At 45.8% G+C, this 64,089-nt stretch overlaps 2 protein-coding genes across 10 annotated transcripts in view; one reads left to right on the plus strand and one right to left on the minus strand.

Moving 5' to 3' along the window:
* nSyb (neuronal Synaptobrevin) overlaps positions 1 to 17,679 on the plus strand; it is a 73,083-nt gene extending 55,404 nt beyond the window's left edge. For 5 of the 8 annotated variants that reach the window (XM_072287112.1, XM_055065182.2, XM_050168240.3 and 2 more), the window contains 2 exons: positions 2,136 to 2,187; positions 14,884 to 17,679. In XM_072287112.1, coding sequence (XP_072143213.1) covers positions 2,136 to 2,187; positions 14,884 to 14,924 — 93 coding nt within the window. In that variant the 3' untranslated portion in view covers positions 14,925 to 17,679. Of the gene's footprint in view, positions 1 to 1,304; positions 1,357 to 2,135; positions 2,188 to 9,870 lie in introns of all 8 variants that reach the window. The other 3 variants (XM_055065198.2, XM_055065196.2, XM_055065188.2) reach the window with 3 other exon arrangements.
* An 8,000-nt stretch (positions 17,680 to 25,679) lies between these two features.
* On the minus strand, positions 25,680 to 60,462 carry LOC126518297 (uncharacterized). Of its 2 annotated transcripts, none has more exons than XM_072287114.1 (4): positions 60,299 to 60,462; positions 34,176 to 37,040; positions 29,036 to 29,222; positions 25,680 to 28,100 (listed from the first exon to the last, which is right to left on the minus strand). In XM_072287114.1, the coding sequence occupies exons 2-4, from the start codon at positions 36,842 to 36,844 to the stop codon at positions 27,903 to 27,905; spliced, it is 3,054 nt and encodes a 1,017-aa protein (XP_072143215.1). In that variant the 5' UTR covers positions 36,845 to 37,040; positions 60,299 to 60,462; the 3' UTR covers positions 25,680 to 27,902. The 2 variants fall into 2 exon arrangements, with proteins under 2 accessions (XP_072143215.1, XP_050024101.2); XM_050168144.3 differs by lacking the exon at positions 60,299 to 60,462 and adding an exon at positions 40,159 to 40,489.
* Positions 60,463 to 64,089: the final 3,627 nt, after the last annotated feature.

Consider the following 64,089-nt stretch of genomic DNA (forward strand, 5'->3'; position numbering starts at 1 on the left):
TTTTTTGCGCAGTTTTTTCTTGGATTTCGTAAGGGTTAACAGTGCTTGTATCTCCTAGTGGACATGCAGGCACAGGCAAATGATGCTTGCTCTGAATTTGCGCTGATAACTGCTGGATGCTTCTTAACTGTAGGATGAATGTACTAAACAGAAAACTCGGTGCCCTTCCACTGTGTGAGGGATGATCAGGGAAGCTGTGTATGTGGGTCCCCTAATGGCGAACTGCACATCGGCTGCGAGCTGGCATGGCATTGCACTATCTCCGGGATTGGCCCACGTATGGGGAGTGCTTAAGGCTGTTTCATCTCCGCTGCGGGTTGGCCCGGCATTGCACTATCTTTCGGATCGGTCCACATATGGGGAGTGCTTAACACCTGCTTCACCTTCGCCGTGGGTCGGCCCCGCATTGCACTATCTTTGGGATCGGTCCACGTATGGGGAGTGCTTAACGCCTGCTTCACCTCCACCCCGGGTTGGCCCCGCATTGCACTATCTTTGGAATCGGTCCACGTATGGGGAGTGCTTAACGCCTGCTTCACCTCCACCGTGGGTCGGCCCCGCATTGCACTATCTTTCGGATCTGTCCACGTATGGGGAGCGCTTAACGGCTGCATCACCTCCATCACGAGTTGGCCCCGCATTGCACTATCTTTCAGATCGGTCCATGTATGGGGAGTGCTTAACGCCTGCTTCACCTCCGTTGCGGGTCGGCCCCGCATTGCACTATCTTAGAGTTTTTTTTCTATACACGGACACGATAGTGGAGAAAGTAGCGCTTATCAGCTTTGCTGTAAAAATATCGACATGTGGCACAGATGTTGATGGCCATGCTATGCATACTTATCACCTCTCCCGAATGTTTCATAAAAGGCGATGAATTCATGCTCATTCTACAATTTTATGAATGTTTATTCAAGTCTTGTGAAAAATAAATTGGCATAAAGGTTTCCCTTGTCTGCTTCCCTTCGAGGTAACCTGATTCTGAAAGGACACCAGAGGGTTACCGGCTTGGGGCATGTTTATACAAACAAGATTGTAAAGCGCTCAAAATCAGCAATAGTGAAGTGGCTGAAAAAGTCTGGGATCTAAAAAAAAAATCAATATGCTGTTTGTCAGTTTTTGCTTGTTTAAAGTTTTCTGGTGCTTCTGTGCCGCATCTAAAGGAAATTGGGATTGGCCCCAAGCTGAAGTGTCTGAAAAGAGTCTGAATTGCTGAGTGGTTGTGCAGCGATAATATGCTGTCCATTTCTCTCTATTTCTTTTCTCTCATGCAACCTTACTTTGGATAACACACACATCTGCAGATGATCGCCATAATGGTGGGGATCGGTGTAGTTGTTGTAGTGATTATAATTGGTAAGTACAGTGTAAACTATTGCTTGATACTGGTTGGCATGGGCCTCTCACGGCCATTTGCTTCGCCACACCTTCTGCATGCCATGTCCGAGAATTTTCTGCTTGCCCTGCCAGCCCTGAAGTCGATAATCGTGATGCTTGGTTAGCTCCTAGGACGTGGGTGCAGCTGCACTTCATTTAAGGCCTACCATATTTATGGAAAGTTGCACAGAACACCTAACTGCAGTTATTCCTAAATTGCTGGAGAGTACAAGGATTAGAGAAGGGAACACTTCCAAATTTGAAGGGTGCTGGCTTTCAGCTATGTTGATTACCAATAGTTAGGCCATGGATATGCAAGCATAAAGGAAAAAGGGAGGAAAGTGATCAAACATGTTTAAGTTCACTGAGTGGTGTCAGTTCGCTCTTGAAAACCGTATTGCACAATTTCGCTCATTTTGCTCAAAAAAATGAACAGCAAGATATATACAATCTTGCATGGCAGTGCAACTGTTAATGCATTATGTACAACTTGTAAGATATTTGCTGTGTCAGCTTCAGCCTGGTAATTGCCAAGCTGCATATGCAAATGCTAATTTTCCTTCTAACTCAGCATAACTGGTAGGCTGCGACCGAGGTGTAGGGTAACTGAAGTTCGGGTACGCCTGTAATTGGTGTATATAAGGAGGGTGCCATTTGCATATAGTTCGTTTGTCTAGTGTGAGGTGCTCTCTTTAGGTGTGTTCTCCTACACTTTATGAAGCCAGGCCTTGTGTTTCTTGTTCTTATTTTGTTTACAGATGTGGGCCATCTTAATTGGTGTGATTGCAATCATAATAATTATCATTATTGGTAAGCCTGTGTTCCTTTTGTTTCTTTTCTCATTTTGTTGCCAAGAGCTTACCTTTTATATACATATATATGTATATACATACAGGGTGTCCCAGTTAATTTTGACCAAGATTTTTAAAAAAACCCGAGAACTCTAGAGAAATCGTACTGACTGCATAGTAGCGGCAGTTGTATCTACTTACAGCCAGTATATTTTCCACCACGAAGTATTAATTAGCTAATTGATTTTAATTAGCAAACATTTTAATTATTGCTTGAATCGCAAACATATTACTTACGTTGGAGGGCACCTTAAATAACCTCTGAATCAAGCATTTATTTCATGCCAAAGTGGTCCTGGTTGTTTTTTCTAAGAAAAAAACAAAAGCCCGCAAAACATGCGAAATACGAAATAGATGCGCACTCGCATGCCACTATTCAAGCGCCTACAAGCAACCATTGAAAGATATACGGCTGCGTTCTCTTATCGCCGCATCGTACAAGGCTCTTCTACGCTTATCGATGCATCAGCGGCGTGTTCTCTTGATACCGCGACCATAACATAGCTTGAAGCCCTGTATCGAGCTGCCGCCGCTAGTAAAGTCGTGTATCCGTGACTATTCGCTTGGGAGCGCCTGAGTAGTGGTGCGCGAGCGTGTATCTATTTCCTATTTTGGATGTGTCATGCGTTTTTTTTTTTTTTCTTGGAAAAACCGAGGCAAAGCTGAGCACTAAGCAAATGCTTGATTCGAAGGTTATTTCTGGTGCCCTACAACTTTGTAATTGATATGTTTGTGATTAAAGCAATAATTAAATATTTCACTGTTTAAAAGTATTTAATACTCCGTGATGAAAAAAATACTGGCCGTAAGTGCATATGACTACGGCTACTATGCAGTCGATACGATTTGTCTAGAGCGCTTGGGTATTCTTGAAATCTTGGTCCAAGTTAACTGGGACACCCTGTTTATATATATACGTATATATTATTATTATTATTATTACTATTATTATTATTATTATTATTTCTTTCCATGCTCTTTGTTTATTGTGCAGAAGTGCTTTATTCTCCTAGGCCACTCATTATTATATTATTGCTTCATTATTGTATTTTTTTTCTGTTTTGCTCTGTGTTTGTGTACAGTTTTATCGGAGCTTCGAACAAAGAGTTAATGATGCCAATATGCAGGTACTCATTTGTATTAGAAAAGATCGTTATTTAAGGAACAAACATGAAACTTGACAAATTTAAGCTGCTAACCTCAGTCTTGTCAGTTATGAAAGTAGGCGTGTTCTCTTAGCATCATAGTGTCTATTCTATTCTGCTAGAATTTGATTAACTTGTGCGTGCGCTGACTTAACTGGCTATTTCTTGAAAGATCAGCTCTGCAGTATTGGCCATTCATGCAACTCCTATTTTGAGCTAAAGGCCACACAGGAAATTATCACCAAATCAAAAGTGCTTGAGCTGGTAACATATATCAGTTTCCTGTGATATCAGATTGTCTGACTGATTAGCTGATAATTGTCAAAGAAAGAATGCATTGCATTCACAAAGCTCTCCATGCTTGCCTTCTTTATTTAAGAGTGGGGAAGGGTGGGGAGGTGAGGAGGACGTTTATTTGAGAAAAAGACCAAGTTGTGATGCCGTTCAGTGCGTATAGCTGGCATGTTAGGACAAAAGAAATAGATGTGCTACTAGTCATGTTTTTCTACTAAACACTTTCAGAGAGAGATTGAGGCAAAATATAATTTCTAGTGTAGTACCAATTGGTTCTTGCTGGCTATGTGCTCTTAATTTTTAATACTAATTTCAAGCACTTGGTTCGTTAAGGCACAGATCCCGTGATACTTTCATATTCACACGTTTCAGCGCCTATTATGTTGTATAACAGAGGCTGCTGCCTGGGGGTTTGGGTTTAGTAAGCCGTGCTGTATGTTTCCTTCCAACATCCAACCAATGTGAAAGAGGTAGTCTGTACAAAGTTTTGGTGCACATTATAATTCAGTGGCTCAAAATCGTAGTCAGAGTTCACTCCTAAGGCATGCTTTGTTGCCAAAGTGTGGCTTTTGGGCATGTAAGAGCCATCCATGAATACTTGCCACATTGAGGTCTTTACATGTGCAGCATTTTTGGCTGGCAGGTCAACAAAATTTTCTGGCAGGGAAGCTGCCTGCAACACAGGCAGATGTCTGTCTATCAGTGTTTCTCATTTTGCATGCCTCTGTGTCCTGTTATGTGTACTTTCCCGAATGCATGCTGCATCCGACCATTGACCGACTTGATGTGCATTTTGCTGGCGCTGTTACCTTACACTGCGAGGTAACCATTTTGGTTGCAGTGTATGTGGTGCAGATGCTCTGCAACTTGCCCTTTTTCTTCACTTTATGACTATGCTAAAGCTTTTTTGATCACTTCGAAGAAAACATGTCCGCAATGTCTGATGCATACATTGTAAACAGAACTTTCTATAGTGAAAACAATCCCTAAACAGCACCGTCCACAATTAGGTGAGCATGGGAGTCTTGACTTTATGTTGACCTATGCACATGTACTCTTTTTATTTTTATCCAGCAATTTCCTGCTACACTCTCTCTCAACTTATTCTGAGATCTGACATTTTTGTACTGATACCCTTAATTTAGCAAACATTTAGCCTACAAATACGCACAATGTGTTGGAGCAAGAACTAGTGAAAAAGGTGGTCACTATCAAAAAGATACTGAAATAAAGATAGCAGCTACAAGTTGCTGATGCCGTTGTTTCACATGGGTTTCATTTTGCATATACTAGAAACTATTTGAGCGGACTTACTAATTGTGGAAACATTTGTCCTTTACAAGGGCCTCTTGAAAGCTTGGAAATATCACACATGTATCACTCTGATCAAAAGCTCCAAGGCTACTATAATGTAGCAGAACTGCTACGTCAAGAAACTTCTGGCATTTGAGAGATGTTCATAGGCTGGGGTTAAGGGTACCACTTGGAGGCGTTGTTTCATTTAGGATGTGTGCCTGCCCTGATAGGTCAGAAGACGTGTTATATTTCTGAGTGCACACACTATTTTAATCAATCAGTCAAGCTTATTAATATTAAATATTTACCTACACCTGGCAAAGCAGACACAGAATGAAGATCTCAAGGTCAGACCAATGGAGGGGACCTCCTGCATGACAAGAACTCCTCTCAGTTGGGCAAATTTAGTTTCACTTTGAGCTACTAACAGCAAGGTTCACTTGCTCAGAGCAAGTGCATCTTAGTGTCATTCACAGGCTGTCACACAAAAAGCTGTGACACAGAAAGCAAGCATCACTGTAGAACATATTACCAAGCAAGTGCGTTTGTCGCACTCATTGCTGCATCAAATTGTGTAGCCATGATAGCAGTGCTTCACAAAAACTACCCAATGCAGTTCTGCACCAATTTTGAAACCACATTTTTTGCGATTTCAAAAGTCTCACAACTGCTGCCATGCCATTTGTCTTGGAAACCGCCTTTCTTCCAACGAAAGCTGTCTAGTTCTTTAGGCACCAACACTTTGCCACTGTCAGAAAATTCCCAACATAGTGTGTGGCCCAGGTGGGAAATGCAGTACTGTCTTGTCTTGCCTTGGCTCATGGCTATCAATCATGTTAATTTTGTTAAACAAATGTTGCCCAAAGCAACAAGTATGTAATGTACCTTGTGCAGGGAAGTGCACTTGCTCAAGGTGTCTCCAATTTGCCCTTGGGACTAGAGTATTATTACATGTCCCCGTGTCCAATGTTGTCAGGGTGGCATGTGAGCTTTTGCCAGAGACTGCGCGTCGGACACGCAATGGAACGAGAATGTTGTCATGGCAGGCATACTCCATCATATAGTGGTGTCTTGTAATGCATACTTGAATGTTGAAACATGGCAAAGGAAGTTCGAAAGCTTTTAGCATCTCTTGAATTGTACTGATTCTAAGCATTTGTTTGCATCCTGCACAAGTGTCTCCTCTAGCCAACCCAGAACCTCTGCGCTAGAAATAATTTTTGAAAATGTAGAGCCATGAGCTCCTTCAATTGCCTGTGCTACAGTTTCCTGCAAGAATGCATTTTGCACCCGTAGTGCAGATCTTTTGCTTTGTGAAACTTTTGTGGGAGCAATATGTTGCATTCTGGTGAAGGTCCAGTAGTTGAGCATGGTAGATACAGAATCCAGATTTCCCTTAATGTTTATTTGACTGCACAGAACTTAGCCCAAGTAGCGCGCTTCTGTCGTTTTGCCCCCCCCCCCCCCCCCCCTCCTTTTCACCATGCACGTCTTTTTCTCCCATTTCACGATCTCTACATTGCTGAACTAATGGTTTCTGTGTACATATGTACGGTTATCCACTTTTAAGAACTCGTCACTATTCAAGGCGATGTTATTTCAGCATTTTTCCTACCTTTGGTCGAGGAAAGACTTGATGTGGCTCACCAATGTGATATCTATTCATGAAATGCTAATATGCATTCCAAATTTAAGTTGCAATGAGGGCTTGGATACTGATGACAGGTTCACTCATTAGTGGATGACTGTGTACAAGCATAAATGCATGATTGGTAATTTAGTCTTGTAGGGTATTGATAGCATTCCCAAAATTAAGTGCCCAGAATTTGTCAACTCTGATGCATCACCAGTTTTTTTTTATTTGTTGAAGTAAAACAGAGCTTGACATTAGCTTAGTCAATCCTAAGGTCTGCTTGTTAATTCTTGATAAACATACACATCGGCCTGTGGTTGTGTGTGCCGTTTGCCAGTACATATGTTTGCTTACCTCATGTGTAATGGGTAAATGAATGCAATGAAAACAGTCACAAAAAGCTAGTTGGCAAAAAAGACCTGCCTCGTAGACGATGAAACACGCCTGTTCTGACAAAAGCACATTCTGTACGGTGATGGCTTAATGGAACTCTGCAATGGTGCTCTGTGCATTAATATGGTCAAAACTAATTGGCAGTCCTTCACTGTGGCACCTCTTCTAAGACCACTGTGAAGCCTTTGGGCTTTGCTGCAGTTGGCATGCATTTTGAACTGGTCACATTAAAAAGGTGATTTAATTATTTGCCAGGCTCTCGGCGAATTACGACTTTGCACCATAATTAGAGATAACAGCTGCAAAAAAATAAGGTCAAGAACTTGAGAGAAAGGATGTTCAAGTCAGTACTGCTTTTTAAAGAAGAGCAGTTAGATGAGATCAAGGGGTAGAAGTGTAGAGCAGGTAATCAGTGATCCTTTAGTACTAGCTCCGAGGGAAATACCGTCCAGGTTCTCAAGGTATTAGGTGTTTCATTCAGATAAAAAAAATTCACGCATGTGGGATCAAGTCAAATGGCCAAGTAGAAAGAGGCATTGTGTCACTGCTATAGTTTGTGTCAAGTTGTGGGGTATTATTGGTGGCTTCCTTACGTGGCTGAAATTGGATAAAAATGTTGTGATTATGGGACGGAGCAAAGTAGGTCTTACATTCAGTAACCCCCAAAGAATAAGCTTGACTTAGTTACAAGTGTACAGTACTACTGTTTTGACATTAGTGATACAAACTCTTATGATACGAACGCATGATTTCATTGCACAAGCAGGGCTAGCGGAAACACTACCTACGAGAACTGTAATGTGCATCAGGCTTAAGTTTGCAGCTGATTGGGGCACATTAACATATTTCCTGACAGGCTGCTGCGTTTAGAGGAGTTGACATAGCCTTGGTTAAAAAAAGAAATGCCGCGGCACACACAACTACCATATCTAGCCAGCCACCGTTGGCATTTGCCCTGCTTGGCAGCTCTGGAGAGAGATGCAAACTTCCTTCCTGGACCTCTTAGAAAAATTAGTGGAAGGAGTTCTGCAGACACAACATAAAGCAGCCAGAACTTGGCACCTCCTGTGCTCATAGTGGCTATGTTTCATTAAACAAAGGCCATACACATTGCTTCCTTGCTGTATCGACATCATCAGTTTCTATTATTACACGCAATGCTTTTAAATTGTCAGTTGCTTGGCCTCTTCCGTGCCATGCTGTTATCCAGAATTCTGACCAAGAATGGCCAAATTTTTACTGCTGCAATATTTTCGAAAAACATTTTAAGCAATATTTTAAGGTATTATTCGTATGAAATCTGACCTATTTATTGCTAAAGTGAAATGTTAACAATGCAGTATACAAAGAAAGTGACAAAAAATGAAGTGTAATCGATGAGAATACTAAAATTGTAAGGAAATAAAATATCCACGAGCTGAGCTCATTTTTGGCCGTTTTTACCAGAAACGCGTGGACAAACCCAGATCCATGGCACGGAAGGGATCAGGTCTCTTGGCACACGTGATGCCCTTTCGGTGCCTTCTGTGCTACGGTGCAAACTTCAATCTGCTTGGAAGGCAGTAGTAGAGATGTAGCATGTCTATATGAACTCTGAGATAGCACACATTTTATCACTCTTGGAGATCCAACCACCTTTTGCCACACATTTGGTTAGTATGTGCTAATCTCGGAGGCCATGCCATGCGTCAGCTTTTCTCACTGTCTGTCGTGGCAGGTGTGGTGAAGTTTGCCTGCAAGGTGTGGAAGGCAACGGAAAGGGCTCGTGCTTTTTTACGGGTTCTGGGCAGAATTTTAAAACTAGTCATCAATGTTTTAGCATAGCATTACTTTCCATCATTACCGGCTGCCACGACTGCATGCACCAAGTTTATGGACTACTTGCCATTAACAGTGATTGCCAATACGATTGGCGAGTGATCGCCGATAACAGTGATTGCTTAACCCCACAAAGCGCAACGTATCATTTTCTGATATGGAAAATTTTGATTTTAATGCAGGAAGCTCAATGCAAAGTTCACAGTAATGTTTTTGATACACTGGAGTGAATTTTCAGTTGTAAATGTTTCATAAATAGTAATTTCAAATAATCATTGCAATAATCACTTCTGGCTGAAATAACATCTGTTTTTTGTTATGAATGTGCTCTCCATGGTCAGATGTAAAGGCAAACAAGTTGTTCTAATATTTCTTGATGTGGAATGGTCTTTGGGGTTTGTGGAGTTAACAAGGTGGCACCACTCAGGCTGCTCACTTCTATCCTATTTTCACTCCTGCTATTTGCTTTCTGTCATGACAGTAAGAAGTAAATCTTAGAATTGGCCTTTGCTAATGTCATCTCACTGAGAAGGAATTAGCAATGCTTTGTCATTTTTGTGGTCAGCTGTTTGTTTTGACATTGTTAGGTCTAAGAATAAACACCACTGAGCCACTCAGGTGTTTTAGTTTCTACCTGCCAGATGCCGTCATAATATTTAGCATGTATTTTTAATGATTCGGCTCCCCTTGGCTAGAGGTGTGCCAAATTTTTTCTTAGCTTTGCCAGTATCATACACACTGTCCGCTACACTCCAGACATGCAGTCACAGCTGCAGGTACTGTCAAGAATGGCAAGTTGGTGATGCTATGCAAAAACATTTAGTAGCAGTTGTTGGATGGGCACTTGCAGGCATTTAGCTTACCGTGCCAGTTGCAACCATCTTATCTCCCTTCACTTGTGTTTCTATTGTGTGCCGCCGTACCCCATGCCTTCGTTTTCATATAACTGTCCTTGTGCCTTTCTCTCTTGCCCCCGTCCCTTTACCTTCTCACGCTCACCTTCACTTCCACATCTCTCACAATGCTGTCCACCCTCTGTCGTGCCGTGGCCGTGTGCAAACAGCATGGTTCATGACATAAGTGGTTTCGGCCCGGGGGAGCACCCGAGAATTCCGAAGAATGCTGTTCGCCTCTTCTTCTTTTTCCCCCTGCTGGTTCTTCTTCCTCTACGTGGTGTGCTGCTGCACCACCTCTTGAGGACCATTCTTTTCTGCTCTTGTAACTTTTTCTCTCTCTCACCTGGATACTTTGGACCACTTTTTCAAGTTTTGAATTTGTTGGCACCCTCAGAGCTTGCCCTGTCCTTTGCAACTGTACTACACGCTGTGTTCATCACAAGGACTACTCGAATCTAAAAATGCCGTTAACTGCTATCATCATGTTGTGGATATGTATTTGTCATTATTACTATGTGCACCCACTTCTCACACAAGCCCTGATTTATGCCCACTACGATGGCTGCACAGTAGCAATCGACGGCGTTTCTTTTTCTCCCATCTGTTCTGGGCTTTAGTGTTAGTCTGTTTTTTTTCTGCATTTACAGTTCTGCTATTGCAAAAGTTACATTTAGTAATCAACTTCTGTCTTTCATCTACATCCTCATTTGATAGATTTACCCAACAGCTACCATCATTTATCTTCTGTAACTACCATGGTAGTTTTTCGCACGTCGTCATACATATTGAGTTTAAAGGACGTATGGTTGATAGAAACGGTGACGTGACCATCTAGTGACATTTAATTTTCCTAAGCAGTATCGAATGGAATGGCTAGCTGCACCTTTTATGGATGCTTACGTTTATCTGCTTGATGGTGCTGCTAGAGATTGCAAAGCAGTGTTTGTCATACAAATGAGTCTTGCTTGACCAGGGCAGAGAAGCAACCATGTTTATATTGTTTCCTTTTCTCTTGCAAACAAGAGTTCTTAGCTCGTCAGCATTTTCCCCTTGTGTAAGAGGAGTCTTCATGGCATTTGGTTTTCAAGGCATTCACTTTGAGGCGAAATTTACCTATACATATGTCTCAAGAAAAGACAGCTGAGTGGTGTGTAGGTTGTGCTTGAGGTAGAACAGAGTGCATATTCGTTACCATGAAACATGGTACATAATTGTTTTTTTTTATTTGCTTAATGGTAGGGTGGCCTATAGCATTATTTAAGAGCACAGGACAGTCTTAGCTCTGACACGTCATGCAGTGGTCACACTTCGACACGAGCAACTTCTTTATTTCAATGGCATCTAGGCAAGGTTCTCAGCAAATGACTGTTGACAATGGAATGCAGTGATGTACCCATAACTGCAGTTAGGCTGTGTGCAGTCTGTGGTCATGTGTGTGTTTGTGTATGTGTGTGCGTGCTTACAGCTTGGTGTGCAAACCTTCTGCGTGTGTTTGGCCTGAATGTAATTATGCCTGTGGCTGCTGCTTCTTTTGCTGCTGGTGTTGTCAGGCTGTGTTTGTTAACCACGTGACAGAGAGCACTGTGGTTGCTTCTGTCAAGTCACAACGATGTTTTCTCGTGCAAATCACATTAACGCGGATGTGCATAGTAGTCTCGGTGTACCACACTGTCAGAGTTGCTTTGTGCCGTTCCTCCTGCAAAATACAGTACAGATGCCACAACTGCTCAGTCCCAGCACACAAGTGTGCAGCCTTTGATAGCTGCCACCCCACAGTAACCTCCAAAATTATTCGTGAGCTCGAGCACATGCACTGCGAAAAGCTGGGCATGGCTGATCAGCTACACACACTTGGGTGTTACTAACCTCTGCCAACTGGTTAACAGCTCAGAAGCTGCACTCCTGAGTGTTGGATAGTGTCAGTTGTGAGCTTTATTACTTGCCTGTACAGTCTTGTAAGAAGTTTCGAAGCCACTCTGGGAGTGACAAGGTCGGTTTTAGGATTCCTTTAACACTCCTGGAACCTCAAACGAGCAGCACTGTCTTTCACTATGTCTGGGACTTTGCTACAACAAAAGCTTGACAACGGACCCAGTTGTTTCACTTAACAGTCGGGAATTGTGTGGCTCTGAAACTTCCTTCAAATTGCATTTCAGTGCAGATAGTACTGTATTCAACAGTGGATGCACTGGTGTCAAACAGCCTGCCTCTGTTGGCCTTTAATCAGTGTGCACAGGTTAGGTGCATTGCTTTGCCATACCATGCATACCTGCTGTGCCTGTCACCCCGAGACTTCCTGGCCGTGCAAATAAAACTCTCCGCTGGTAGTATTATTACAGGACGAGACCCATCTTACGAAGGCATCTGTGAAGTGTCATGTTTGAAGCCTTAACTTTCATCTAAGCACCACTAAGTTTCTTTGCTCGGTAACATGCATTGTACTGCTTCGAGCATCTGGGCTCTTTAGGCCTTGCTATCCTATTGTGTTGTCTGTAGCTGTTTATTTCCGGTTGCATGTTGCAGATGCTCTCTAGCTCAAACTTTGCTTTTCTCATGACAGTTTTAGCAGGTAGTTTACTTTCATTGTAGGGGTTCTTTTGGTACTGACATTATACTCGCAAGCAGCTTTCTGTGACAATCAAGGGAATGCTACGGAAGCGAAGTAAACACTTGATGGTAACCCCAAAAATGGTCCTGCAGTCTCGGTTGCATGTGTTTGAACTGGGGAACAGAAAATGTAATTCTTTCATAGGCTGCAGTGCTTATGGTAATTTGAGACATGAAATGCACCGCTCTGTGCGATATTTGAATGTTGTTATTCTGGTCTATTTTTCTTTTTTTGGTAAATGCAAAAATATTGCAAGGAGTAAGCTATGTTGACTCGGTATCTGCTTCGAGAAGCTGAAGCAGAAAGCGGCAACTACTCCAGGCTAGCTTGTGCAACAACACATGCCTTTGTGGCTTTTGTTCTCTGTTGCCACAGAAAGTTGCCTGCAAATATCTCAGCTCTGCAAACTTTCTTGGTTAGTGCCACTGAGCTGAAAAATCAAAACTTCTAATGCGGTTGGTTGCTGAAAGCAATGCTGACAGTACGAAACCCAGTTGGAAAGGATATTGGCATAGCTGTGGAACTGAAAAGTTGGCTTAGCTGTACACAAGCATGGAATTCCATAATTATTTTGTAGCGTTACTGCATGGGCTTTTTTTTTTTGCTCTCCAACCTATGAACCTGTCATCAGTGCATTTCAACTTGTTCTAATGCTAGCTTTAAATTCAATAATCCTGACATTTATGGTTCTCAGTACTGTTAACACATTGCAGCATCCTTGTGCATGGGCTAGATTAGTTGTAGCAAGTTAAGCAGTAAATCTGCGTACTTTAGTGCATGCAATTAATTCATTCATAAACTCTAGTGGCATGCCTTGAGAATGGTGGTTGAAATGCATTTTAAGTTGTAGTTGGGTTACTTTGCCTTGGTTTGAACATTTCTGGTACAACGCTGTTTTCTTTTCCCTTCCTTTTTCCCCCCGACTTATTTTCTTTCCCACTCCCCCTTCAACCCCCCCAAAAAAAACTTAGTTTGGGCATCAACAGGCTAAGAGGGTGAAAGCGAGCGCAAGAGAAGAATGAAGTCGAGGAAGGAGGAAGAGGCACACCGCACAAAAGCCGAGAGAAAGAAAAATGTTTCGCCCGATTATTTTGTGCCGCACTCCACCACACAAGACTGCGTCTGTCACCAAGTGGGGTTGTCCCACTCGCTTAGCATCGCAGCGTCGCCGAATCGCTCTGAGACAAAACTATTTTCCCTCAGTGCGACATGTCGTGGCACTCATCGCTCTGTGTTGTATTGTTTACCATTGTTATCTTTCTTGTACTTTCATGGCGTTTTTTTTTTCTTTATTTTTTTCGGCTGGTATTTTTTTGATACTAGCTGTATTATGCTCCTTGCAGTTGCTTTAGGTTGAACGCTGATGTGAAGACTCTGCTCATGGCTATTTGAGGGAGCTTGATTATCCTTGTGCAAGTGCTTCCTGGGTTGATGTGTGGTATGTTCTGGAAGGCTGGCATTGAGTTCCCCCTAATGTACTTGATATCCTGAACAAATTGATATTTGTGCTTGGCATTAAATTGAGTTATTGTGGCCTTGCACATCTGTGGTTATGTAGTAGGTGACACTGTATCAAGCTTTGGGCTGCTTTTCAGGAAAATCATGCTCGAGTTCTGCAATGTAACATACGTATGGCATGAGCATCTCCAGAGGGCATCTTGTATGACCCACAGAGTCCTGAAGGTATCTTGTACTTCTGTATGGAGTCACCATGATTTCAAAGAGCGGCCTCTGCTGCACTGGACCATATAAGACAGGCAGTTGTGCATTCTCATTAGCCACTAACCTTTTATAAGACGTGGTTGCTATAGATATGGCATTTCACGGGCATTCAGAATAGGTGCTCTGTGATTGGCATCTGGACTTGGAGTGGCAGATGTTTAGGGTTCAATTGTTTCATGACCAGAAACGCAATTTCAAGTCTTGGAGCATGTAACTCAGGGGCCTTACTAGACTGACCCATGAGGTCTTGGATTTGCAGCACTTGTGTTATTTTTTCTTTGCCTTTGCAGAGAGCATCTTTCTTGGATGAGTGTCTCATTAACACAACAGCTGCAGTTTGCTGTACATGTCCACATTAGTGTTCGGGGTATTTGTTTACTGGGCCAGTAAATTGTGCAGTTTTTGTGAGGATGTAAACTAATTTTGTCCCCTCTTCTGCCAAGATAACAGCAGTCACTGGACCACTCGACTGCTGTGTTGTGGGCGACAGGTTGAGACTTGTACAAAAAGGTTCTATGGAAAGCTGTCGTATCTGTAAGGCAGTCTTTCCGAGTCCAGGTGTCACTTGCAGTTTGCCAAAGCCATGTCTCTGATACGTTTGTGCAAGTTGTGGAGCAAAGCCTTTGTTTCATTGCTACTGTGACGAGAACATATCTACAAACACAGGCTGTCATAAGGCCGAGACCGTGTGACCTCTTGAGAGCTTGTGCAGTCACTCGCTATTACTTAGCGTCACCTTGCAGTGTGATGTCTGTTGTTGAGCAAAGGGGCACTTAGGTTCTTGTTTTCTTGTTGCTTGTGTTTATGTTGTTGCTTTTCCTTTTTTTCTTCGATCTTGTTTCTGTTGCAGTTTATGCATCCACCTCAACCTCGTCGACAAAGACCAAGTGAATGACCCTCCCCTCGCCTTGGGTCTTGAGGCTTCAGTGAACGATTTTTTTTTTCTTTTTATACCTAACATTGCCAGCGTGAGAGCAGTGCAGCTGATAGCTCTTTCCTTTTTTTTTTTTCTTTTTAAGCTGTCACTTTGCTGTCAGCAATTTCAGGAATCACAGAAGACTCCTTTTGTGACTTTACCTGCTTTCAGCATTTCTTTTTCTTTTTTTAACCTCTGTCACTGCTTGTCTTGTAATTAAAAGGGATGACTGCAGTGCTGTTCTTTGTTAATGCTATCTATATAGGTACCGTCATTGTAAATGCGCGATAATGAAATTGAGCTCTCGTACTGCTGCTGTTTCAGTGCTTACTGTGAATTTGGTGTACATTATTGTTGATGCGGGAATCGAAATTGAGTTCTCTCTTGCTTGTGACAAAATATGTGCGTACGTATGTTTGCCGCATGTGTGCAAGTGCATGCAGTTGTGTGTGTGTGTATGTGTGAGCCACTGGATAATTAAGCACCTTTACTCTTCAGCTAAGTTGTATTTATTCAAAATACTGCCAGCGTTGTAACATTGTGGTGACCTCTCCTTCCTGCGTACTGCATGTACATAAATAACTTAGCTACAAGTATCACTGGGAGAGGAGGAGCAGCAGCAGCAGCGTTCACACCATCTCTGTGAAGCACGGCCTCTGAGAGTAACAGCGGACTGCCCAGTGTTGGAGATCATTACTGAAGTTCGGAGGGTGCAGCGCAGGCACCCATCCATGCGGCGCTCCATTGCACTGAGCGAAAAATTAGTTGCAAGGCAGCACTTTGTACGCTTAGCTGGGTTTTGTGCAGTTGCATGCCTGGTTGTGTGGGACGCAACTGTCATAGTATGGTGTGAACGCGGCTTCAGCGAAAATAGTGTCTATTGCTTGCGAGGCTTAACACGTGCAGGTAGCTTGTTTCCAGTGAGAGCACCAGTGTATGCAGTATAATGCGCTTGTCTAGTGAATTTGGCAAGAATCTGAACCTGCTAGTGGATTGTGCCCGTCGGTGCTGCTCGAAATATGTGCATAGCTGGGGCGGGCGCACCGCACTGTCGGGGTGTATCGCTAAACGCTTCACGATTGGTCTGCACGAACGACTAGGGACAAAATTGGCCCAGGACGAGGCCCAGCTTCACTAAATACTTGGCTGACGCTAAGCTGAATACCTAAATACTGACTCCTGTAGTCAGAATTTATGCCTTAGGTGACGGTGCTCTCGGTGGCGCGCACATGCTTTTGAATGGCATTCCACGTTTCTGATGTCGCTTCTTTGTCCCCCCGATGGCTTCGGTGGCACGGAAAGGTAAAATTAGCGAGTATGATCGTACGAGCCTCTGTCAGATACAGTGAGGTTATAGGACAATGTTCGAAGAGAGGACGAACTAGTACGCACTAGTGGTGTCTGTAGAGTGGTCGGCTTCGCGAGAGCATCCAGTGTAGACAGTCGTAAGGCCCAGTTACCCATAGTTCAAGGTTTGGCAGAGCAGCCGCTTGTTTTCCATATGCAGACGCAAACAGCGCTGCGTATGTGGCATTTGTAATGCACAGAATTGTCGAATACCAATGTTTTGGCTGGAAGTTGCTCCTTGTGGCGAGCTTTATTAGCATGGTCGTCGCGCTAGTGTGTGAACTCTCACTCCCATCTAAAGCTAGCACGCCTAGCTCGGCGACGAGCGACTAACGATTCCAAGTTTTACTTTGATTCTTTAAATAAGGTGTTAACATTGGGTGTGCAAATGTGTCGCAACGTTGATCGATATGTTTCGTGGGCACGTCATTTCTCAAACGCCTTGCAAAAGGTGTTTTTGTCGGGTGTCTCGCAGGAAAATCTCCTGCGCATGGCATTGCAAAAAAGGAAGCGCCGGAAAGAACGCTACGATTGTCGTGGGACAGAATTGCAGACTAGAGAGTAACATATTTAAGCGTATACTCCGCAGTGGTTGTAGAACTTGCTGGTCGGCATGGCTTTTGGTAATAGGTGCACGTACTCAAGCCATGCGAGAGTAGCTTCCCCCCCACCCTCTGTTTTTCTTTCGATAACTGGCTAATAAGTTGAGCTCGTTCGTGTCAGCCGTGGGTAATGTGCTGTTTCTTTGTTTCTAAAGAAGTGCATTTTCACCTGACCAGGAGCTTAAAAATAAGGCATGTTTAGGGGTGAAATTGTGCTCCCTGAACCATTCCAGTTCGCCTCCTCCCACTTTGCTCGAGTCCACGGATTATCCAGACTTTGGTGTGCATGTGTTTGCGTCTGTGCATATCTCGTTTCTCTCTCTCCGCTTGTCACTTTGGAGTCTTCTCCAGCACGATTTAAAAATAAAAATGCTGACAGCCGCTGTATAGCTGCGTATACTAACTGCAATTACAAAAGAAAAAAAAAACTTCATGTAAATGTGTATAAACATAGAGGCATATATGCAGCGTGCGCCTGCATGTGTGCGCGCGTGTGTGCATGTGTATACGCGTATCTCACTGTCTTTGAGGTCAGATTCTGAGGGTTTCCTGAAACCGCGCGCGGTTGGTTGGTGTGGACGTTCCTCGTTTTTCACACTTTTGTGAAACATAGTGTTGTACCGCTCTGTTACAAGTCCCTTTCATTTTGTGTGAGCTTCTGTTTTTCTTTTCCTGACGAATGTGAGAGTTGATGCATGGTGTTACGATGACGTTGATTATTTAAGATATTGCGAGGATAGTCTTGGGAGAGAATAATAAAAGCACTAGCCTTTGAATCATTTTTGTGGCGTTGGTGTGAGTCATTTTGGTCCTTGGTTCTAGGTCCTTACCAAGTTCTCGTTAAGAGTTCGCGAGAAATTCACACAAGATTCTTGTGCATTGCAGCGAAGCAAGATCCATGTGCAAATACAGCAACAAGCTGTATGTTCCAGTGATGGCTATTCGCGGCAGCAGCAATTCCGAAACACTGGGTAGCAGCACTATAGGTTTAGTAGCGGTGTAATTTGTTCGATCGCGATGCGCACAAAAAATTTTTATTTTTCGTGCTGTTCTCAATGAAGTAAAAGAAAAAGCGTAGTGCGCTGCCGTTTACATAAACTTTAGGAGGAAAAAAAATTCACGCAGAAACTTGCTTCTGGACGCACATGGGGACAGTGGAGGGTGCCCTGCGTAACCTCAACGAGGTGGCGCACAGGGAGGCACGAGGATTAGTGTGCCGTGTACTCCCTGAAGGGGCTGGGTCTCCAGCTTCTGAGTACAGGGACCAACTGTTTACCTGCAACGAAATCGCCAAGAACTATTAGCGCGCAGGGCATTCCTGCTGCCACATTCTAAATTAAATAGGCTACAGGCAGTTACATTAAGGCTTCCACAGACACTAACGTACTCTAACCTGGTTATCATAAATTAATCCGGACTGCGGGGTTTCTATTTTAAGTGGGGGTTTGCTCGATTTAGAACACGTGCTTTGGCGCTGCTTGGAGTTAGCCGGTGATGGTTATAGAGGTGAACAGTGGTGGCAGAGGATGCTGCACAGTGAAGTGCTGGCGGACCAACTCGGGGCTGTCCAGAAAGCCCGTGTGATGGCAGAGGTGCTCGGCGCCTCTGTACCCACGTGGGAGCGGCCCGCATCATTCCCAGACTGATCCTTCAGGACCTAAATAAAGTTCTTCATACCATACTATACTCCTGTGGCAGTTGCCTGAGCTTGTGTAAGCACTCTGCCACTTGCTCATCTCCTTGCAGCCTGGTGTCGCTATCAATGTTACGAAACTAGATCCGGCCAGTACAAGTGACAGCGCTGCGGCGGTGCAGGGTACATTGATTACGCAAGCAAAGTACTGCAGGTGGCAGTGCCAGGGGCGCTGATGACGTGAGCTGGTGCTGACAAATTTAAACTGGAAGAAAGCGGAAGAGAAAATTCCTAAGCGCACAGCCATAGGGCTAGACGAGGTTCCCGTTAGGCTAATAAATGAACTAGGACCAAAAAGTACGGAAGCTCTGGTGAAAGCAGTGGAGAAAACTTTCAAAGATAGACGAATACCAGACAGTTGGTGACAAAGTAGAATGAACTTAATTTATAAAGGTAAGGGGGAGAAAGACAGAATTCACTCGTATAGACCGTTGACCATTACATCGGTAATATACAGGCTAGCAATGCAGGCAATCAAAGCTTCAAGCATGCGCAGAGAACAATGGCATTTTGGGAGAGCTTCAGAATAGGTAGGCGTTTGGATGATAACTTGTTTGTTCTTACTCAGTGTATTGAAATATCAAAAGCAGAAAGCAGACCGTTGTATGTGGCCTTTTTAGACATTACAGGAGCCTACGACAATGTAGACCACTACATTTTGTGGGACATTCTGGAAGGGGAAGGCTTAGGTAACGAATGTCTACAGCGTTTGAGAGAGATTTACCTCGAAAATACCGTTTGCGTTGAATGGGAAGGGCTGAGGAGCGAGGAGAAAGTTCATATCAACAAGGGACTGAGGCAGGGGTGCCCTTTGTACCCACTGCTGTTTGTGATGTACATGGTGAGGATGGAGAAGGAAGTAATATCGGGTTTAATCTCTCGTACAAACTGGCGGGTACTGAAATAGAGCAGCAACTCCCAGGTTTATTTTATGCGGACGACATTGTGTTGCTAGTTAACAAGCAAAGTGATTTTCAACGTCTGGCTAATATCTGTGGACAGGAACGCAACAATTTAGGTTGGAAATTTAGTGTTAGAAAATCAGGTGTTATGGTATTCAATGAAAACAGTGAACAGACAGTGGAGATACAGGGCCAAGAAATACCTTGGTAATATGGATAAACAAAGGCAATGTATATATGGAAACAAAGGAAAAAACCATAACAGTAAGGGGGAAGAGAAATGCAGCCATAATGAAGCACAGAGCGCTATGGGGATACAATAGGTACGAGGTCCTCCGAGGTATCTGGAAAGGTGTAATGGTTCCAGGACTTACTTTTGGAAATGCGGCTGTTTGCTATAAATCAGGTGTACAATCGGGACTCAATGGGAACCAAAGGTCAGTGGGTCGCCTCGCATTGGGCGCTCACGGGGAGACTACAAATGAAGCTGTGCAGGGCGATATGGACTGGACTAGTTTTGAAGTGAGGGAAGCTCACAGTAAAATTGAGTATGAAGAACGGCTGAGGAATATGGAAGAAAGTAAATGGGCTGGGAGAGTGTTCAGGTATCTGTACAGGAAAAACATTGATTCACAGTGGAGGAAAAGAACTAGGAAGCTTACCAGCAAGTATGCGGCCTGTAGGGTGGGCAACACAGCAACAAAAAAGGTCAAGCGGAAAGTCAGAGAGGCTTAATTAATCTCATGGGTGGCGGCAATGGAAAAGAAACCTGCCATGAGTAACTACTTATGAGGAAAAAACGAAATCAGGAAAGAAACCATTTATGATAACTCAAAGGGAAGCTCATTACTTTTCGAAGTGAGATCGGGATGCCTTGGAACACGCACCTATAAAGCGAGATATAAGAAGGAAGAAGAAGCATGTGCTTGCTGCGGTAAAGCTAGGGAAACTACGGAGCATGTTTTATTAGAATGTGAAGACGTCTACCCAGTGGTCAATTTAGGCACCACTGGCCTCCTTGAAGCCCTTGGGTTCAGAGGGAGCAGTGGTAAAGCAAACATGTCCGCAATAGACATTAGTAAGAGGCGACTGGAAGATTGGTGGGAGAAAAGTAGGGAAACGACAAAAGACGGGGTCGTAAAAAGCACAGTTCGCAATAGGGGATCAGAAAATTTGGGCTAATAGTTCAGTGTTTTTTTTTCATTGTTTAACCTAGGTAGGATATTAGGCAGTATAGTAGCAAGAGCTTGGTGACTCAACCCACTGCCCCATTCCAAAGGGGACGCTCGTAATATCCATCCATTACAAGCGCTCTTTAGCGCCTTATCCCTCCGCGTCGAACCATTATGAATCGTGAGCCAGCCATAGCCGTATTTACGGTGGGGGGGGGGTCAAGTGGGCACTTGCCCCCCCCACTGTCGGAAGGGAAGGCAAAGTATGTCATTTGCCCCACCTCCCACTTTTGAAAGCGGGCACTTTAGGCTGCACGCTGGAAAGTCCAACAAAACTACAACTGCAGTTAAATTTTCTTCCATAATAGAGTGCCCACCTAAGTAATGTTTTTCTTTACTACGCATACTCTGCTTTGATAGCGAGGGTTATCTTTTGTGCCTTCTCGGGACGCCCCATAGCGGAGGACGTGCAGTATTCGCCACCCACACTCGCGTTGCAGAGGATGCCTGGCGGTGGCCAGTTTCCGCCCTAACAAATAGCTTGCCCAACTTGCATAATGCCGTTTTTTTTTTTTCGGGGCAACCGCCATATCTGTATTCGAAACCACAATGAGCTTGCTACGAAGTCCGGATAAAGCATTATAATGAGCCACGCTCAACGACTGGTGTGCCTTACGGCATGAGATCGTTAAATCATCAAATACTGGATCTATTTAATATCTGTCCCGAAATATCTAACTTTGAGTATCTTATCACCATCAAAATATAATCAAACTTCTTACAGCTGTAACTGTCGAATTTCATTGTGGATTCACGACTTATAGTAGATATGCTCGTGAAAATGACCTTGGTAGAATGTGCAGAGCCATTTCATTACCTTTAGAACACTGAGCACGTGCTGGTGGGAGAGTTGGATATACATGACTACAACGAAGGCGCCAAATAAAACAAGGTACGAAGAAAGACGACACGGGACATCCACGTAGGCCCACTAACAACTGAGCATTTTATTTCTTGACGCAAAAATAAATAGCTGCTGCCAAGAGTCAAAACAACAAGAAAAGAACAGTGCCGTCATCTGCATCATGCAACGAAAACACGATACAGAACAGCTAAGTGCCGCTCCCAAGATACGCCAGTTCCTTTGTCGATAGAGAAACTGAGGGTTCACTGATACAAGCATCACCACGCTTCTTGATCTCCAGCGCTTCCAATATCTCCCTTGTCAGTTGATCATCTGCTCTATTCAAAACACAGGTTCTATCAAAATCTGGAGTGCACTTGTGAGCCTTACAATGAGCACTGATGTGACCTGAGAGCTGGTTTTCCACATTATATCGATGCTCATATAATCTGTCATTGTGGAGTAGCAGGCAAGAGGCACTTCACTTAGGCCGACGTCTCCACCTTTCTGCCATTAAATGTCTCTTTCTCTGTCATTCGAACAACTGCCCGTTTAGCCAACATATGATGAACCGCCACGACAAGGGAACAGAATAAACTACTTTCTTTACGCAACCGACATGCTTCTGCCCATGTGTTTTTTTTTTTTTTGCGCACACCTGTTTATTTTCCCGATGTCCTCCATTCACCTTGGCACACATCAAACCAAGACATTTCGGCGCAAAAAAAAAAAAAAGAAAATGTAGCTCGTTTGCCTACTTTTTTTCAGATCGTGAGATATGCCGTGAACATATGGGATAATAGCAAACCTAGTTCCAGAAGGGCCTGCTTGACCCTGGTCTACAATGTTAGGTTCCTTGAGCTGTCTGATCATTCCTTTCTGCAACAGATATGATCACATGGTGAGTATAATGTGCCCCTATGAGGCAGCTGACCTGATAACGAAAACTGCTTTGCAGCCGATGCACACATGACTTATTAAGTGCGCTGGTTAGACATCATTGCACGATGCCACTTTTTATTACTTTTGAGTGAGCTGAATTGAAGGAGAGCATGGGTTTGCTAGCCCTTGGCTTGAAGTACCAGCAAACAAGACACGATGAGGAAGTGATTTTCAAATCTAAACACCTTAAACAGTTATCGGCCGAAAGCTCGTGAGTCAAGGTTAGAGGATGCAAGGCTGTTTTAAACTCTGACGATACTGATGGTGACTGGGTTTTCAATTTTGGACTGTCACAATCTAAGAACACTAAAAAAATCATCCAAAAATCTTAAGATCTGCATCACATTTGTCCCTGATAAGCACTGCTTAACAGGTTGTCTTTTGAAGCTAAAAATATGTCGCTTAAAACAGGGGCTATACACGAACATATACACACACCCTCTGTCTGTAGAAAGATGTCATCTTTCCATTTTATGTGTGTAGACTTCAGGTACATGGACGACACTTCCAAAAAAGAACCTACTGCTGTGCCAGAAGTGTTCTGGAAAGCAACTGCTCCAAATTTATCGATATACTTAGTGACGCGTTCCATCAATTCATTTTGTGGTATCGAGTAATACAATTATTTTATGTCTACTGAAAAGGGGCGAATAATAAGGCGGATATTATCCGCCTTATTATCCTCTATATTCTCTCTACTATAGAGAGAATCTTAAACGCAGTGCGTTGCGAAACTTTGAATTTGCTGATTTAAATGAAAGTGTCGCAGATAATTATTAAATCCCCATTTTTTCAAGTGTTTTCGTGTATCGTACGAGATTCGTAGTATGTTTCTCCAGTGTTCTCGGTGCGCTAAACAAGCGTCTTGTTTTTATCAGGCGAAATATTAGGGACATGGTATGGCCAATGTGTAGGCAATGTTCCAAATGGGTAGGTTAAATGCACATTCCTCCAGTAGAATATTCAAGTGGTCCAGCTTTATTAGTCTGTTTTGCGAGCGGTGTAAAACTTAGATGGCTGCGCTGGCACAGTTACAACTGCAACTGAGGTCAAATTTTGCGAACTTAAAGGAGAACAATACGCCAAGTTTATGTGCGATGGTAACTACGTGTTGATAAAATACAGCATTAAAAAAATGCAAGCAAGTGTGCGAAAGTATCACGCTGCTGTTATTAGCTAGGTTTCCCAATGTCGCAGGAGAACTCTACGTATCAGATATTTTATACTTTGAAGGAATAGGTAGCATACTAAGTGCAATGTATCGCGTAGCTTTAACGTTTCTAGCTTATTTAGAAGCGTTACGAATAATTATTGAACCCTCACCTTTTTTCTTTTTACTTTTTCATGCGCGATATATTAATTTCTCTTGGTGTCCTTACTCAACCAATGGAGGTAGCTGCGTTATGTTTGCTGACACTAAGGATATGTTAATGGGTGATGTGTAGGTGAAGTTCAAAATAGATCTGACGAAGGCTGGTCCACCAGCCAAAAACGTTGAGTAGACACGTCTTCCAAAAGGTTCGTCGTCTCTTTCCTGCACGCACGCGCAGGCACACACGCACGCACACACACACGCGCGCGCGCGCGCGCGAATGCGTGGTTCCTCGGCGTGGCCTCCGAAATAGAGCGGCGCCCGCTGCTGCCAGTGGCGCGTGGGAAAATCTCGGAGCAGAAGTGCTGAGACTTGCGTCATAGCCGCTAACCACCATGTGCGCGCGTCGTCTGTTTGGTGCTGGCTAGCGGCCGCTAATAAGAAAATCACACAATTGCCAGTTCTGCAGCTTTGCCAAGATCGCTTCGGAGGTATATATTACTTGTAACGAATTAAGCCAAGGTAGATTTTCATTGCGATTCGCCTTTATGTTTTGCTTTTAAATGCAACAAACCTCGTCAAATTCAGTGCAGTGGGTTCCGAGCAAAACGACTTTGCCGTTCACATAATAGAGAGAGAAAGAGATAAGTCATAAGGGAAAGGTATAGGGAGGTTAACGGGGCTGAGCCCGGTAGGTTACCCTGCACTGGGGAAGCAAGAAAGGGGATTGAAAGAGGAGAAGAAAGAAAGAAGGTCACAGCCTCCACTGCACAATGTAGGAAGGCGGCTCGCGAGAGCTAGGGCTTTGTTGCGAGCGGCAAAGGATCAGGAGGAACAGTCTGCGTTTGTTGACGCCGCATGGATTAAGGTAAAAATGCTTATTCGGTGGTGGTGGTAGATGGCAAAGGGAGCGTTAGAAATGCTGCTTCCATTTATACCAAAGATCCGGGGGTTGCTGAACAGGTGGCTATTGCTCTAGCACTAATTGATTCAAGAAGAGCTTAGGTGTTTAGCGACTCGCGATCTGCGATTACAGCCTTCTCGAGAGGACTTGTTGCGAAACCGGCTAACAGACTGCTACAGGGTAGGGATATCACTTCGCATACAGTTACTTGGTTCCCGGCGCACATGGGGACAGTGGAGGGAGCCCCGCGTAACCTCAACGAGGTGGCGCACAGGGAGGCACGAGGATTAGTGTGCCGTGTACTGCCTGAAGGGGCTGGATCTCCCGCTCCTGAGTACAGGGACCAACTGTTAACCTACAACGAAATCACCAAGCACTATTACTTAGGGCGCAGGGCATTCCCGCTGCCACATCCTAAATTAAATAGGCCGCAGGCGGTTACATTAAGGCTTCTGCAGACACGAACGTACCCTAACCCGGTCATCATGAATAAAATTAATCCGGACTGCGGGGTTTCAGTCTATAGTAGTAAGTGTGGGGGTTTGCTCGATTTACAACACATGCTGTGGCGCTGCTTGGCGTTGGCCGGTGATGGTTCTCGAGGTGAACAGTGGTGGCAGCGGATGCTGCACAGTGAAGTGCTGGCGGACCAACTCAGGGCTGTCCAGAGGGCCCGTGTGATGGCAGAGGGGCTCGGCCTCTCTGTACCGACGTGGGAGCGGCCCGCATCAGTCCCAGACTGATCCCTCAGGACCTAAATAAAGTTCTTCATACCATACCATACAGCCTCCACTGTTACGCAACACTGGAGACTGTGACCTTCTTTCCTCCTCTTTCAATCCCCTTTCCCACTTCCCAGTGGAGGGTAGCCTACCTGGCTCATGAATTTTGGTAGGAGCTTTGGAGACAGAGTTCTCTTCGAAGGGCACTGAAGAGTGACACTAAAGCTACCTTTCCTTTTTTTTTTTAAGAGTTTGCTCCTAAACGGCAGTGTCGTTACGTCAGTGGAGAGTCACGGATATCGAGTTCTCTTCAGGTTCAGAACGGAGAAAGGTCCCTGTACTTCGGGTGCTTGGGTGGTTTATTGGTGTTTCCTAAATAAGTGTTCTAGGACTTCGAGTTGCGTTGTTGGTTCGTTTATAATGCAATGAAATCTCTGTTTATCAAAAAACGGTTAACCAGTACCGAAAAGGCACTCTCAAAATTCGTGATGTCACGGGGTGCTGTTAAAGAAACTTCCAAGATGGCGACGCCGATCGCCCCACTTCTTTCGTTCTAGCGTCTTTTTCAGACTTTCAAAGTAATCGTTGATAGTAAGATTTCTACTATTCCTTAAACTTAGTTCACTGATCCAGCTTATCTTAATCTATCTGTTTAGTGTCTCTTAAGCGGGGTGAATCGGGGAGTTGACCAAAACAAAAGTTACTGAGCATCACGCTGACGGGTGCAGACACCAAATCATAGGCATGATTTGAGGCCTGTGCTCGAACATTGTTTAAGCATTGCGGACGGCATCCGTTTGAATTAATGCTGTCCTTTGCACGGTGACCTCCAGCTACGTAGGACTCGCCAAGGACGTCCTGAAATGCCGAGGGACAAATGCATGCCTCGGAGCTGGTCTTGTAGTTTCTTTCACCTGTAAGGGAAAAGCTCGCACGTGTGATGGTTCAGTCAGCCTGCCCGGTAGGAAATGGAACGTATTTGTTTATTGAAAACTTCCGAAACACCAACAAACAAGATGCATAGTTGATCACAGTAATTAGTATAGCACGGCCGCTGTACGAAAAGGCACACTGTGCGTCCTCATCTGCAGAAGCATAATTGTTGAGTCAAGACAGTGTGTCACTCCACTTCCATCTACACCACTGGACCAAAATGAGGCATACCTGACATGCGCTTAACACAAATATTTACACCGTGCTGTCAGTCGCCAAAATAAAATGGCTGCCATTAGGTTACAGCGGCAATTTTGCGTGGCGTGTAGTGCGTATACGTCTGAATCCGCAGTGGCATTAGCCGTACAGTATAGCGCCCCACGACGTTATTATAAAAGCATGTCACGCAAAATTCCATAGCATGTTAAAAACAACAGCGAAGAAGTCTGTGTAAACTTTCGTCGCAGCCGAGCACGTGTGTGTTTGCGCTTGCGACAACAACGACGACGACTTTCCTATAGCGCTGTTGAACTATACAGGCCTGGAAAGAACTCCCGGCTAAACACAAAGTTTTCCGTTGGTACGCTGCGAAAGGGGCCCGTAATGGCAAAAAAAGCTGTTACACCAGAATAGTTCCTGAGTAGTTGCTATAGGTAATCGAAGTGTTGGCCAATCGAAGTGTTGGCCAAGCGAAAAGCTTTGTGAAATCAGTGCCTGGCTCATTTATGTTAGCCACGTGGCAGCGCTAGCTTGACCCGCTTTTAGTCTGGAAGGCGAAGCACTTCGTAGTAGTAGTACAGCTATCTGGATGCCCAACACAGGTCGACAAAATGGCGAATTGGACACGTCGGTGTGGATTCACTGTTAGGAAAGCGCGAAGAGGAAAGGCGCTTTCTATCAATTAACTGAAGGGGTTTTATTGGAGACTGACATATAAATATGAAGCACAACGCCTGCGCATGCCAAATGACCATAACTTGTCAGCGGTGCAGACGAAGATGGAATTACATTACAATTTGTCTGCCATTCCCCAGAACAGGCGAAGCTATATGTCACCATATATGTGGTGCATCCCGGAAGCTAGGCTCACACACGTATTTTTGTTAATTCTCTTCAATGAAAAAAAAATTGCCTCGACGGTTTCTTGGTTTCGTCCAACCTTGGAGGCAGCCTCGCGCGATCTCTACGATGTAGATACAAATAGGAAGTTGACGTTCCCTTTCAGAGAATTGCATTGTTGCATTAGGCGCTCAATCACGCATTGACCCGTCCCTAACAAAACTTTTCCGTTGATAGAAATGTGCTCATCCTGCGTTCTTCTCTGTCGTCTTTGTCCCTCCGAACTTTTCTAGCAATGTATACCAACACTGATCCTCTGCGCCGCGTACATTGTGCATTCGCCTGTATACCTGCAGGTTCTCGACACTGTGGATCGTGTATGACTTGCATATACATCTATATGCGCCCTACGTACGCAGCTTTCGCGTTTCGCAAGTTCAAAGGCGCTCGTCGCTGGCGGCTCATTGGTTCGCTGTTCGTGCCGACTGCGTGGAGCGCACGGAAGCCAAGCTAGCCTGGCTGGTGACCGTCGAGACGGAGCTGACGGAGCTAGAAGTGCTGAGCTTGGCTCGGGCTCCTCGGCGCACGTTGCAGAACAGCGCCCTGAACAGGTGGTACGTCTTCCGGTTGCACACGAACGCGTAGAACAGGAACAGGCCCTGAAAGTGCCGCAGGGCGAAAGGTGTGCGGCGGTCAGCTCGCCGTATAACACAATCACCGCGAATGAGGCCGCAAACAGGCGCATATATGAAAGGCGAAAGGGGGGAGGTAAAATAGGAGGTCGGAATTAACTTATCCGGAAATCATTCCTGCGCTAATATTTCTGACCACAGCGATACTTGCGAGCTATGGCCAGAAAGTCGCAGCGCACATATAGCCCTGCGTGCTCCCGAGGGACGCCGATATTGATAAGATGCATGTAAGCGTGTATTGACAAACACGTTCACAAAACTAGCAAAATACTAATACCTGTCATTGGGACTCCTACAAAGGCGCTCTGCAGGAGCTGGAAGAGGCAGCTCGTGTAAATCGCGCAGCCTACGTCGTTCCCCTATCACTCTTCAAGCGGCAGCACGCCAGGCTATAAATGCGCTGCTCTTTCATGCGCGGCACGTTTAACGGAAATGCAGTCCTACAATCGCGGCGCGTGAGCTGGCATGAGACGTGCTTTTAAAGCTAAGCTTTCTTTGCGAAGTTAACACTTACAGAGTTGCTTAATTATCTTGACTAATTACAGGATTAAACAGAACACACACAAAAAAAAGATAGTGTGACTTGCTCCATGCAATATAACCAACAACATTCATTTCGTCGCGCCCTTCTAAGAACACCATCAGACCCCCTTCCCCATCCCCTCGTAGTCCTCCCGTGGTTTATTACTTACATCTTGTAAACAGAACGTAAGGAGTGATCGGGAGCTAGTTCCGTACACATTCAAAGTGGTGACAGCTGGTATTTAGCGATCCTGTCCTATATTTACGTATTGGGAATATTGAAGGTACACATATAATGTATCGCTGTGTTGATTGACTTTAATTCGTTTAGCTCACATGAATGCGAGCGAAGTCACTGACCAGCGCCGTGCATATATTACCTGCAGCGTGTTGCACACGATGAACAGGTAGGTGAATGCTGTCCTCGCAGCTTCTGAGCTGCGCACGAAAGCCGCGACGAAGCCGAACACCCAGGTCAGGCCCATGCCGGTCGCCATGCGCACGTACGTGGCCGCCGTTGCCGGACCCTTGTCGCTATGGCGACGCAGGATGGTGCCCGGTTTCTGCCTGCACCAATACGCGCCAGGGGGGGTGGGGGGGCAAGTGCAAGTTGAGCAGCGTTTAATATTTCTGAGAGTTGGTACATGCTTCTAAGTGAACGGGAAACATAAAAAAGACGCTGCCGCTAGGGAGAAGTTGGACTGGATGAGCGCTGGACTTAAATTGTCAGTCGTACTAGTAAGTCCAGCGCTCGTCATGTCCGCTTCTTCCCTTCTGTACGTGTCTTTTTCGCCGGTTTTTTGTTCATTTAACGAAAACATGACTCGGTGGAGCGTATGCTCTTTTTTATTGCGACAGCAATTATATGGATACTCCAGACGCACTTCTGCCACCGTCGTTGTCGTCGGTGTCGCCGTGATGTTCCGTATAAAGTCCAAGGGCAATAACGTCGCCGCGCGTCGTATGCTTCATATGCGAGTGTAAGCGTGCGATGGTTAGCCGAAGATGGCGGCTCGATCTCGCCCCCGCAAGGGAGGAAAGCGGGGAGAAAGCGCGTCGTCTTCCGTCGCGCGCAAGACACCGGGTGGAGTGAGGGGGCGAGGAGGGGGGTTCTACTCCACCGGTTGCTGCGTATGGCGCAGCCGCGCGCGGCCGCCCGGGCCCTATCTCGAGAGCGATCTGCAATGGGGAAAGTTGCCCGAGTGCTCATAGCTTCGTGTGCGCTGTGTTTTCGCCCCTTCGTTCGCGTTAAAGCGAGAGCACGAAGCTCAATTCACTCACTGCCGCTGCCGCGCTTCCTCACTCCAGCGTTTTGACAGCGAGTTTCCTCGCTCATCGAGTGAGATGTAGTCATGTATGCTTGCGAGCATGTGAAATCATGCTTGTTTAGTTAGTAAGCGAATGTTTTACAAGTTTGTACGGCTGGTAAGGCTACTATCCTTACTTCGTGTAGCTGTCTGCTAATTCGCTATCACAATCGATGCTTCGACTCTTGGGCGAAACTGCGACTTCTTGTTTAGCAGGGCGAGCCGCAGCATGTGACGTTGCAATATCTCTAGGATCGGCAGTCTTTACAAACCACAATAAATTCCTTAACAGAACACGTGTCACGCAATGGTATCAGGATCGTCCGACCAAAGTCACCACCTATGGTTGCAGTGTCGTCTGGATCAACCCAGTCAACTCAGCCAGACAGCCGCCCACGCAATGTGCGAGGCCACTGCGGGAGAAAGCTTTGGCTTGCACCAAACAAATGCGACTCGCATTCAGTGAGGACACCCCATATCGCTTGTCGCGAGACAAGGCAGTCCGAAATCTACAGACGTGCAAATGGGCATTCTCTATGAATGACTCTTTGAAGTGGCGAGCGCTTTCGGTGGGGAAATTAAAACGTTTAGTGCGGAAAAGAAGTCATGCTGACCTGCAGGTGCAGGGCGAGCCGGTCGGGGGATCGCACGCTCCTAGCGTCAGCTCGCGAATGGTGCAACTTCTGAAGTTGCAACAATCCCGACGTGCCAGAGCTGGCGCGCTTCCGCTTGGATTTCACTTCACGCAATGCTTAGACGATCGAGGCTTACGGTGTCATTGCAGCAAAAATGTGCAGCACGGGGCGCATGCACACTACAGTTAAGATATTAATCATCATCATCATCATCATCATCATCAACTCTAGAGGAGTAGAAGTCTGAGCAGCCGCGGATTGTCTTGCTGCTCATTTTTCAATCTTATATAAAGCTTCAGGCTTAAACGCTGGTGTCTATCAGCAGCATACAACGGTTCCTACATCTAGTGCTGTGTTTGATGAAAATCTCATCGATGATTACGTTAAACGCTTAATGCCTTCCCTGTCCCGCGGCCCTGATGGCATCCCCTCCGCAATTCTAACAGCTTACGGCAGTATATTTGCCCCAGTATTTACATATATATTTAACAACTTTCTGAGTACTTCAGCTTTCCCTCGCATGTAGGAAACTGCTCGTGTTTTTTCTGTATTTAAGTCTGGCTGTAACACCTATGTTTTGAATTGTCGCCCGATTTCTCTTCTCTGCACCATGTCTAAGATTTTTGAGCTTGCTATGAACAACACATTGTATTTCACTGTAAAGAACTAATTGACTCCGAATCAGCATGGCTTTGTCACAGGCCGCTACACTATCACAAATATCTCGCAAGTGTCATGACACATATCTTCGCGCCGGTACTTCAAAGGGGGCAAGTTGACACAATTTATTGTGATCTCAGCAAAGCTTTTGACGTAGTTAACCACTCACTGCTTCCCGACGTGGGACTAGCCGGGTGCGCGACGAGTTCGCGTCCTCGCCGGACCTACAATAAAGTTTATTCACTCACTCACTCACTCTGATCAGGCTTACACACTTTGGTGTTGACTCGTCAATTGTAAATATTTTGCGCAGTTATCGTTTTGGTAGACCATGTTATGTTAACGTCAATGGCCAAACGTCTTCGTTTTACATGTTAACTAACGGCGTCCCTCAAGGATAAGTACTAGTACCACTCCTTTCTTTGATTTTATTGCGATAGCAATTATATGGACACTTCAGGCGCATTTTGCCGTCGCCGCCGCCGAGTCCAAGAGCGATAAAATCGTCGCGCACCGTATGCTGTATGTGCGAGCGAAAGCGCGCGAGGGTGAGGGGAACGCTGGCCGGAAGCGTGCCCCTCTCCTGTCGCGCACGAGGCAGCGGGGTCAGGCGAGGGAGGAGGGCATTCTTCGGCGGCTGCTAGGGTGCCTCGATGTCCTCCTCGCCCACCGCTCCGTTCAGAGTGGAGACAACCGCGGCGTCAACTACGGCGTTTGGCACGCGATTGGAGGACGCCGTGGGGACGCGTTGCCGGCGCTCGTATGTCTTGAAAGCGTTATTGAAAGCGACCTGCGACGTGGCCAAAGTGCGCGCCCACGCGGGCTTGATCTTCAAAGTGATCTGCCATGCTTGCAGAGTGCGCGTAGTGCCGCTAGCGTGGTATGCGCTGTGCTTTCGACGTTTGGTTCGCGTTGAAGCAGAGGCAGGAAGGTCTATTCGATCACTGCTGCTGCCGCGATTCCTCACTCCAGCATTTTGATAGCGAGTTTCCGCGCTCATGGAGCGAGATGTATTTATCTTTACCTGTACGCACGTGACACCATGCTTGTCAATTTAGGTAAAACACGTTGGCGGGCTAGTTGGTTTGAATCTATGATAGAATGAGTAAGCGCGACTGAACAAGGGTGTAAAAAAAAAGCAGACACACAAAGACAGCGCTGTCTTTGTGTGTCTGTTTCTTCCTAGGTCCTTGTTCAGTCACGCTTACATATTCTGTGAGTTATGATGATCTTCATATTTTTCATAACTCGCTGTCATTGTTCTTTTCCGAGCTTTGCGTTGTTATGTCATGCTTTCACATATTGTTTAACTGCCATTCTCCTCCTATTTTTTCTTTTGTATTTACCTTGCGCCTTGTATGGGCACTCTACTTTTCAAGATAGTTCTTATATATTAATTGTTTTTTCTCCCTTATATTCCCCTGTCGTTTTTTTTTCCTTCTAATGTATACATGTGCCACCACTTAGACCTCATGGTTGTTCCTGGGCACGGTAAATAAATTATTGATTGATTGATTGATTGATTGATTGATTATTCCGCCGTGAGAGAGACAGATAAAGCTTTATTTGCCGAGTGGATCACAGCGCTATTGCAAGGGTGAAATGTACTAGAATATGCTAGGCAAGAGGCAATAGGTTCCCCTATTGCTTATTGCACTGATCGCTTCAGTATTGCAAGCAGTAAAGTTGATCCGGTTTGTAGAAAAACCGACAATAACTTTCTCGTTTCCTACATATGAAATTATTTTGGGAGCAGTTAGAATAACTGTGTGAGTTCATTTCTTCAACTGACTGTATCTTGTAGCTCCCCAGAGTGGCATTTGCATACTCGTGCGTGATAAAAAAAAAAAAATATGGGGTTTTACGTGCCAAAACCACTTTCTGATTATGAGGCCCGCCGTAGTGGAGGACTCCGGAAATTTCGACCACCTGGGGTTCTTTAACGTGCACCTAAATCTAAGTACACGGGTGTTTTCGCATTTCGCCCCCATCGAAATGCGGCCGCCGTGGCCGGGATTCGATCCCGCGACCTCGTGCTCAGCAGCCTAACACCATAGCCACTGAGCAACCACGGCGGGTTACTCGTGCGTGTTATCTATCAATTGAATTTTTATGTGTTTCAAGATTATGTTTGCTGCAGTTATATCGCAGCTTTCGCTGTGTCAGGAACTATATATTGCTGCCTCGAATTTGATTAATGCAAGATAATCTCAAATTTATTTAGGCAAGAACAAAGAACGTATACCATCGCTTAATGAGGCTAGCTCATCAAACCTCTGAGAACGCTTACAGATTTGCTTCAGCTTTGATATTCCTGCTTTGCGGCGCATAGCCAGCTTTTGGCCCCTTGTGCCTCAAGCCAAAAGTGAGTGGTCATAAAGTTAGAGTCAGCGTTTCTATCCGAGTATTGAGCATCTGCGCACTTCGCCAAAAGTATACAGAGGGCATAGCTCATGTGACCTCAGCTTACTCGGTTCGCAAAGTCTAAGATCTCGGAGTCCATGATCCGATCCCAGTAGCGATGCCCTCTTGCTGCATCCCCAAATTGCCTAGTCAAATTTATTTCAAAAGGCATGGTGCAGTTTTCGGTATACTTGGTAGGAGCATACTACAGCAGGATACCCCAGTTTTTATGAAAAGCTGATTCAGCAGTGAGTGAACAGATCGCACGTGAACAATTTTCTGTAGTGGCACGAGTATCACTACAGGAGAATTGTCACACGGTGTACTACACAAACAAGTTTTGATCCCTCGCACACACGGTGACTTTATTACTTTTGAAGATGAGGGCCGGTCATTAAGTCAGAATCTCATCGAAGGGTGTAGCGAACATGCCCGGGAATATGCAGCATATTATGGACCATAACACGATCTACGTTACGACATGTGCGTATACGCAATGAACAGGGCATGCTTACCTGGCTACGCTATGCACGGAGTAGACGGTCATGACGTAGAAGACAAAGTTCAGCAGCAGAAGCACCGCCACGGGCACGGCGAAAAAGGCCAGCGCCGACAGTTTGTTCACGATCCAACAGACGCCGAACAATCCATACGACGGGGACAGCAGGGTATCGAAGTAGTCCAGTGCCAAGCATGTGCCCACGATAGCGAGCGGCGTGCCGAAGGCGTACAGCATGTAGAACGGCAGGTGACGGGAAACCTTGCGTGTGCCGCCCATGGAGCTGCCACTCGTCCTGAACGTCTTGTAAAGGTCGTAAGCTAGGACGTTCATCCAGAAGAAGGAGTTGATGACCGTGTAGTGGCAGACGATGGCCGCCGCTCTACAGGCTGCGCCCTGCACGGACTGCCGCTGGCTCAGCAGGAAAGTCAGTTGCATGACGAAGAGCGAGCCGGTCAGAAAGATGATGTTCCATCCCGGAAGATTGCGAAGCTCGGCGAACAGCGAGTAAGTGGTTAGCACGAGCACGAGGCACAGCAGCGATATGGCGCTCAGCACGAGACTGATGAGGGCCATGATTGGTCCGTCGAACAGCTGGCCACGGATTCTGAGCTCCTGTCGCAGTTCGTCCAAGCAGAGGCACACCTTTCCGTAGGGCATGAGCTGGTAGTGGCGGCACGTGATGGAAAGAGAGCCAGGTCCGGCGTAGAGCATGAGCGTGTTGTTCTCGAATATCTTCACCTGTGTCGTGTTGAAGTCGACGCAGGGGCACGACTTGGGAAGTCCCGTTCCGCGGTCGCACACTACCACGATGCTGTTAGTGGTCACAGGCGATTTCTGGTCGCCGGTGACTCGGATAAGCACGTTGGCCACGAAGTCTCCCGTCTTGAAGACTCGACCAGTCTTGTTCACGTACACTTTGCCGATGCCCGTGCCGTTCTCGGTTCTGGGCAAGAACACGAATTCGTCGTTCCAGTACTCGCGCCATATGCCGCCGTCCTGTTCGCCGCACCAGTCGTCGAGGACAAGCGGCTTCGACAGCACGCTACTCACCGCTGCCGTCGTATTCAGTTCTTTGAGCAGAATCGAGTTAACACTGAAGCTTCCCGCTAGGGAATCGATGATCGAGCTTACTGAAGGTTCGAGATCTTCTTTCGTGGGTTCGTAAAGGTCGAAGTGCGTAATCAAAGTCGCTGGCGAACCGCTGCTATTAGCAGGGTCTGGTACGTCGCCGTCTTCATGCGCGTAGTCGCCCTCTTCAATAACTAACACGCTGTCCGAGTTTTCTAGGTATTGGTGCACTTTTTCGGGGTCCCACAATATGGTGACGGCCATATTTTTAATTCTGTCATTAGATATGTTGTAGTATTCAACAAAACTGCTGGTGAGGGAATGCTTTAAGTCCTCCATGCGTACGTCACTGGAACGATCAAGACTGATATTCATGACGACCGTAATGCGGCTGTAGTTGGCGCTCCTGACTTTGAACAGCGACGCGTTAGTGACATTGTTTTCTACACTGTCATGAGGTTTCTGTATGCACTTCGAATTCACCAACGTGAACTGTGTACCACAATACAGTTGCCGGCAAAGTTCGGCGAAAGGATCCCAAATGAACCCATCCTTGCATCGCTGCTCATTGAGCATCATTGTTTCTTTGCTTTCCGAAGAGAACCTGTATTTCTCCACTCCGTCTAAACCAAAGTTAAGGACAATTGAAAAAGCCGAAGGAATGTCGTCCGTGGCTTCGTGGCTCTTCTCTCTGGTGTCCTGGAAAAGCGAGCTCGCCATTTCCTTTTGACTATAGGTCGCCACGCCGCCAGGACAGCGAAGGTCCGGCACGTCGCCGTTGCAGAGCGCGCAGTAGGCGTTCTTGTAGAGCTTCCGCTTCCGGTTAGGCGTCTGGAACGACCTCACGGGACCCTGGAATGCCGCGCACAAGCCTTCCAGGTTCCGCTCGCCAAACACCGTATTCCTCATTTTGCACGTGCCAACGGCCTGCACGCAGGTCCTGACAAAGTAGCGCGTCGAATGGTTGCCGCTTTCTGCTTCCGTATCGTCCAGTAGAGCCAGCGGCACGGCATTTGTCGCGCCGTTGCAACGAGCGCGCGCGTCATTCGCGTAGACGATGCCGTCTTCGCCCAAAACCTTTACGTCGTCTTCCTCGTCGTCGCTGTTGAGGTCTTCGCCGTCGGGACACGTGGACACGTAGTAGAAGGACTGGTCCAGCGGAAAATCGGTTTCGTACACGCAAGGAGGGCGCAGTGATGGCTGGTCGACAGCCAAGGGCTCCAGCGAGCAGTGCCTTTGGACGTCGACGCAGCAGTCACCGTATTTCACGCAAGACGGGTCACAGTGGCACGTATACTCCTCCTCGTCCGAGGGATCTCCGCAGCGGTTCTTGCACGAGTCGGTTAGCGGACACCTCGGCGGGAAAAACCCGCTGCCGCTGTCTTTACCGACGCCAGTATTGTTCGGCTTCTGAGGTAGAATATAAGAGTCACCTTGATGGATCTTGGCGGGCTCTCCGACGTCCTTGCTTAGTCCGCTGGCGTAACAGACAGTAGAAGCACCCCAGGTCGGCCATGTCACTATCACGACGAGGGCGATCAGTAGTGGCGTCGAAGAAACACCCGAGACAAGCGCCTCCCCCAAGGTGGCCAATGATGGTGGTTTTCTCCGCATCTCCTGTCTGTACTGCGATGAAGGGCACTGTATCTTCCTCGAGCGGTGTCAAGATGATCCGGGAAACGTTCCAGATGAGACATTTGCCGCAGCGGTAGATCGCCGTCCACTGCCTACCCCTTTATAAAAAGTCCCTAGGTCGAAGCCCGGGGTCTCACGAGGGCGGATCTTCGTTAGTGGCTGTCCGGAGCATAGCCTTGAAAAGTAAAGAAATCGCCATGATTAGAACACGGGTTGTATCTACTTGTCATCCTAAAGCTGGCTCTTACCAGCTCTTAGCAGTCACGTGCCGTAGCCCGAGCGTATAGATACAGTAGTGTGACTCGTTTGAAATAAGCGCCTTACGTGAGTCGAGGAGCTCTGTGTAGCTCTGTGGGCTGGGCTCTCCGTTCAGCGAGTGGTGCTCCTGCTAGAAGTGCATCGAAGCGGGCACCGCAGTGCTCTTTGGCTTATCAGCGACCGTGGCAGGTGGTCGCAGAAACTGAGGCGTGAAGGCCTTAATGCTGCCACTCGACTTACTGCAGCGGGAGTGGAGAGGCGCGAGGTATCAATTTATGCACCCTTGATAACAGAGCGTGTTACGTGCTCCAGTTTTGTGTCTTTTGTGGGCTCTCCAGCGCGACAAAGCATTTTAGCGCCTGAGTAGGTCGCAGTATATGTGCTAGTCGGAAGGGAGAGGATGGGCACATGTAAGGACAGGGTAACCTTGAAATGCGCGCTCCCGTGGGCCCCGGACAAAAACTTGTATCTTTTCTTTCTGTTTGCTTGCTTTGAGTCTTGAGTACGATCATAAAAGCCTACAGTACGAAAACTAATCTGGTCTGGGACGAATACGGCACAATCACACATAAAGGAACCAAGCACAACCAAAAACGAAAATTTTACAGAAAACTGAATATGTAGTCATGTGCGCGAAAGATCCTTGAGAAAAATTTCTGGTGGTTTGTCTTTTAGTGTTATTCTTCGCGCTAGTCTTTAAATTGTGCCGTCTTCTTTACTTATGCAGTAGGTTGTTAGCTGTTCGGCTCTGGTAACATTTTTTAAAGCTCTAGTGATAAAAAAAAACAACGCTCTTAAACTTACATTTTCTTTTCAAAGAGGCGCACACATTCACAATACGAGAAGAAAAACGACATGCAAATAAATGACATGAATGTTGTTATGTTGGAATTTGTACTTCTTTCTTTTTGTTTGTACCAATTAAGTCGCAGAAAATGCTGGAGTATGATGTTTGCAGAGTTCGTGTAAGGATTGTGAATCGAACGCAAACTGTGACTTTGTTGCATGACAATAAACGCTCTGAATGTGCGCACAAAGCCCTTTGAAAGATGCTGAATCACGGCTGCATCGCGCGTTATTAGTTCTTTCTCTCCGCGTGTTTCGTGCTTTCCTGCATGGCTCGTTTTTCTTTAACCGGACGACCAGTTTCTCTGAGAATGTGCCAGTTGCTCGTTTGAACCCGACGCCGCCACTCTACTTGCCGGTTTTCCGTTTCTGCTTATACCGGTGCTCTATACGCTGCATGGCAAGCTCTCAGTCGGGTGTTCACGCATAGCAGATAGCTATGCCGCAAACGAATTCATTTCTAATTCCTTAAGCTTTCCTAAATACCTTAAAGGGTCATGAATTCTTTTATCGCCTATACACTTCCACATATTGCTGTCTTGTTCGTAGACTATTAATATACCTTACGAATAGACTAATTGCAACAACAGCAGTGGGGTTTTAAAACTGGCCCAAGATTTGTACAAAGCTGTTTATTAATTTCAATCGTGCGAAGTTCGTGCTCGGCGCATCGCCGCTTTATTTTGTTTTCGTTAAGTTCGTGTTCTTGCATACAGTACGTTCTACGCGCGCGCGCACACACACACACGCACACACGCACACACACACACACACACACACGCACACACACAAAAAAGCGGCCCCCCTACTTCCCTGTCTATTCTGGGTGGAGTTTTTTTCTTTCTTGCTTATGGTGGCAATCTTATTACGGGCACAAATTGTCCCTCTCTCTTTCGGTATCTCAGACTGTCCGAATAATGCGCTTTTTTTGCTTTCTAATATTATCATTATCTGGCGGGGTAATTTTCCTGAGATGACGCACTCCTAAAATGGCCGCCGATGCGCCAGGCTTGCCGATAATGCTAGCATTGAAGGTTGTGGTATAACAGTTTTAAACAGGGATAAGGTGCCTCAGAAACGCTGCCCAACGTTTCGGTAGGAGGACCAATCTTCGTCAAAGGCGGCCTTGTCATCCTCGGCTGGTCAGTTTTAACAAGTTAACAGAGTGACGTCACGTGCGGTCTTCGTCTGCTGACTGTAAAGGGAGAGACGGCTTTTACAGCCAGCCGCCATCGTCCGAATGTGACGTAACTCTACTAACCTGCTAAAACCAACCTGTCGAAGATGACAAGGCCGCCTTTGACGACGATAGGTCCTCCTATCGAAACGTTGGCCAGCGTTTCTGAGGCACTTTATCCATCTTTATAACCTTTATACTACAGTGTGCTACTCCATCTGCCAGCCCTCTCCTTGATCGATTTAGCATTGAAGGTTGAGTTTTAAATTCCAGCGTTGTTCTACATCGCAATCTAGTCGTGTTATTGCCTCGTTGCAACCAGATATGACAGATAATATTCGGCTTGACATCGTATATTCCACCCAACACCTGATGAATAAAAATTCGTGGCTGAATATGTACTTACGCAGCAGCGCACTTTAAGTGGGAAAGCCTAACTGGTAAGTAGAGCACGTTTCTACGCAGCACTATAGCACTAGACGATCAGTAAGCAAACAAACTCGTATAAGCGAATAGGAAGTCAATATTCTTTTTTTTTTTTTATTTTGCGAAGCGCGTTTGTACACGTTAGACACACGTATTTTCGTGACCTCACTGCTTCGTTGGCTCCTATTACAGTCAGTGATGACGCAAAAACTTATATAAGCGTGACAGAAAAAATAAACAAAAATTAGAAGACGCTTATGTTACTTTTCTTTCTCCTTCTCTGTCACGAAGCGCTCTCGATTATGATTTCCAAACCCTCTAATGGAGATTTGTGGGTTGAATAGCGGGGAGGAGGAGAGGGAGAAGAGGTTTGGCTTCCTAGAGATAACGCACCTGTTCAATGAAGACGCAACGCGGTGCAATGCTAATCGAAAAGCATGCAAGTTACGTGACAGTGACAAAAAAAAAAAGAAACTGAACATGCAAAGAAATCGTGATAGTCGCCAGTATCAGGAAAGCAAAACGCGCTTTGAGGTTTTGTCAAGCTTCGCGAGACGTACGCATCGGAAATAAGTAACCAACCAACCTGATCGAAGGTTCCTCAACTGGGCGCAATTCGGGGGAGACGAGATTACGGGCCGGCCGAAAGCAGTGTAATCCGCACTGGAAAGACCACGGTTGACGCTCTGTAAACCGCGCAGGCTATCGAGGCGTGATGTATCGAGGCAGTCCGCTTTGTCCTCTGTCAAGAAGGCGCGAGAGGATACTATCCCACGACGCATTCCCTGTCAGCTGTGAGCGTTCCCAGACCGCGCTCGCTTGCGTATCGACGTCGCGTGCAGGAGCTCGTTCGGCGTTTGTCGAGTGCCGACGTGTGCGCGCGACTGGAGTGGAAGTCGCGTGATTGTTTTTGCGAAACCAAGCATTGACTACCTATACCGGCGCGCCGAGAGAAAGAACTGGAGAACTGGTGTTCCCGGTTTTTTATAATGAGATTATCATTTTTGTACTAACCCCGTTTTGGTGTGGCGCTGTATAATTGCTATGACGTGACAGCTTGGTCCACTGGGTACGTGCCCATTATTGGCCAATGCCTCAAAAATGGACTTGCGCCCGAACGGACCAGCAGGCTAACAGCATTCAGTGGCGCTGGGTTTCTGCCACAGAATATGTGCCTCCAGTGATCTCCAGGAGTGCGGATTTTTGGGCTAGTTGGTTCGTTGCATCAATTGAAGTTATAGCGCTGGATCTTGACACGGACATGAAAGACGACAGGACGTGCGCTATCAGGACGAGCGCACGTTCTGTCGTCTTTCATGTCCGTGTCAAGATCCAGCTTCAATTGATACTCCAGTGAACGTTTTGGTCCACTGAGTATGTGCCGCCGGATACGTGCTGGGTATGTGTTGTGGCCATTCTTGGACAATGCCACAGAATGGGTGCGTACCCGAATAGACAAACAGGGCAACAGGCAAGAAGTGAAGGAGTGGGCAACCGGAGCAGTTGAGCGTGGGAAAAGAATTGAGCAAACTGGGACTTGAGAGTGCATTTGGCGAGATTGGTTCTACTTGCCTCTTGTCCTGCTTGAGCCGGCACTGAGCGAGGAGCGTTAGGAGGAAGCCTTAGCTCGGGCCCAACTGCGACGCAGCCTATTCAAATACATGCAAAACGCAAAAACGTTTTTCTGAGATAACCCCTAGACTGATCTTAATGATAGTTGTTGCATTTGAGAGAGAAGGCTAAATTCTAGTTACTGTTAGAAACGGAATTTCGATTTATGGCCTGAAATTCGTTAAATGAATTTTAAAGAATTTGCAAGTTCGAAAAGAATAGGCACACGAAGGTTATAAACTAATAACTTTGCAGTAAGAACAGATATCGTGGTTCTGTAAACGGCATCCATTAGATCATTCAAAGTGGACAAATTCGATATGTCAACTTATATTTTACATGAATTTGTTACGTTCTGAACAAAGCTTCTGCAAAAGCTGTATTTCCATATTATTGAATTTTTCTTAGATCCATGTGTAACATATCAATTTCGTCCGCTTTAGATGAACTATCAGATGCAATCCACAGAATTGTGATATAATTTTTCCTTGCTGAGTTACAGAGTTGTAAACTTTATAGTTTCGTTTTCTGAGAATTTTCGATTTCTGCCAATTTTTCATAAAAAATTGACGGCCTAAATAAAAAGTTAGAAATCAACAGTCACTATATTTTAAGTTTTTTTTAATGCAACAAACCTCGTCACATTTGGTGCAGTCGTTACCGAGAAAAGCGAATTTTCTTTTTACACTTCTTTAGGTAGGAACACCCGAGCTAAACGTAATAGTTCTAATAGTTCTAAACGTAATATTTTGTAGCAATTGCTACCATTGGGTGGATGTCTCGTTTTGCATTTATTAATTACTTCCCTCCACCTTGCGGCTTTCCGCAGAACTATTACGTCAAACTCTTGCCTCTGCTCCGAGTTGTTGACAAATTCGACTTCGCCCTGCCATCTGCTAGCCGCCTGGTTAGCTCAGACGGTAGAGCGGCTGCCCCGGAAATGCGGTGGTCCCGGATTCGAGTCCAGAACTAGGACGAACTTTTCTTCGACTGTGAGGCTTTTATTTCGAGGCTTTTATTTTATTTTTATTTTTTTATTCTAGTGACTAATGGAAGCGGAATTTCGCTCTTGGCCTGAAGTTTGTTACAAATATATTCAAAAATTGGAAAGTTTGATAAGGATAGAAGCCTGAAGTTTACAGATTAATAGCTCTGCACCAAGAACAGATATCGCGGTTCTGTAAACGGCATCATTAGATCATTGAAAGCGGACAAATTCGATATGTCATTTTACATCTTGCGTGAATTTGTTACGTTGTGTACGAAGGTTCTGGAAAAGCTGTATTTCCATATTGCTATATTTTTTAGATTCATGAGTAACCTATCAATTTTGTTCGCTTTAGATGTACAATTATATGCAGTTCACAGAATTATGGTATAATTTTTCATTGCTGAGTTACAAAGCTAATTACAAAGCTAGGTAATTACCATCGTACAGCGAGTGTAACACAAATGAAGACTACACTGAACCTACCTTCGCTGTTAACCCGCATGAAACATTCACGGCTATGCTTATTTCATAAGATTTACTACCAGAACGCAGCGCTTCAGTCGCCATGAATTCATCCAGCACCATTCAACACCTCACGTAGCGATCATACGCATAAGGTACATGTGCCTCGCTCTAACACACTAACACATTCGCAATCATGTTTACCGAAAACATGCAACGAATGGAATGGTCTGCCAGCATCTATCGTTAGTATAAGTAATCCTGTTCAATTTAGAAATGCTTTAGTTAACTACATCTAAATCATGAAACTTGCGTTCAATATATCATGTGACTTTTTATTGTATAAATACTATATTTGCAACTTAACTATGTATATGTATTGACCTATAAGTCCTACCTTGTGTATTGAAAAGTGTAGCATGAAGTTTCTATGGTTAGCTACCACTATTCTTTTTTTTATTATGATGTGTAAATTAGCGAGCTGGCATAATTTTTTATTGTTACTTATACTGTGCCTTTTCTGTATATCATTTTTTACCTTCTTTATGTAACCTCTCCCCTTTCTAATGTATACTTACTCTGAGGGTACTGTAAATAAATAAAAAATACCCGTCAAATTTGGTGCAGTGGTTGCTGAGAAAAACGAATTTTCCTTTTACATGTATTTACATAGGAACACCCGAGCTAAAGCTTCCTCTTAAGCATGCACAGACGTGAAGTTCAGAACAGAAAATTCTTGAAATTGGCTACAGAGAACTGCGTAAACATACATTCTGTTTGCGTCATTTTGTTCGAACTTTTCCGTCATTCGCGCTTCGTTTTGCATAACATTCACACTTAAGATAGCAAAGAAGGCTGCGCTTAACACTGATTCTCACATAACCGTGGGATCTGTGCAGTTGGTAACGAACCCGAAGCAATGAAAATCTCAGAATGACCGATAAAGGTTGTTCTTAAAGGTGTCATAATCAATATGGTGTGTCGCTATACCGCTTCAATGCCACCTTTTACAATCGAAAGCCATCGTGAAATGGGTTCTGTAGGAGCTTTTTCTTTTCTTTTCTTATTTTTTGTTGTTGTGTTTGTAATTTTTCTACCCTTATCATAGTTGTCACTTAATTTACTTCTTCCTGTTCCCCTTCGCCGGCCCTTACCCCAACACTGAGTAGCTAGCTAGAACGCAATAGTTCAGGACGACGTACCTCTCAGCTTTTTCCTTATAATGAATAAATAAATGTTATTTAGGAAGCGGTGGCTCTCTGCATGGCCTATATGCTGCGGTGCGGGAATATGGCTAGGGACATATGACTCTCTCTCCCTTGGTGTCGACGTATCGAGTAAGGTTGCATACCTATGGTAAAACTACCAGGCTACCCCTCTGCTGAAGGAAAGGGCAGCAATGCGGCCTTGCCTTATTTTGTTGTTGTTGTTGTTGTTGTTGTTGTTGTTGTATGAATGTAAAAAAGGAAGGTTGGCGTCTTTAGTTGGCACTTGAACTCCTATCGCTGGGCAGACAAATAAAATGAAAGCACTAACACACACACGCACGCACGCAAGCACGCATGCACGCATGCTGATGCGTGGGCGCTATAACGTAAAGCTATTCCAAACTTTCCTATTCCAATTCTGTAATCAGCCGTCCACGATTGATCAAGAAATTTTCGGGCCACCCCCACTTCGCCTGTCTGTCACGGGACGCCAGGAAACCCGCGAGAACGCCCCATCTGATATGATGCGCGCACGCTGATTATGCATAATTAGACCAAACGAAAGTAAAATAAATATTTGTGATTGGACGCCTTTTTCACCGTTAGTCCTCTCAGCTTTTTTCTTATAATGAATAAATCTAATGAATAAATGATTGGGCTTTTCCAACAACGCTGTGGGATACCGCCCGATATTTGCTCTCGGTGCTTACATAAACTTGACCTCAGGAGATTGGAATAAAAACAGACTGGAATAGTTTTACTTTATAGGGACCCATGTCATGAGTATAAACACGTGCAAAGCTCCGCACACGAGTCGTTAGTGGGGCTGCAGCCACTTCGCCTGTCTGTCACGCGACGTTGAAAAACCGCGAAAACTCACCGCGTCAAAGTGACGCGTATGCGTTAAAGACGCGTTAATATGCCGAACAAAGCCAATTCTTTTTTTAATAGCTGGAGATTTCCCCCTCCCGAAAGGAATAGAAATGGCTGCCCCCCGATCGCTCAGACACTCGCTACTCGTATCTACCGGTGAGCATGGATTTATTTCCGTATATTAAACCTTTTTGCGTGGCAGTAAAGCATTATCGAACCCTTTCGGCACGTATACGCCGTCGCTCTGCCAACGTTTCTTTGCCGAGACCTGTTTTGGCGCCATTTTTAGCGTTCCGTTGCACGCCGCCGCGATTTTCGACCAACCACCGCAAGCTAAGTAAAGGGAAGCGGACCAATCGCAGACGACTGCACCACCTTCTTCATCTGGTTATCCACTTTCACTGTGCTGGCTCTGCCCCATCGAATCCTTTTCTACTCGAGCGTGCTCCTCGCCTCTTTCCAGCAAATTCGATGAGAAAACGTGCTGAATGTAGGCAATGCTATTCGCTTTGAAAGGAAAAAAAGTGGCCTGCTATAAGGGAGGAGCGCGTTTGATTGGGCTTTTCAAACAACGCTGTGGGATACCGCCCGATATTTGCTCTCGGTGCTTACATAAATTTGACCTCAGGAGATTGGAATAAAAACAGACTGGAATAGCTTTACTTTATAGGGCCCCATGTCATGAGTATAAACACGTGCAAAGCTCCGCACACGAGTCGTTCGTGTTTTCTACCTCGTCCCTGTTGTTTCGCACCAACCTTTCTTGAGTACGGAATACGAACAGGCCCAACATTCAGTACTTCTAAAAGCAAGCAGAGAGTAAAAACACAGTTTTTCAGTCGAATGAATAAACGCAACAACACATAACTACATACGGCAAATTGGTTCAGCGAAATCCCCCAAAGTGGAAGAAGTATCATGAAAGGGAACAAATTGACGTGGTTGAACGCGGTTAAACCAAGTTTGTCAAGCGATAGCACGGTTTTGTTTGCTTTGTGAAAGGACACAGACGCTGCTCGGCGCCGTCAGCAACTACCGCATCTATAATGAACCTTTTACAGCGAAGCTGTCTATGGCTAGGTTCTGGCGGATCTAGTCTCCGTGGATATAGACCAACTATTTTACATGCGTTGGCCGATCCCGAAGATAGTGCAATACCGGACCGACCCGCGGCGGAGGTGAAGCAGGCGCTAAGCGCTCCCCATCCGTGGGCCGATCCAGAAGGTAATGAATACTGGGCCAAACCACGGCGGAGGTGAAGCAGGCGTTAAGCACTCCCCATACGTAGGATGATCCCCACTGACTGGAAAATCGGGAGGGTTGTTCCACTCCGTAAGCCTGGTAACAAACACTCACCTTTAAATTATCGTCCCATTTCTCTAACTAGCGTTCCATGTAAAATCACCGAGCATATTCTATTTTCAAACTTTGTTTCTTTGCTCGAATCGAATTCATTCTTCTCGCCTTCACATCACGGTTTCCGCAAGACATTCCCGTGCGAAGCTCAACTCGTATGCTTCACACACCGTCTTGACGCTATCCTCAGTCGTTCGTCTTTAGCCGACTGCATATTTTCAGATTTCGCAAAAGCCTTCGATAAAGTATGCCATAGTCTCCTTTTGTATGAGTTGCACTTAATAAATTTGGATTCCAAACTGCTTGAATGGCTTGAATGTTTTTTTTTTACTAAATCGTTCGCAGTTTGTCTCTGTTAATAACACTGACTCTCCTCCGAGTCCTGTTTTCTCGGGTGTACCTCAAGGATCGGTACTCGGCCCTGTCCTCTTTCTAATCTACATTAACGACTTACTTTCCTGCGTTTCTTCCTATGTCAGCTGGTGTGCAGACGACTGCGTAATATTTCGCGAAATAGCTGGCCCTAACGATGCTACTATTCTACAGTCTGATCTTGATGCTGTGTCCGCTTGGTGTAAGACTTGGTGCATGGAATTACACACTAAAAGTGCAAAGTTATGCAAAGTTATGCATGTAACTCGATCTACTAATACATCGGTTTCATATCATCTTGGCAACCTTCCTTTCGAAGTAGTGTCGTCTTACAGATATCTTGACGTCACTATGTCTTCAAAACCTGCCTGCAATGATCACATTGAATCCATAATCGCCAGCGCCAACAAAACACTTGCATATCTTCGTCGGAATTTCCCACGCACTCCTCAGGCTCTCAAACTTTTACTTTATAAAACACTGATTCGTTCGAAGTTGGAATATATGCCGCCTCTGTTTGAGACCCTTTCCATGACAATCTAATCTACTCACATGAAATGCTCCAAAATAACTTTACACGTTTTATTTTGTCTAATTATGCTCGAAATGCAAGTCTTACTAATATGAAATCGAGTCTTGAATTACCATCACTAGCATCATGCCGTAAGATTTATCGTTTGTGTCTTTTTCACCGCACATTTCATCATCGCATTTCACCATCGCAGTATGTATCATCACGCATTGATTACCAACATAAGATTGCCGCTCCATTTTGTAGGACTTCTACTTTCCAGTATTCATTTTCCCCAGGACTTGTGAGGAGTGGAATCATCTTCCATACGTCACTGCAGGCATTACAGACCATCAACGTTTCAAGAGTGTTTTAATTAACAGTAGCTAAATAGTGTTTTACCTCATGTTCGTTGTTTCCTTTTGTTTGCTTGTGCTTATCTGGATCATTGTGAGTTGACAATGTTTTGTATTTTCATGATTTGTATTGATGATTTCATTTGATTAGAGAATTGTATTTGTATTATATTGGTGCATTATATGTATAACTTCATGTGTATCTTTTCGCAGAAATGTTCTTTATTCTTTCTTTTTGTCACTACCCTCTGTAATGCTTCGGCCCTCAAGGTACAATAAATAAATAATAAATAAATAGTTTAGTACCACGCCTACCCACGGTGGAGGTGAAGCAGGCGTGAAGCACTCCCCATACTTGGGCCAATCCCGAAGGTTGTGCAATGCCTGGCCGACCCGCGGCGGAGGTGAAGCAGGCGTGAAGCACTCCCCATACTTGGGCCAATACCGAATATAGTGAAATGCATGGCCGACCCGCGGCGGGCGTGAAGCATGCGTGAAGCACACCCCATACGTGGGCCGATACCGAATATAGTGCTATACCTGGCCGACCCGCGGTGGTGGTGAAGCATGCGTGAGGTACTCCCCATACTTGGGCCAATGCTGAATTTAGTGCTATACCTGGCCGACCCACGGCGGCGGTGACGCAGGCGCGAGGCACTCCCCATACTTTGGCCAATCCCGAATATAGTGATATACCTGGCCATACCGCGGTGGACGTGAAGCAGGCGCGAGGCACTCCCCATACTTTGGCCAATCCCGAAGGTTGTGCAATGCCTGGCCGACCCGCGGCGGAGATGAAGCAGGCGTGAAGCACTCCCCATACGTGAGCCGATCCCGAAGTTAGTGCTATACCTGGCCGACCCGCGGCGGAGGTGAAGCATCCGTGAGGTACTCCCCATTACTCCCCATACTTGGGCCAATCCCGAATATAGTGCTATACCTGGCCGACCCGCGGCGGAGGTGACGCAGGCGTGAGGCACTCCCCATACTTTGGCCAATCCCGAAGGTTGTGCAATGCCTGGCCGACCGCGGCGGAGGTGAGGCCAGCGTTAAGCACTCCCCATACGTGAGCCGATCCCGAAGTTAGTGCTATACCTGGCCGACCCGCGGCGGAGGTGAAGCATCCGTGAGGTACTCCCCATACTTGGGCCAATCCCGAATATAGTGCTATACCTGGCCGACCCGCGGCGGAGGTGACGCAGGCGTGAGGCACTCCCCATACTTTGGCCAATCCCGAAGGTTGTGCAATGCCTGGCCGACCGCGGCGGAGGTGAGGCCAGCGTTAAGCACTCCCCATACGTGGTCCGATCCCGAAGATAGTGAAATGTCGGGCCGACCCACGGTGGAGGTGAATCAGGCGTGAAGCACTACCCGTGCGTTGGCCGATCTCGAAGATTGTGCAATAGCGGGCCGACCCCTAAGGCAGAGGTCCATTTCGCCAGTAAAGGGCCCACATTCACAGCTTCGTTGGTCATCCTTCTTCACAGAGTGGAAGGCACTGATTTTTTTTTTTTCAATTCAGCGCTGCGCATGCGCGTACCCTCGCCCCAGACAGGCTGTGCCATTACAAGCTGCGCCGCCAATACCGAAGGGCAGTTGTGCGAAGCGAGTGCGTGATCCCTTGCATGATCTGCGGCGATTTCCTGAGTTTAAGGGAGTGAAGAATGATTGTGCTCGTGTTTCTGGGCAAGAATATTGGTTAAAGGATGTCTTCAGTAGTTTGTGGGAAATACTGCAAGCAGGTTTGTCGATGAAAGCGACTCCATGAACTAACGTTCAAGCGATAGGCTCTTCGTTTGCGACGAGGATCATGCCGGGCACTTGCTGTACTGCCGATTGCACAAACCACCTTGGAATGTTGAACGTATTGTACATGGTGTGGCGCGCATGGTTAATTTACAAAAATAAAATACGCCATGTTACCAGTGAGTCATCACGCGATTCTTGCTGAGTGAAGCAAGCTGGCGTTCAATTAAAGCACGACACCAGCGCTCTGAGCATTGTTGGATATCGCACCGCTGGCACGAGTTGTTGCAATCTCTGTGCTGACGCCCGTTGTTGCAAATGGGTCGCAAGCCCCAAGGGTAGCGTTGGCCTGGCGGCCTGGGGCACTGGAAGCATCCGAAGGTCCCGGCAAAGCATGAGTCGACCGGTAACAGAACAACTGGTTTATTCTAACATCGCAAAAGAGCGGCCGGTCAGGTCGACCGAAGTGGAGAGACGGGAGAGCACGTAACTCAACAGAACAAATCGGAGCCTCTCTCTTGGCGTCCGGGGGCAGCTGCTCTTATACTTTCGCAGTTGAGGGCAAGAAGGAAGGCCTCGTGACGAGACCACGTGACGGCGGGTACGGACAGACTGAGAGACACGTTGAGACGAGTGTAGTGACGCATCGCCAAGCTGGCGCCTGTCAGACCTCCTCGCTTCACACTTGGGGAGCTCCTCTCCCCGGCTGCCGCGCTTTGACAAGCGTGGGCACACACACACACACGCACACACGAAGACACGTGGCACTGAAACACGCCTGGACGCGCTTGGCGGGGAGACTGCGGGAGCTCCGAACGGGCCAAAATGTCCGCCGCTTTGAACGAAGCTCCGGCGTCCGTTGCATCCGCGCCGGCTATACCGCGCGTTGTAGGCGAAACGTAACAGCATTCGAACTGCAGTTGTCGCCTTAAGACTGATTCGGAAGTATCGGTGATGCTTTAATATACCGGTATGTATATCGTAAGACTTTCAGCATTGGCTGAAGAACGTGTTAGCGCATGGAGGCCGAACTAGCTGTACGGTTACGTAGGGTCAAACAAGAGGAAGGTCACCACACAGCCCATCGGAATGCATCGTACGAGACCAAAGCGGCACACTCGCGGTGCAGCATTGTACACAACTCGCGAGACTTAGTTTTTTTGTGGGCAAATGAAATTTTACGCGCTTGACAAAACAGCGTGTTGCATCAACTTGTGCAGAAGCTCCGCCCCCGCATAGCCACAGAAAGCAGTCCGCTAGTATAGAGGGTACCGTGGAATACCAACTAGCCCGTACCCAAACCTTGCTTCAGTATAGAGGGGTCGCTCAGTGGAAAAGGGTCCATTGCACCACAAGACAACGCACAGGCGCTGCTCGGCGCGGCAGCAGCAGCGAGCGAATTGACCTTTATGCCGCGTCTCGCTCCAACGCGAACTAAGCGTAGAAAGCACAGCGGATACGAAGCTACCAGCACTCGGCGCATTTTGTCCACATCGCAGATCGCTTTGAAGATATGGACGCCTGCGTGTCATACGCAGTAGCCGCCGGTAGTGGCAGGTTAGGTCCCAGTTTGACTTTGACATGAGCTTGAAGGTTAGATTTACGGAACCAGGCGTTTTCTGGATTTGTACCTGGAATTGTCATCCCCCGAATGTAGCATGAAGCTACAAGGGATACCCATACGCGTTTCTGAGAAAGTACGCTTCGCAGTTGAGGAAAAAATTTGTCCTGGTCCGGGACTCACACCAGCCATGGTGTGTGCCTGTTCTTGCTGCGCCTGTGTAATGCTGCTCCCGTGTAAAGCTGCGCTATTTTTCCACAACGCATTTATACCAACTGTGCCCCGAATATGACCTCCCATCACATAAAGCAAATCAAAGAATATGTTAAATATTATTCACTATTCAATTAACAGGTCTGTGCTTTAGAGACTCCCGTAAGTTAATATTATATATTCAGGTTTTACGTAAGACGTGATAGTTCTGCGGAAACCCGCAAGGTGGAGAGAAGTAATTAATAAAAGCGAAATCAGACATTCACCCGTTCGTAGCAATTGCTACAAAGGAAACCCATACGGGTTCCTCGAAAGAAAAGCCTCGCAGTTGAAGAAAAATTCGTCCAGGTCCGGGACTCGAACCCGGGACTACCGCCTTTCCGGGGCAGCCGCTCTGCCATCTGAGCTAACCAGGGGGCTAACAGATGGCAGGGCGAAGTCGAATTTGCCAACAACTCAAGCCAAGGAAAGAGTTTGACATAATTGTTCTGTGGAAATGCGCAAGGAGGAGAGAAGTAATTAACAAAGGGAAATTCAGACATCCACCCGTTCGTAGCAATTGCTACAAAGGAAACCCATACGGGTTCCTCGAAAGAAAAGCTTCGCAGTCACCCTGCCTAGCCGCCTGGTTAGATCAGGTTGGCCGCCCCGGAAAGGCGGTGGTCTCGGGTTCGAGTCCCGGACCTGGACGAATAGTTCTTCAACTATATAGATATATGTCCACCGAGATACTGTCTGACCCAACAGCCGTGCCCAACTCGGAACGGTAGGCAAATAAAGCTTCGCTTTAAAAATAAAGCATGAAGTTTACAAGTTTGCAACTTTGCACCAAAGCAGATAGCGCAGTTCTGTAAATTGTTTCCTTTATAGAGCATGTGAAACGGTAACATTTGATGAAAGAATTTACAGCTCAAGAAATTGTTACAATGTGTACTAGAGTTTCGCAAAAAGTCTAGTAACAAATTAATGGTATACTTCAGAGCGGTGAACAACACACCAGTTTTTTCCGCTTTAGGCGTGTTGTGAGGTACACTTTACATAATTCCGATATCGTCTTTCGTCGCTGAGCTACATAGACCCTTTTCATCGCGCTTCCGTGAGCGCTGCGATGTTTGATCTGATCTGGCCAATTGGTTGCACTTCTTAATTTTTCCCAACACCGGCTCTTTCAGTATCTACCTAGGTGATTACATCTGCTGCGGTAATTGTAAAGAGCACGGTATTTCGCACATTCTACACTTCTGAAGACTCGGAAACCTTTCTGCATTACAAAGTTGAAGTGCATTTATAGACAACATTTAGTTGTCAAGAATGATTATATTTGGCCAGAGCATTCTTGACTAACGACACAAGTATTGGGGCCGTAAACGACGTCTAAAAACGGTTGCGCATTGCGTGAGCCCACTGTGATTTGGAACTCGTGCCATGTTTTTTCGCACACTGTCGACCTAGAAGGCACAATAACAGGCAGTCAGAGAGCTGTGAGGTGTTTCTGTGAAGATTTAAAAAAATTTAATTTAAGAATCACTTGTGGCAGATATCACAAGTTTAGTCCTTGTGCTGGGTTACTCAAAAAGACGGAAATTATTTACAAGGGCAATTTAAATGAATGATTGACTATCTATCTATCTATCTATCTATCTATCTATCTATCTATCTATCTATCTATCTATCTATCTATCTATCTATCTATCTATCTATCTATCTATCTATCTATCTATCTATCTATCTATCTATCTATCTATCTATCTATCTATCTGTCTGTCTGTCTGTCTATCTATCTATCTATCTATCTATCTATCTATCTATCTATCTATCTATCTATCTATCTATCTATCTATCTATCTATCTATCTATCTATCTATCTATCTATCTATCTATCTATCTATCTATCTATCTATAAACCACTTTCTGATTATGAGGCACGTCGTAGTGGAGGACTCCGGAAATTTCGACCACCTGGGGATCTTTAACGTGCACCTAAATCTAAGTACACGGGTGTTTTTGCATTTCGCCTCCATCGAAATGCGGCCGCCATGGCCGGGATTCGATCCCACGACCGGGAGGTACCAAGCGTAAGAGTTCACATTTCGAATAGAGGGCCCAATAGAGATTTACGAGTTGTCTCTGGGCGCCTGGTGGTCCAAAGAGGAAGCTTTAGCTCGGGCCCAACTCGGATGCCGCCTATTGAAATACATGTAGAACGCAGAAACGCTTTTCTGAGACAACCACTGGGGCGATCTTAATTGAATTTGTTGCATTTGAGAGAGAAACTTAAATTTTAGTGACTGTTGGAAGCGGAACTTTGACTTAGAGCCTGAATTTCTTTAATGGAGTATTAAATTCGTTAAGTTTCAAAAATGTAGAAGTGCGAAGTTCACAAGTTCGTAGCTCTGCACCTAGAAAAAGATGTCGCAGTTCTGTAAACTCCATCCATTAAAGCATCCAATGGGGACCAAAGTTTACAAACGTCTTGCGAACGTTCTACTCACAAATTAGTGGTCTATTAGAAAGCCGTGTATAATATATCAATATTGTCTACTTTCGATCTAATAGTATGTGCAATTTACACATTTGTGATATAATTTTTCATTGCTGAGTTAGAGAGGTGCAAACTTAACAGTTTCGTTTTCTGAAAATCTGTTATTTTGTCAATTTTTCTTAAATAATCAACGACCTAAATAAAAGGAAACCAACATCTACTAGACCTTAGCTTCTTTCTTTTCAGTGCAACAAACCTCATCAAATTTGGTGCAGTGGATGGCGAGAAAAATCGATTTCTCCTTTCCCACGTATTTAGATAGGAGTCCCCGAGCGAAAACTTCCTCTGGAAAAGCAGCCACTGCTGCTGTGGGAGGCAAGTGCTACTGCCAAGTACCTGCCGGTAAAATAGGTACAAGCGTGTTCCCGGCCTGGTGCTCGGACATTATGGGACCTCAACGCTTGGAAAAAGGTGTTTGTCTCCAACCCGAAGACGTCCCAACTTCAATAGGTGCATTTGGGCGCCACATGGGAAATGGCTGCAATGGGAGCGGCCCAAAGATCACTTCATTTAATGGTGGTCACGGACGTTTCGACGGGAATTTAGGGCGCAGGCTCCTTTCAAAGCGTATTACCCCTGAAGGAAGCCGAACGCCATGTCGGTGTACACTTGTGCCCATTTGAGCCAGTGGGTGCCCGGGGGCGGTGGGAATCGAGCCCACAACCTCCCGCAGCCGAGGCGGGCGCCCTACAGCCAGGCAACGGCTGCAATAGCTATATGTGTGTGTTCGTGGCCATGACGCCGTCGTGGTCGTCGCGTCGCCGACAATCCTGATTTTCATTTGACACTCGTCGCTCCGTCGTCTTCATAACATAGCAGTCATACAGTCATCGTGCATTCGTTGTCATCTCACTATGACATGGACATGTCATAGCGAGATGAGTTCTGCCGTATATCTTTTGTTTGTTTGTTTGTTTGTTTGTTTGTTTGTTTGTTTGTTTGTTTGTTTGTTTGTTTGTTTGTTTGTTTGTTTGTTTGTTTGTTTGTTTTACTGACATTTAACCGCAGTAATTGGTTCGCTGCTAACCCCTAAAAGCTAATCTAACCAACTAGTGGGCTGCGGTTTCGAGCACACGTAGGCTTGAAGCGGGTTTGACTCCTCCCATCATTAGGGAAACTGAAATTATTTTTTCGTAATTGAAGAGCGGCACACGCGCAGTGGCAAACACCCAGTGATCCAAACTCACATTAAAAAGAGGTTCTTTGAAGCGTGGCACACACCCAGTTTTACACCCAGTGACCCGTGTATGAACATATATTCAGACATAGTTATCCGAATATTTGTGACGAGAGTTCGATTTCGCCCATCACCGGGGACATTTACATGCTTTCCTTGTCTACGAAGACCGGCATGTACGCAGTCGCACGTACCCAGTTACATAAATTGCCATTAAAGAGGTTCATTGAAGTGTGGCATATACCTATTTTCGTACACCCAGTAATCCAAGCTGGGGTCAACGAAGTTCATGAAAGAGTGGCACATGCTCAACACTACTGGTTGGCGTGAAACATGTTAAATGATGAGTGTCGCATATGCAACGTTACATACCCCTGACCCAAGTTGGTGCAACGACTGGTTTTTAACCCGGTTCTCTCATTAAAGCAGCGCCATGCTCCTAACTACTAGAAAACTGACTACCCAGTGACCTAATGACCCAAGTTGGCGGAAAAGCGGTTAGAGTCACCGATAGACAGGCAGACGGACAGACAGCCTCCGGAAAGTACGTGAAGTTACCTAATAATGCTAGTCATATTAAAACAAGCCAAATACTGAAATAAAAAAAAACGCGCGCTAACAAAAGGAACTGAAGCTTACGAAGACCTCAATCACCACAGATAATTGCTTTTTCCATTATTCTTTGAAGAAATCTAGGGAGTGACCGAACCTTTGCGCTGCCTCTTAGCTTTTTTTTTTTTTTTCATGTGGGAAGACCTTCGGAAAGGTGGACTGTTCGACAGGTCGGCGGTACATGGTTGGCGGACTGTTCCTGTCGGCGGTACATTCTTCTGAAATTGACACGTTTTGGAAATGCTTCAGAAGAACTTCAGTTTGGCCTAGTTGGTATTTACTGTTGTGCTCCCGAAGGGCATGTTTGGTGCTAAAGCCTCTGAGGCACTCAAGAAGAATTTTAAACCTATTAAGAACTCTGAAACTAGAGTAAAAAGCAGGGTTATAAGAATGTGCAAGTCACTTAATCTCGATAAACTAGCTAGGGACGTCAGTAGCGCTTCATGTGCAGCGCTAAGTGTTTTCTTTACTGCGAAGACGCATAAACCCGGCATCCCATTCAGGACGATAGTTAGCGAGCGTGGAACGTGGCAGGTTCAAGTTAGCCGCTTCATTTTAAGGAGTTTAAGGACGCTTGTTATATCTGACCCCTTTGTAGCAAAAAGCTCTGACGAGGTTGTTGAATTTCTAAGGGCTAACCAGGACATAGGTCCGGCTTTTTCGGTTGATGTAGAAGATCTTTTCTACTCCGTTCCTCATAGAGATTTGTTTGTTGCTGTGAGGATGTGTATTGAAGAAAATGGCACCATTCCCTTCCAGAACGCAGTTGGTATTTCGGTGGAAGATTTTTTAGCCCTTTTAGAAACCTATCTTAATAGCACTTTTATCAGTTATGACGAACAGTTCTATTTGCAGAAACGTGGAATCTGCATCGGCTCGTGCCTTGCACCGCTATTGTGTAACATGTTTTTAGCTACCATTGACAAAGCGCTTGATCAGGCGTTTGGGGGGGCTTCTTTAAACATTTTAAAAGTTTTTAGGTATATGGATGACTTTTTAATTGTTTTTAACGGGCAAGGAAGTCTAACTTCTTGTGACAGCATTTTAGCCGTTTTTAAACAACTTGCCAAAGGGCTTTCTTTTACTCGCGAGCTTCCACTCGACAATTCCCTGCGCTTTTTAGACCTACGCATTTCCTTTGCTAAAGGTCACGCGTGCTGGCAGTACTTCCCTCGGGCACAAAAGGGCTTGGTGCCATATGATTCCTCCCAGTCAAAGATTGTTAAGCGAGGAGTAGCGATGCTCTGCTTAGAATCGGCTCTCCGCAAATCGTGTCTGCACAAGATGCAGCTTGCCTTTGACAATCAGATTTCCCGTCTTAAGACGGCAGGGTTCCCTGACTCGATGGTAACGCCAGTGGTGGAAACCCTCCTGCAGAAGGTAAAAGGATCTAGGGGCAAGGCAAGGGTGAGGACGACTTCTATGGCCATAAGACCTGAAGTAGTGCCGTATATTCACAGGGTCGCTCACAACCTAAGGAAGGTGGCAGGCAGGTATGGAGTCCCCCTTGTCTTTTCAGCCCCTTTTAAGCTGGCGCGGCTCTGCCCCCGCACCTCCCGTGATCCTAAAGGAAGGCAAGGTTGTGGTAAGAACCACACCAAGCCGTATGCCAAATGCAATGTAGGAGTTGTGTATGAAATCCCCCTGGCGTGTGGCAAGTCCTACATAGGGCAGACTGGACGGTGCCTAAATGATCGAGCCAGGGAGCATGAACAAAAGTTAACGAAAGATGAATTGGCGCACTTACCTGCGCACTGCAATGCCTGTCGCTGTGCACCTCTGTTTGAGGAGATAAAGATTCTGGGGAGAAGCCATGACCAGACTGCACGTGAACTGATGGAGGCTTACCACATAAAAAAGAAAGGCCAAGATTGTGTTAGCGATACCTCCATTAGGTTGTTTCAAGCGGAAATAGATTTTTTTTATAGTTGGTTGCCACGATAAGCTGATGTGCACTCTTGTTTGCTGCGATCTGCGCATGATCTTTTTGTCTATATATGCCCACTGGCTGCTATGAATAAAACAGTTGAAAGTTTACCGCCCGTGCTGTTTATGTGTTTTCTTCCTCTGTCCCCGTCTTTTTTGCGGTCAATATGATTTGCATTTGGAAATGCTTGTATTATTATAGCAAGAACTGAATGTACTTTGCAATTATGTTATTGATACGAAAGTGTCAAACGGCCCATTGAGCGAAAAAAGCCGGCGGCGTCTGTAGCAGCGAAATAACGGTTCCTAACTTGGCTGCGACGCCACGTCACGAGCGCGCCACGTGACGCTGGCTCGCGCTTGCTGGCTCGGGCATCACGTGCCGCTGTGGAATCTGAAGCATCTACATCGTCGGTGGCCGCAACCTCGGCAGTAGCGAGACGTGGCCGTCCAGGCCAGTACGCCGCAGACGAAGCAAGGGAGCGGAAGAGAGAGAGAGAGAGAGAGAGAAACAACTTTATTCGGTCCACTATAGACGTAAGCAAGCTCCACGTCACCTGGCTAGGCCCACTCGGGGACCATCAGGTGAAACCTGACGGCCCTCTCGCGAGCCCTCTGGACTGCCAGGATTTGAGAGGTCTGATCCTGGGCCTTAATTAACTTCATCAGTTCCTCTTGAGTGAAAGGGGGACCGGCAGAGGCGCAGCCCCACAGGACATGTTCGAAGTCCGCATAATCACCACACAGAGGGCAGTCCGGGCTTGGGAACCGTTCGGGGTACACTGTGTGCAGCGCCGCGGGGCTCGGGTAAGTGCTTGTTTGCAGAAGCCTTAGAGTGACTGCCTGGGCCCTGCACAGCGAGGAGTGCGGCGAAGGTCTTCTTGACATATAATTATATTTGCAGATTTCGTTGTACGAGTAGAGAGGCTCGGGTCGCCCAGGAGAGGACGCGTTGCCCAGCGCACGGTCAGTCAAACCTCGTGCAGCCGAGTGCGCCTCCTCGTTGGGGTTGATCGAGGCACCCTCAATGGTTCCAAGGTGCGCAGGGAACCAGGCCAAAGAGTGATGTTTCATGTCTTTGGCACTTTGGATGATACGTAGGGCCTGGGGAGCCACCATTCCCATCTGAAAGGCCCTGACAGCGGCCTTGGGAGCGGAAGAACGCAACAAAACGAGCCAAGAGGCAGGCAGCGAAATCCACCGTCGTCGTCAGCTATACAGTACCAATACACGGCGGGCGGTACGGTATTTAGCGCAAACATTAATCCCAGCGCAAAGCAGGAAGGAACGCACAGCGGCGTTGAATTGGACATTAATGCTTTCGCATTCGCAACTCGTAAAGAGTTTTTTTACGTTTTTAGCGCACGAAAAGGGACGAGAGAGAGAGGTACGACGCGGACACAGCGCTATGTTTCTCTGTCTCTCGTCGCTTTTCGTGCGCTAAAAACGTAAATGTTATGGAACACCAACATGCCCAAGCTCACGCTCTTTCATAAGGAGTGCTTAGGTGACTTCGGTTTTTTTATTCGTGACTTCAACCACCCCAGGTAACGTATGTGTGCAGTCTTCAAAACAACAGATATTGGAGAAATTACAGGCAACAACGCGCTGCAAAGGTAACGCGCCACAATGCGTGGTTGTTATCGTGCGAAAAAGGTTGTGCGCAACATTATTTGTAACGTGGTTAAACTGTCGAAAAATATGTCGAAAATATGTCGAAAATATGTGGAAAAATTTCGAACTTTACTTGGCACGCAAACGTCATAGTAAAGAATTATAGAGAAAGTGTTTCATTTACTGGAATTGGGGGAACAGAATGGATTAGCCAAGCCACTCCAGAAGTGAGAAAGGTCCAACTCCCAGTATTCCGAGGGCTTAAAAGGAGTTGAATTACGAGAATATCTGAACTCCTCGGAATGGAGTGGGAATGGAATTGAGCGCTCCACATGGCAACTCCGCTATATACTACTATTACTATACACACTATGTGGCCAAGATACTACTAAAAGTAATCGTTCTGATTGTCAAACACATTTTTAAAAATTTTCATTGGGCTCCTGCGAATTGTTTCCACGGAGTCCCATCATCCAATTGACAACATGAAGCGTTCTAAAGATTAAAATGGCCCGGTGGAAACAGCAATAAACATTTCTGCGAAAAAAAAATCTCTTTCCTTTTATGTTTTCCTCATTTTTATTTTTTGTTAAGCAAGGTTCCTGCCGTTAACTAGGTATATGTTTTCTGTCAGAAAAATTAATGCTAGAAAGAAAGAAAAATTATGCAGATTCGACGCCACATGTGAAGGAAATGACGTAGCCCAATCTGGGGGAAAGAGCAAAAGAAAGTTTCGCAAAAAAAAAAGAAAGATAGAACAGCGACCACCTCTGTTATTGCAATACGGAGGCGCCCTGCAAGTCCACAGAAGACAGTTGCATTTCTAAATTTTCTTTTCTAATAGAGAGTTTTAGATTAGGGTACGCCAGCCACATCCAAACGTTGGGGGACGGAAACCACCGGGTGTACAAAAAAAAAAAAAGAAAGAAAGAAAGCACAAAAAAAAAGAGCGCGAAGGGCCCATGATGGAGTTGCGTCCCCCAACGCTTGGGTGTGGCCTGCGTCCCCTAACCTAAAACTCCCTAATGACTATGCCGATCCTGTATGTTGACAAGTGAACATTTTTCACTTTCAGGAGCGGGTGCTTCGGTTTTTTGATAATGGCCGCGCATTTCACTGCGTGCGCAACGTGATACAATCAATACCTGAAAGTCATGCAAGTTACATTACATAGTGCTGTTAAGTGGGCTAGTCGATTGCAAGATTCTTGAGATTCTTGTGACAAACGCGTAGAGGCGAACGTCGACGCGGCCAAAGGTTCCAATATATTTTGGTGCGGGGAAGATCATTTTGTCATTTTTTTTTTATCCTAGTGCCACTGTGTACAACGGGCTTGCTGTGAATCACGTTTTTTCGAATTGTTTGAATATTGCGCGGTTTGGCTTGAAATCCGGCGTTTGCAGTGTCTGCGTTTCAAAGTTGTGTGCCGTTTCTCTCGCGCTGGTAATCCATGAATCAAGTTAGGTCACAACGAGAGAAGAAAATGAGTACAATGAAGATCAGATCCTCAGAATCAGGAAAACAAAGGATGCTTTGAACGCTTATCATACGCTTATCATATATGAAAGGGTCCGAACCCGGCGAAGGAGACCAACCTGATCGAGGGTTCCTCCCCTGGGCCGCAATTCGCGAGAGGCGAGATTGCGGGTCCACTGAACGCCGAGTAATCCTCACTAGAATGCCCACTGTTGACGCGCTTCTAACGCTCGGTATCGAGACGTGACGTAACGAGGCAGTCCACTTTGCCCTCTGCCAAGAAGGCGCGAGAGAATGCTATCCCATGACCCTCCTGTCAGCCGTGAGCGTTCCCACACTGCACTTTCTTGCGGGTTGAGAGCGCCCGCAGCAGCTCGTGCGGTGGTTGCCGAGGGCCGATGTGTGTATGCGCGACCGGAGGGGAAGTCGCGCGATTTTTCTTTCCGTGCAGCATGTTTGTTACGCGTCCTTTCTTTTACAGCGAAGCTGCTATACGAGGAGTTCCGCAACGGTTTTCGTTAGGCGGCAATCGAGGTGTGCGTGCGACAGCGTGGTCGAGGCCGGGTACCAGCGAACAGACACTAGTATAGTGTCGAAGGCTGTGAGAAGTGGCTTACGCAGCTTCGCTGTCTTTGACGTATCGGTTGTCAGATCGGCATACGCCTGCAATTAAATTTTAAGACGAAGCTTTAGCTCGGGTGCTTCATATCCAAATACATGTAAAAGGAGAATTCGCTTTTTCTCGGCAACCACTGCACCGAATTTGACGAGGTTTTGTTGCATTTAAAAGGAAAGCTTAAAATCTAGCGACTGTTTGTGCCGAATTCTTGATTTAGGTCGTCATTTCTTTATGAAAAATTGGCAAAAATCGAAAATTTTCAGAAAACGAAACTATCAAGCTTACAACTCTGTAACTCAGCAAGGAAATATGATATCACAATTCTCTGAATTGCATGTTATAGTACATCTAAAGCGGACAAAATTTATATGTTACACCTGAATAAAAAAAAAGTTAGTAATATGGAAATACAGCTTTTGCGGAACCCTTGCACACAACGTAACGAATTCACATAAGATGTAAATTGACACATCGAATTTGTCCGCTTTGAATGATCTAACGGATGCCGTTTACAGAACCGCGATATCTGTTCTTTTTGCACAGCTATTAATTTATAACTTTGTGCGTCTACCTTTCTCGAACTTACGAATTTTTGCAAACTCTTTTCACAAAATTCAGGCACTAAATCGAAATTATCCTTCCAACAGACACTAAAATTTAACTTTCTCTCTGAAATGCAACAAATGTCATTAAAATCGGTCCAGGGGTTATCTCAAAAAAGCGTTCTTGCGTTTTACATGTATTTGAATACGCCGCGTCGGAGTTTGGCCCGAGCTAAAGCTCTCTGTGGAGGTGTCACCATGGTCATATCGTCTGGCCTAAAAACGTGGGCCGATCCCCAAGGCAGTGCAGTCTAACACAGCGTCTCAAAGCGCTAGCTGTCACGATGGTAGAATGCAAAAAATCGGCACGTGACGCACGCGCCAGACGTTTCTAGAACGACTTTGGCACGAGAGAAACATACGTGATACATATATCACGTCTCCTTTCGGGGACGAAGTCCGCCTATAACGCTATCTATGTACATATGTATACGTATATATATATATATATATATTACAGTATAATCTATGATGACTGTAAAGAGAAATAAGAAATTGAATGAAGACTCGTCATAACACCTACCATAATAATCATCATGCAACGTCGTCACTCCGATTCGCTCAATGTGCGTGCATAAGACATCATTGTGGCGATGGAGCTCAACCACTGCATAGAGCCTAGAAACCCGGATTTACCGGGTACGGTTAGGCAAAGAAAGAGGTTCACGCATTAAATCCTTCGCATTAAGTGTATGCCAACCTGAGAAACTGATACATCTAAGACAGTGACGCTGCATTACCGAGTTCTCACGCATTTCAGAAGTATTGTCGTCTGTTCGATGGCTGTTCTTTAGAGGAGGCTCAGGGTCGTGTAAGGAGCTCGAGTGTTTGCGTAAACCTTGTTGTCGCTCTCAATCCTTCGCCTGGCAATTTTTTGTTCGAACGTTACTTGAGTGCCACCGAATGCACAAATATGCGATGATTCCCATATATACGTATCCTAAGTTCCTTGAAATTTCCTGTTATACCATTTTTACAAACCACGCGTAACTACTACCTTTGGCGTCTTACATGAGTTATTACTCCTCTCCCCCCCCCCCCCCCCTCCGCCCCAACTCTTGATGTAATCTAAATACACCATGACAAACGCCATTGTTGCAGGCGCATCGCAATTCGAGGAAAAGTCTGGCATTGCAATATTTTGCACTGGACCGGTCTTTTGTATTAGGGTTGGCTGATTTAACTAGTGCCTATCTTTCTGGCTGAGTTTATTGCATTAATTCTAGTCATGCGTACATTAAAGCTTTCAACTGCAATAGCCGCAAACTGTCTGCGCTCACTCTGTGTGTGCTCTCCCTTTTCCGCGTCTATTGATTCGCCCGTGTTAAACCTATTTCGCTTGCTAGTTCTTGCCCTTATACAATGTGTTCATTTCATTTCGGTACATGTCCATAAAAAATTTCAATTTCAACGAAACTGCCGATTCACTGGCAGAGCCGGCTGTCGCTTTGTGGCTCAATCCTTCCTGTTTTATCACTGAGCGCACTCATCGCAACGACTACATTTCGAACGCAAAGCATTATCATAACCAGTACTCAGTACTTCTCCAAATTATAAGCACCTGGCATTTCCAGGGAGTAGTGAATTATGCAACACAAGCATGCCTTAGCCCTGCTGCCTCCGTCACGAGATCGCGTTGCCGCATTCCGTCCTTGAACTTTTGCTTACTCCCCCCCTCTCCTATGCTCTTTTATTGCGATTGCAATCATACGGACCCACTAGGCATATTCGAGCAGGCGGCGCCGTCGTGATGTCCTAATATCGACAGCGCATGCGCGGACTGCTCGTGCAGGGTCAGAGGGCCGCCACAGACGCGCAGCGCGTTTGGCGCTGCATGCAAAAAAAGAAAAAAAGAAGAAAACCGACGTAGTCAAGCGGAGCGGACACACCATCACGCTCCACTCATCCGGCTCTGCCGGCGCCATGTACAGCGTCTAGCTATTCCAATACACCATAGCCTGGCTTCAGCTGCTAGCATGAGCGTTTTGCACACGCAGATATGTGTTGAGCAGCTGTGTTTATACTACACCGTGGCGCATACACATGGTCTGAGCGGAAGGGATAGCGAACGCAGGGCTAAATGTACCTAACAGTTCACTGGAAGCTGACCAAGGACGTTGCAGCTCGGCGCCCTCCTTGTAGAATTTGTCGAGGGATCAAATACATGAATAATAAATGCATTGCCATTGCCAAAGATGCTTAAAATGAATTCTTGAACGCTACTAGCGCGAAGTCAAGACAAGTAAAATATGTATTTCTTCATTAAAAAAATAATATATTCGTATGTTTCGAAAATTGTGCCAGAAATAATAGATATCGGTGCTTCCTTGTTTTTTCGTCTATTTAATAAGTGAAGAAACTATCGCAGGAACCTTAGAACTATATCAGTTAGAAACCAGCAAAGCAGTGCATGCCGCTGATATGGAAAACGTGAAAGCCATGAAATGAACGAGTTGAGGACAAATATTTTAATGAAACTTTATCATAAGAAGCGAACAAACATTGACACCAAGGACAACACAGGGGATATAACTTGTACTTAATAAATGAAATGAAGAAATGATAAATTAATGGAAATGAAAGTGGATGAAAAAATAACTTGCCGCAGGTGGGCAACGATCCCACGTCTTCGCAGGCGTTACGTACTCGTTACGCCTGCGGCAGAAAGGGAGTTCTACATTCACCGCCA

The sequence above is a fragment of the Dermacentor andersoni genome, chromosome 3 (genome assembly GCF_023375885.2).
Source record: "Dermacentor andersoni chromosome 3, qqDerAnde1_hic_scaffold, whole genome shotgun sequence".
NCBI classification, from domain to species: domain Eukaryota; kingdom Metazoa; phylum Arthropoda; class Arachnida; order Ixodida; family Ixodidae; genus Dermacentor; species Dermacentor andersoni.

Excerpts from the sequence above, each read along its gene's own strand:
- LOC126518297 (XM_072287114.1), bottom strand. The coding sequence starts at position 36,844 with ATGCGGAGAAAACCACCATCATTGGCCACCTTGGGGGAGGCGCTTGTC. Across the intron at positions 29,223-34,175 it reads TCCGTGCATAGCGTAGCCAG|GCAGAAACCGGGCACCATCC; the intron begins GTAAGCATGCCC and ends GTATTGGTGCAG. Across the intron at positions 28,101-29,035 it reads TCGTGTGCAACACGCTGCAG|GGCCTGTTCCTGTTCTACGC; the intron begins GTAATATATGCA and ends CGGCACTTTCAG.